Source organism: Dermacentor silvarum, chromosome 6 (genome assembly GCF_013339745.2).
Source record: "Dermacentor silvarum isolate Dsil-2018 chromosome 6, BIME_Dsil_1.4, whole genome shotgun sequence".
NCBI lineage: Eukaryota > Metazoa > Arthropoda > Arachnida > Ixodida > Ixodidae > Dermacentor > Dermacentor silvarum.
In genome coordinates this window covers 72120503-72192591 of record NC_051159.1, presented here as the reverse complement: position 1 = coordinate 72192591, position 72089 = coordinate 72120503, and positions in this window count along the sequence as shown.

Genomic DNA, 72089 nt, shown 5'->3' with positions numbered 1-72089 from the left:
AATCGATTGACTACCTCTCTCAAAAACAAATGTGACAAACCAAGTCCTCCATTTCGAACTCGAAGAAATAAATTGGTTCGACTTGATCTTTCCCAAGACGATGCTCACACGAACAGCAACACACGGTGAATTTTCTGAATGTTTACCCTTGAGCAGTGCAACACTTGCAGGATATACCAAAGTTTGCTCACTAAAAAAAAGGTACAAAAGTTACAAATTGTAGCTCTGGAAAACATAGACCAATTCCAGCCATTCCACTTGTTTACTTTGTCCCGCAGGTTATCGACTTCACTCCTCCAGTACGAGTCACTGTCTTTGTAGCACTGGAGGAGAGCTCCCAATTATTTAACCGGAGTCGTTACGAAACTCATGTTGGCAAAGGTGTCCGGGGCCTCCGGACAGTCTCCGTGCCAGAATCCCAGGCACTTGCCCCAGTTTACTGCGCTGCCACTCACAGCACAGAAACGTGTAACACATTTGACAGCCTGTGTTATACTGTCGGAATCTGTGCAAAACACGGCAATATCGTCCGCATAAGCCAACAGCCGTACTTCAACCTCATGCAATTTAAACCCGCGGACACAGTCATTCTCTCTGACACTCAAACAAAACGACTCTATATATAAACAAAACAACAGTGGCGAGAGAGGGCAACCCTGACGTACCGAACGCTTGACTTGGATGCGCTCCCCCACCGCCTTGTTGACAATTAGCCGCAGTTGAGCAGTCCCGGTATGCCATGGCAACCCCCTCTCTAATTATTTTACCCAAATTCACATGATCGAGAATACACAAAAGAACTTCATGAGGCACCCTTGTCGAACGCTTTCTCAAGATCAATTTGGAGCATTGCCACTCGTGCACCCATTGCGTCGCAACATTCGAGAATACTCCGTGCTACGTGTATATTAGAAAAGATAGTCCGGCCTTTAATGCCACACGTTTGATGAGGTCCCACGAGCTCCGTAATGACTGTCTGCAACCTCTTGGCTAAAATTTTCATCATTATCTTATAATCACCATTAGTGAGGCATATTAGGCGGTAAGAAGTTACTCTGCGCAATGCAACGGGGTCTTCTGATTTCGGTATAAGAACAGTGTGTGAAGATGAAAAGGACGGGGGTAATACTTTGAGCTCGAATGCCTCGTTGTATACATCGGCTAATACGGGCGAGATCGCTCCTTTCAAAAATTTATAGAAGGCTGAGGTCAGACCATCAGGGCCCGGGGACTTCCCTGGATGCATACTTTCAGTACGCCACGAAGCGCACATGGACACACGCACCACGATGACAATAAATACCCAACATTAACGAAAGACTGCGCGTTTCTAACGCGTTTGTGCTAGCGCGTTACGGCCCATGTAAGAAGCTGGTGTAAGACGCTGTGGCCTCTCCGCCTTACACCCGTATTCATAAACGCTCCTCGACTTGAACTTGACTTGCCACCGCCTTGGGCAGCGCGTTCGAAACGCGTTGAAGGCGGTGGCAAGTCAAGTTCAAGTCGAGGAGCGTTTATGAATACGGGGGTTATACTCTCTCAGCAGTCATGTGATGGCGTCGGCAAACGCGGTGCACGTTCCGGCATATGTGTAAACGGCTGCGGAAGACGCTGTGGCCTCTCCCCCTTACTAGAGAGTACTGCACGTTTCTAACGCGTTTGTGCTAGCGTCCCCTTAAGCGGGAGATGGTGCAATTATAATGAAGGGCGCTGTTATAAAATAGGAATGACGTCACATATGGCGCGTGTCATTGGTGGAAGTCAATCGTTCGATTTAGTGTGGCGAGACTGGGCGAATTACACGGAAGATTCACGGTTTACCGATGATTCCCTCCGGAGCTTCGCCCTCTCATCATCATTCACCCCGTGGATAAGCGGTGTTTTTTTTTTTTTTTCAGTGAAGCTGTATATGCCTAGCCGATTCGTCCGGCTGTCGCCTGTACGCGGAAACTATCATCAGCAATGGCTCTAGCGTCGTCGACTTCCACAGCTGGCGCATTGGCGTCCTCGGTTAAGCCGCGCTCGTGCCACAGCTCCCGCGTTCGTCGTCGTCCTCGTCGTCTTCTTCCACAGCTGGCTCCGTTGCCACTCATAATTCCAGCGTAAAATTTCAGTTCTCTTCTGTCGTGATAATGGGGAGGCCGCGTTTACGGGGGCATATATGATCCATTGCTGAAGGGTGTATGAACCATTCATTGTCTTGCGTAATGGACAGAGTTAATTTTGAAGCAATTTAATTTTCAAGAATCGCAAGCAGCAATGCGGCAACGGCGGACTACGCACATACCGTCACTGACGTTGTTTTCTCCGTTGCAGCCGAACGTGTGTGTAACCTCATTAGGAACACTAAGACGTAACCAATAATTGAGAAAGTCTTTATTTTGCCCTCTGAATTAACCCAGTGATAGAAACTGGGGCAGCAAGTTTCAGCTTCGCTGGTTAACTCTCTGTACGGAGTGCTTGGGCGGCGATTTCTCATTTATAACTGAACCTAAATAAAGAACAATTCCTATAATTTCTGGTAAAAGAATCACGTGGATCCCAAGTACTGTGGAAATTGATGTAAGTGAAGCTTTTTCTTTTGCTGTTTGCTTTGAATAATGATAATGAGCGGTGATGTTGACGGTGAATGTTAATTTACTTAGCGTTTAGCGCAATGCGAGAGCGGTGAGTTGATCTAAATGTTATCTTGCGTGCCCACTGTTATTTGTCTGCGTAGTACACCGAAAAACAGTGAGACGTCTTTGGTTGACGTGTAGTTGTGCGCAATTATTCATAACCTCCGAGAAGGGTAGCATTGTCATTGCCTCAGACGGCACATCGCATCGTGGCTGAAGTTATAAACTTCAATTGAATGTGCCACTGTACGTGCCAAAACCACAATTGGATTATGACGCACACGTAGTGGCGGACTCCGAATTACTTTTGAGCGCGTAAGGTTCCTTTGCCTGCGCCTAAATTTAAGTACACAAACGTTTTTGTATTTTGCCCCCGTCGAAATTCGGCTGCCGTGGTCGGGTCATAGCCGCAACGCTACTGCGACGGGCAAAGAGGTGTTGATTTGATGGTCGGCCGCTTGCGTATCGCCCAGACACTACAGTGCTTTCATGCGACTTCGCGTCTGCACACCCTGCATCAGTTGACCACACGCCAAATTTACACGGCGTATATTTGTTAGGAATTGCAGAAACCTGCCCTATCGTACCTCGAACCTAAATTTATCCACTTTGTCCGCAACGATTGTCGTGTCTAGTAGTAGCGTTTTAGTGCCTTCTTACGTTGCCTTAACTCTCTCCAGCCCTGCCCCCCCCCCCCCCCCCCCCTATGTATGGGAACTGCAAACGAAGAGTGGCAAGGCTCGTTTCGTGACTGCGTCGGTTCTACCCATTCTCTGCCTCCATTTCATGCCTCTCTACAATTCTATCTACCTTTCCTCTGGACTGTTGCACGGTAGTACAGTGGTAAGCTCTGCAGTTACTGCAATGCTTTCGGGGGGAGTCACCTATAGTTACAGAAGAGGGTATTGTGGCGACGCCCAGGGGGCTCCAGACGACATTGCTGGGATGTGATGAAAAGGTCCAAACAAGTTTCCTGCATGCCACGCCCCTGCAATGTATATGCACGCTCTGAACCACCTCCCGATGCGGTGTGGAAAGCGACAGCAACAGCAACAACAAGAACAGTGCAAAAGCTGAAGGAAGAGACAAAGAATGCCTCCTTCTAGAGATAACTTTTTCTTGGTGGGAACAGAGCTACTACAAGTTGTCTTGCTGGCCACCATAGCGTTGTAGGCTATGTCAGAAACGGAGTATAGAAGGGTAAGTTTGCTGACTTGCCACCACGCTATAAGATGGCGCGACCTGACACGACGATGACGTCGCGGCTGGCTGGTCTGAGCGACGGTTCTAACTCGGTCTACCTTGCAGCACCACGGCCACGGCGCCAGCTGTGACGGCCTCGGTCACAGAAACCCTAGCTGGGTATAACGTGACGTGAGGAACAAAAATTGCGAATTACTGGTTAAACGTACGCAAATAACTTGTCTATTCGTATAAGCGCATACACATGGCAACATTCATCTTACAATCACTGGTCATTACGTTCGAAAGCAAATCCGGTGCCGTGAAACACGTTTGGGGGCATTTACGTTTGATATCGACCACGCTGTCAATGCCGGCCTTCGGGGTACAAAAATCGTAACGAACTCGCCTTAACAGCTTCGTTAAGGCGAACCGGGAACATAATATTAAATCAAGGCACTATGTTCCCGTTCGCATGCCAAGTGTGCATCTGACGTTGTTGTGGTTGGTTCAGACATGCATTTCGGGGCTAATTCTATGTTCAGCAGCACCTCATAACTGAATAATAAATTGCGAGTTCATCAACAAAGCGTGAGAGCGTTCGATTTTTTTTTTTCTTACAGTTCGAGTTTCAGTTCGCGTGCCTACATAAGATGTGTGCTAGCGCTTTGTGACCATTCATTCAACAACCGTTCATTTCCTAGCTCCAACAGAAGGCCACATGCAGTGTTTGCTTCGCTCTCAGCGTAACGGGTCCCGGCCAGTTCGACATCAATTACAAATTAAGTTGTTTTTTACATGCCAAAACCACGATATGATTATGAGGCACGTCATAGGGGGAGACTGCTGATTAATTTCGCCCACCTGGGGCTCATTAACTTGCACGCAAGGCACCTTACATGCACGGATCCCATTTTCACTGGCTTCTGTTCATTTCGCCTGTTTTCTTTTCTAGGGCTGCCGACGAAGCCTTCGTCCTATAGCTCGGTATTTGGTCGTCGTGAGATTTTTGCTTCCGTGTCGTCCTTATGCCCTGCGGCGTTTATTTCCAGCCAGTGGCGCTCGCATCTTCGACAAATCTTCAAGCTCTAGGTGTTCGTATAATATGATTGACTTGTATCTTGTTTCAGAGGCCTACTTTTGACTGCTTGTTCTTCAACTGTTGACACTAACTTTCTATCGCTTTTCGCTTTGGTTCAACGCCAAGCAGTAGGCAGCTTTCTTGTTCCCAGCCCGCGTGTATTGAACCGCTCTGACTTTGTCACTTGTCTTCTTTTTTTCTTTTTCTTTTTTTTTTTGCAGAGTAGCTCTTAAGGGCTCAGTCTTCGATGGTGACGTCCGGATGTAAAGAAAAAAGAAAAACTCTCGTTGGGCCGTATAGGCTCCGTACAGTCGAGTTTGCGGCTGCTCTGGCGCCATCTCCCGCAGAGACGCGACAGTATTGGGAAGGTGGCTCCGCAGCTCGGCCGCTTCGATGCGTATTCTTTCCCGCGCGCTACACTTCGTCTCGGCCACGGTTGAAGCCGTTTTCGTTTGTTAAGCAGCCTCCCTTATTTTTATTTTTTTAATACGTCTTGCGACGGTGCACTGGCATGCGTTTCATTGGCAAGCGTCGAAATTGACGGAGGTGAAAAAAAAAGGCAAATGTAAGACGATACTGCTGCGTAAAGGACTGTCACAACCACGAATGCCAGCCCGGGATAAAGTTGTACAGGTTTCCTGGAAAGTCTTGCGAAATCAAACGGCGAAAGAAAAGGATCGCAGCTGTGAGAAGAGTAAAGTAAGTCAGCTTCTTTCATATTTGTGAGAAGGTTTGTTTTGTAAATTGTGCTACACATGCGCGTTTCACAGCTCGTTCTGCGATAAATTTTGATGAATTTTAATGGTTCATTATCATTTATAAAGCTGCTAATCACTTAATTTGCAATAATATAACGATTAAATGTCTTCGCAAATTACGCATTTCTTGAGCAGATGTCATTACAAGGAATTACCCTTTTCGCGTGACGGACAGATTGTGCTGGGCTACTCGCCAAAAAATGTTTACGTATTAAAAAGACCGGATAAATAAGGGCTCGTTTCTCTCACGTGCCGCGCAAAGCGACTCGTAGTTGCGCGGATTACGTCGGCAAGTAAGTCCCGGCTCCGTGTTAAGCAGTGATCCACACGTACGACAGACCGCTTACAACTGCTTTAAAACCCCAAAAGTTTTCGTTTGGCGGCGTGCCGACGACGACAAAGTACACAACGTTAGAGCACCGGGGTGTCACACCGTCAATGCCAATCGAGTTCGCGCCCGATCCGCATCACATTTCTCAATTTCGATCAAGCATGGTCACTGCCACATGGTCCAACAATCCGAATCGAGTTAGTTTAGCTCACTTGACATGACTGTGCTGACGAAAACCTATGAGTGAGCGTGTAGCTGTACGCGGTCCAGATCGAGCTGTATGACAATCTAAAGTAACAGTGTGTCATCAAATGATAAGCCGCGGCGTACAAAGCGCCGGAGCGAAATGAGGCATGCATTGCCAACGGTGAGGCATCGATTAAAACTCGGTCAACTACAACGTTTTGAGGGTGCCAGTTTAGTGACTTCAATTTTAGTGTAACAGTAGGCTTTACTCACGTGAAGTATTATTTCGTATTAGTTGCTTTCCCTGCTGCGAGCGGCACTTCGCGTGAGCGCCCACGCCGTCCACTTCTTTCACAGAGGTAACATACGAAGCAGCGTAGAGCTTGTCTCCGCTGGTTAACGCTGCACCATACTCGTCTATTCCTTTAATAGGCCTGAACCCCGCAAATCTATTTGTGACATCACAGAGAGCCAGGCTTCCACTTTCATGTGCACACACGCACAAAAAAAGAAAAAGACGGCGAATCTCGGATACACGTGCGGCTTTAGGAATCTCGCGGTCTTCCCAGTTTCGCGCCGCCCGCCACATGCGGCGCTGAGCATCGCGGCACCGCTGCTGCGCAGCAGCGCCGCCTGTTCACTGCACGGAGCCTATGCTGTATGTGCGAGTGAAAGCGCGCGACGGACGCGCGCTTTCACGGGGAGCGAACGTACGGCGGAGAGCAAACCCCACTTCTTCCGTCGCGCGAAAGGCCGTGCGGGACGGGAGGGAGGGGGGGGAGGTGGACGTGACGTTTAGCTGAGGCACCAAATGCGTATCTGGCGACCGGGCGCAAGGGTCACTGGCGACTTAATCTCCCACGCGAAAGGCGGACAGCTGGAAGGCTGCGCGGGAGGGAGGGGTTGCGGCTTCTGCTCTGAAAGCAACTTGTACTTTGCGCGGCGCCGGGCGGTCGCGCGCACCGCATCTTGAAAGCGATCCGCAACGTGCCCCCCACCAACATGGTCCTACCTTTCGCCGCTCAGTTTCGCCGCTCAAGCGATAGGCCATATGAACCTTCGCTCGCTGTTGCTGGCGCGCTTGCTCACACCAGCGTTTTGACAGTGGTTGTGTGCGGTCACACAAACAACGCGCAGAACTGATGTCGACGGCGGTGGCGTTTTGCCCGCGTCCGCACCGAATGCGCGCGGCGTTGGTGACGTGTTTATGAAGAACGTGCCAACATTTGCCGTACAACCTATGGCGGTGTATCGTAGCGACCATAAGGTCGTGGTCCCTGTGGTGACTAAATAAATGAAAACCACCACGGATCATATATATTTCTCATTTTTTAATAGTTCAAATAACCAATTACACCATCATAATATTCATAATTGGAAATACGTAATTCCCACCATAGTACAGCTTCGCTGGTCTTCCATCTCCACCCCAGTGGAAGGGCTGACAGTTTCTTGTCTTTCGTTACCCGGCTTTGTGTGATGCGCTACGAATTCGCGTTTCAGAGAACGAACAACAATTTCTTTATTACACAAGGCAAGGGTTTGGTTTTGGCAATGATTTGCCAGGTTTATCTGAGCACGGTAAAATGCTTTTTTTTTTGGTTTTGTTTTTACTATGACAAGGAAGCAATGTTTCTTTATCGTTGATTTGCGCATTGCCTCATAAATGTACACCTCTTCACTCTCTGCTTGTACATAAAATAATCTCCTTGTTTTTCTGCTTCACGCGTAGTTCAGCTTTATTCAGTGCTGCGGCCGCCTTGCTAAGTAAACATTATTAACACTTTCAAGTTATTCCTCTACATACCTGCTTAAGTATGATACGATCAGGCACCAAAGCCTGCCTATTAATTCGGTGACCGGCAGTGAGCGGAGAGCCCAGCATAGGCGCTAGTCTATACAGGTGGTAGTACCACGTATTATTCCACGGTATAGCTTGTCATCGGTAAACAGAGCATGCGCTGCTCAGATTTGCTTAGGCGGCCACAGAGGAGACAGAGGGCAGTCTCCCCGCAGGGGCGTCTGCGTAAGCAGGCGTTTGGTGTGTTGCGACACCACGGACCCGAGCACACGAGGATTGGACCCTCCCGCGTCTAACCGTGCGCGGCTTAGCCGTGTCCGGGGAAAAGGGGATCCTGGAGGTTGAGCCGAAGCCGGGTGTTCGGACCTTTATGGCCCCCCGGCGGAGGCAACACACCTCTTTGGCCTTCGCTTCTCGTAGACGGCACCCCCGGACTGACCCACCCGGGGGAAATCGGTGGTCGCCTTTTCCTGTCCCTCTCCTAAATCTTTTGCTTTCCTATCAACTTACCTTTCTGTCCTGTCATCTCCTTTCTTCCCAACTTTTCTGTTTCTCTCAGGCGGCTTGGGTTAACCTGGTGCGGTATATCCAACCTTGAGTATGGCGCATTGGGTTATAGCAGCGATGCACGGCTGGCGTGTGCAAGTCATTACTATGTAAAACTTGTAGCGTCCCCTTGTTGGGCTCCATGGTGGGTGGCTGCCATTGCTGCCGAAGTAACTACATCCAGCATGCATAGAGCATCATTTCCTCTACTATCCGATCGTACCGCTGCAAAGCGCGTACGCGCCGAAGTCTCCCTCAACTTTTTCGCACCACGCAAAGAACCTTTTCCACGATACCACGTTATCCACAGTGATAAACCTGAAAAGCCCGTAAGAGTAATATCACCTTTCCTCGTATCTAAATCCCTGACGGACACCATTGGACCAGGCTATAAAGCTAGCAAGATGGCAAGCGGCGACCTACTCCTTGAGGTTCGTGACAAGCTGCAGCACGAAAAACTCACAAATCTCACAACCTTTGCAGACATCCCTATAACAGTGACCCCACATCGTTCTCTCAACACAGTCCGAGGCGTGATCTCAGATTCCGACCTGTTAGAACTTACTGAAGCAGAACTGTTAGAAGGCTGGCAAGACCAAAATGTCATTGAGGTAAAGAGGATAAAAATCAGGCGAGACAATAACGAAATTCCCACAAAACATCTGATCATTACATTTGCCTCTAGTGTGCTACCTGAAACCCTTGAGACAGGCTATACCAAGATCCGTGTAAGACCTTACATCCCCAATCCTCGACGATGTTTTAAGTGTCAGAAGTACGGCCACGGCTCGCAAAGCTGCCGAGGTCAACTCACCTGTGCAAAATGTGGTGACAAAGACCACACTTCCGAAAACTGTACAGGAACACCCCACTGTGTGAACTGTGAAGGTGACCACCCCGCATATTCCCGATCCTGCGAAACCTGGAAAAAAGAAAAAGAAGTGATTACACTGAAAATCAAGGAAAACATATCGTTCCAAGAAGCACGAAAACGTGTTTCTGTTTTTCATACCGCAAGGTATGCTGGTGCGGTGCGCAAGGGGGCAGCGCCGCAGCAGACTCCGGCATCGGCCCGCTCCACAAACAGTGTGGCTGCGGCTGTGCCACCAGCCCCCTTGGTGAAAGCAGCTGACGCTGCTTCGCCGCCCGCGAAGGAGGGCCCGTCAACCTCTGGGTTGGTGGCCCCAAAGGTTTCGTCCGACGTGTCGAGGCCTTCACGTCCAACACAGCGCTCTCAAGGGCGCGTGTCCAGCGCCTCGCAAGAGGCGATGGACATAACACCTATTCAGACGGCGCAGCCAGCGCCTAAGGAGCGGCGGGATTCTCTCGACCGCTCCAAAAAAGACAAAACTCGCGTCACGGCGCCTGGAAAGGGCCCCGTGAGCTAATATTAGTCTCTTAAACACACAGCACAAACACTTTCTTCATTATGGAGACACAAATACTACAATGGAATGTTAGAGGGCTTATCCACAACCTCGACGATATAAGAGAACTCCTACACAAACATAACCCAAAGTTGCTGTGTGTTCAAGAGACGCATCTGAAACCTACAAGCACAAACTCCCTTCGTCAATACACCATCTTTCGAAAAGACCGCGATGAGGCTAACGTCTCGTCCGGTGGTGTAGCAATAGTTGCCGAGAAGTCGGTAGCTTGTCGACATGTGACCCTTCAGACGGCCCTTGAGGCGGTGGCAGTTCGGGCCATTCTATTTAACAGACTAGTAACTGTCTGTTCCATTTATATACCCCCCAATCATCACCTTGAAAAAACAGACTTTTATAACCTCATTGACCAGCTTCCCGAACCTTACATTCTCGTGGGAGACTTTAACGCTCACAACACGTTGTGGGGAGACTCGCGATGCGACGCCAGAGGTCGACTCATTGAAAGTTTTCTTCTTACCTCTGGTGCCTGCCTTTTTAATAAGAAGGAGCCGACCTACTATAACGCCCAACACGACTCGTACTCATCAATAGATCTAGCAATTGGATCTGCTTCTCTTATGTCTGACCGTGAATGGAATGTCATTAACAATCCTTTTGGAAGTGACCACTTCCCCCAGTGGCGCACCGACGGGGGGGATTTGGGGGTTGTAACCCCCCCCCCCCCCCTGAGGCCGACTTAACCCCCCCCCCCCTTTTGTTTAACCCCTTTTCTTTCCTTACGCATTTCAGTGTTGCAACTAAAATGCATGACGCGCAATCGTCTGCACACTCGCAAGAAGCGCATTTCCTTGACAATTTCCCGTGAAGAAATCGAAATTAGTGCTGTTTAGATGGTATTGGCAAACTGTCAACCCCCCCCTGGCAGAGATCCTGGGTGCGCTACTGACTTCCCCATAACTTTAAACTTAATAACGCAGCATGATAACCCTCCCAATATTCCTCGATGGAAATTAGCATCGGCTGACTGGGAGCATTTTAAAGATTTAACCTATTTACCACGAGATTTTATAAACAATTTTAGTATCGACGATGCTGTTGCATATTTTACCGCTTTTATTATTAATGCTGCTGAAAAGTGTATCCCACAAACGAATGGTAGTTCACTTAAAAGACGTGTTCCCTGGTGGAACGAAGACTGCAGAGAGGCGCGCAAGAAACAGAATAAGGCATGGGGCATATTGCGTAGATCGCCAAATGCAGAAAATCTAATTGAATTTAAACGCATTAAATCACTGGGAAGGCGGACACGACGTCAGGCAAAGAGAGAAAGCTGGGTGAGGTTTCTATCGTGTATAAATTCATACACACAGGAGGCAAAAGTGTGGAACGGCTTAAGAAAGCTAAAGGGGCACCAAATTCATCCGTTGCCTCTGGTGAATGACCAAGGGAACACCTTGCAGGACCAGGCCGACTGTCTTGGGGAGCATTTTGAGCGTGTATCAAGCTCAATCCATTATTCACAACCCTTTCTTAAATATAAACAGAGAGAAGAATGTAAGCCATTCGTACGCACATGCCGACAGAACGAACCGTATAACCTTCCTTTCACTATTGCCGAGTTGAGAGCTGCCTTGATCGCATGTAAGAGCTCTGCACCGGGACCCGACAGAGTCATGTATGACATGATTAAGAACGTAAACCCTGATACACAACTGACACTACTCGCACTTTTCAACACTATTTGGGCTGCCGGATACCTTCCGTCCACATGGAAAGAAGCGATTGTGGTCCCTGTATTGAAGCAAGGTAAAGATCCTTCCTCGGCGGCAAGCTACCGTCCGATAGCTCTCACAAGTTGCCTATGTAAGCTATTTGAAAAAATGGTTAATCGACGGCTCATACATTTCCTTGAACTGAACAAAATGCTTGATCCCTATCAGTGTGGCTTTAGAGAAGGGCGATCCACAACTGATCACCTTGTGCGCATTGAAGGAAATATCCGGGATGCATTTGTGCATAAACAGTTTTTCTTATCAGTATTCCTCGATATGGAGAAGGCGTACGACACAACATGGCGTTACGGAATCCTGAGAGACTTGTCGCGAATGGGCATCCATGGCAATATGCTAAGCCTAATAGAGAGCTATTTGTCTAATCGTACCTTCCGTGTCAGAATCGGCAATGTATTGTCACGTCCATTTATACAGGAAACTGGTGTACCCCAAGGAGGTGTGCTCAGCTGCACACTCTTTATCGTTAAGATGAACACACTCCGTGCCTCATTACCACCGGCTATTTTTTATTCCGTCTACGTAGACGACATACAAATAGGCTTCAAATCATGTAACCTCGCAGTGTGCGAGAGACAGGTACAGCAGGGCTTGAACAAGGTGTCCAAGTGGGCAGACGAAAACGGGTTTAAAGTTAACCCCCACAAAAGTTCTTGTGTTCTTTTCACAAGAAAGAGAGGCCTGATCCCAGATCCCGGTGTAGAACTGTATGGACAGCAGATACCTGTGAACAAAGAACACAAGTTTTTAGGCATCATACTTGACTTCAGGCTAACTTTCATTCCCCACATAAAATATCTCAAAGGAAAATGCCTAAAAACAATGAACCTAATGAAGATTCTATCTCACACAACATGGGGCAGCGATAGGAAATGTTTAATGAATCTTTACAAGAGCCTCATTAGATCGCGACTGGATTATGGTGCTGTAGCATACCACTCTGCTGCCCCAAGCGCGCTAAAGATGCTAGATCCCATTCACCATCTAGGTATCCGCCTGGCCACTGGGGCTTTCAGAACAAGCCCCATTGAAAGTTTATACGTCGAATCAAATGAGTGGTCACTCCATCTGCAGAGAACATACACCAGCCTCACATATTTCCTTAAAGTCCACTCTAATCATCAGCATCCGTGTTTTCATACCGTTAACGATACGACGTGTGCTACACTTTTTCGCAATCGTCCCTCTGTAAGACAGCCTTTCTCACTGCGTGTCAGGGAGCTTAGTGAAGAAATGGATATCCCACTCTTCGAACATTGCTTAATGCCTTCAGCCAAGCTGTTACCACCTTGGGAGTGGCAGGTAGTAGCATGTGATATATCATTTGTAGAGGTTACAAAGCACGCTTCAGAGGTAGAAATCCGAATGCACTTTCTAGAATTACAGTCCAAGTACTCGTGCACAGAATTTTACACAGACGCTTCTAAATCACATGCCGGAGTATCTTATGCAGCCGTCGGTCCGTCCTTCTCGGAATCCGGCGTACTCCACCCAGAAACAAGTATCTTTACGGCTGAGGCCTACGCAATATTGTCAGCCGTAAAACATATAAGGAAATCAAAACTTCAAAAAACTATTATATTTACAGACTCTCAAAGCGTTGTAAAAGCCTTGAAGTCACCCTGTAAACAGAAAAACCCTGTTCTTATTGAGCTCTATTCTGTTCTGTGTAGAGCATACGCAACTAACCAGCATGTCATTATATGCTGGGTGCCTGGGCATAGAGGCATCGAGGGCAATGTTCTTGCCGACCAAATGGCCACATCAGTCACATCACCCGCTATTAACCCTACAGCTGCTGTTCCTGCAACAGATTTAAAACCTTTCTTGCGAAAGAAACTGCGAAGCCACTGGCAACGCTTGTGGGATGCAGAAACAAGTAATAAGCTTCATTTGATTAAGCCACAGTTAGGTTACTGGCCTTCCGTAACAAAAACCCGGCGAACTGATATCCTATTCTGTCGTCTAAGAATAGGACACACGTACGGCACCCACAATTTTCTATTGAGTGGTAATGACCCGCCAACCTGTGGTAGATGTGGTGAGAGGCTCACCGTCCTCCACGTCCTCCTGGAGTGTCGGGAAGCCGAAAGAGAAAGAAAGAAGCACTTTCCTCTAGCATATCGCTATTATGTCCCTCTACATCCCGCTATGTTTCTCGGTAAAGAACCGCTCTTTAACACCAAAGCAGTCCTCGCATTCCTGAATGATGTTGTGCTACATGTTATTAGCCCAACAAGTTCGTAGCGCATCCTCTCTCCAGAGGATGTTGCTGTGATTGTTTTTTATAGCACATACCTCCAGGCCCTTGTGTTTCAAGGGCTCTGTTTAGGCACTTGTGCTTCTGGCCAAGTCTAGCATCTTTATTATTTTGTAAATGGCATCATTCCTTCGCAATGCATTGTTCATGTCCATAGTACACATAATCAGTCATTGCCATAATCTTATTACGTATAGATTTTACGCACTTTACAGCGACTGCTTTTAGGCCCCTTTACAGCCATGCCACATCTAACCTTCATATATTTGACTATTCATATACCACTAACAAGCCATTACCATCTTACCATCGTCCTGGCGCTCTTTGGCCACACCTGGCCCTTGCGCCAATAAACAACAATAATCATCATCATCAGAGGGCAGTCTGCTTACTTTTGAAAGAGTAAAATCGAGCTGTGTGGCTGCGCAATCGTACTATACAACCTCGTACTAGTCCGCCTAATGGCGGGGACAGCGTTCTTCACCATGGATGCTCAACGCAGAAGGGGGAGAATGTTGAGCTGAAGTGCAGGAGGTATACGGAATTGCGTGCGCTCCGTTGTGAGGCGATCGCGTGGGCTCCGTGCCCGCGGAGACGGCGCCAAAGGGGCGCATCCTAATTTCACGGCTCAACGGGCGCGTCCACGAAGCGCTGCAGTGAGAGAGAGGGAGAGAGAGAGAGAGAGTTACTGGGAGGTACAGAAGAGCAGATCGCGGTTCCCTCAGTGGTTAAGCCGTCCTTTGCGAGCTGTGGCCCAACTCTGTGAGCTGCGCGGCAGATAGAGAAGCTTGCTCGACGCATCCGAGCATGCGTGAAATATTTGCTTGAATGTCCAAAGATATACACAGATAGGACAAAGTTTTATTCAGCCTTCGCTTGAAAATTTGCTTTATTCTTCATAGGCTCTATTTCTTTAGGGTTGTATCAAGCCACGGGAGAAAACAGAGGGCGGGGGTAGGCAGTCCGACGTGCTGATTTGTAAAGTGAAGCTGCATTGTCAGCGGCCCGAACTGTATAATGCCATTCGCCCATATAATACCGCCCGCGTCTTGCTAATCGTTGCGGGCCGTGGGCTTGCAACTGACACGGCACGCAACCCCGCTGTGCGTTGCGGCGTTAACGCGTACTGCGCCCGTCGCGTGCTGCTTAAGCCACGTGCATATGTTTGGGGCTGGCAGCCGAGCTGTCAGAAACTTTGCTGTTCAAGGGGTAAGTTGCGTTCTCTTTGCTGGTTATTCAACTTGCAATGTTCGCTGATTGCGTGCGGCCCTGGTTGAAGTGAGTTTAGGAATTTCAGTGCTTGGCAAATGTGAGTCAAAGTCACGGAAGCGTGTTAACCTTCTGTACAGTCGTGAGGAGGGGTGATTCTTATCGAACGCGCTCGCAGGGTGCACGAAACGGGGGTTGCGAGGCAAAGCGCGCGAGTAGTGTGCAACGTGCTCTGAACCATGACCAGGACGCCAGCAGAACAAGGAAGTAGTTTGCGGGGCCATTAAACTAATGGGTTACGCTATTTGATTCCAGGTTCATTTGCCCTCTCGACTTACCCTCATATGCAGAAAGTTAGGCTGTGCTCAGTAATCTTCGTAAACCACTGATACTGCTCCTTTTATGTGTGTTTTCATATCGGCGTGACGAATACGGCCTGGTTTGTGCCTTGTTCGAATGTTCTCTCCGTGCGAATAATGTGCTCTTAAAGCGAAAGCAGCCGTAGTTGGTCTGAAAAGATAATTTGACTGTTACAGTCCTGACTACTGTAATGACGCTAACGGCGTTCAACCAAAGGCTCATTAATGAAAGGGGTATGAGAAACGTGCTTGGCGTTACCTTGCAAAACCAGCCTGGGAGGCCGTTAATATAAAGAACTAGATTTTCAAAGGTGGTTGGCTGAAGCGTCACGGCAAAAAGAACTTAATCATTTCAGCATAATCGGGGCATAACCAGAAATGGGCAGTTGTCTTTGGGAATAATTTTAATTATTCATTTATTTATATACTCCTCATAGATTGCTAATGCATATGTTCTCGCAATCTACATTTCGAAGGGCCTAAGGCTGGAAACTATAGAAGACACGGCGTGCCAAAATTACAACCAGTTAAACGAAACGAGTTCTCTCGCAAGTGTGCGCACATTCGACAAGCTTATCGGTTTAATGCTCGTAGTTGGGCGAGGAAACATGCATATGGATTTTGAGTTTAGATTTTTATATCCATGCCATCTTTTCCTTTCTGGGGTTTTACGTGCCAAAACCAGTTCTGATTATGAGGCACGCCGTAATGGAGGGCTCCGGAATAATTACGACCACCTGGGGTTCTTTAACGTGTACTACAACGCAAACACACGGGCCCTTTTGCAATTCCCCTCCATCTAAATGACGGGATTGAATCCCGCGACCTCGTGAATATGCATGCCAAACAATCAGGCGAACAGTCAGTTGTGGTGAAGTTCCGTGCTTTACGTTAACCAAAATTCAGCGAAAAATATGAACCTTTTTTAGGGCAAGTGTCAGAAAGGCATCCCGGCCATCCATCAGGTCACACTGCGTAAGGAGGTCAGGATCGTGGATCTGGGGCAGACTGATTGCGGCCTGTGCAGAGGGCACTCGAATCACGAGTAATGACTTAACTGATTTGATCGCAAAGGCATGTCACTTTTTTTTCTTCAATGTTAGTACGTGATATCGAGGAATGCATAACAATGAACGGCAAAATATATATTAGCCTTGAGCTGAAATACATACATGACAAAAGAAACTTATATGTTTTAAATTAGCATTTTGAAATTGTACGGGTACACTTTGTAGAAACCTTTTACTGTGGGTCTAAACATTACGTACCTTTATTACACATCAATATAAAAGCAATTTTTTGTTACACTGAGTTGATGTTTTTCTTCAATAAATCTGATGCGATGAGCTCTCGTCAAATTAAGGACAATCAATCAGCTGCATAGTATGCTTACTTTTAACATTGTTCCTGCACCATATTTTTCGCAGGTGTGAAATGCGGAATGGTCGGGTGTAAACTTTTCAAAAGGGTTCATTTCCTTTTTTTCGTTCAGCAATAAAAACTCGGCCATGGTTGTTGTTCAACTGGTTCAACTGCATCAAATGGTTGTTGCTCAACTGCTTAACTAGAGCACGTGGACGGGGCGCAAATTGATAAGCTTGTCGCCATAGCCATTTTAACGACTCGCTTTTGTAAAGTCAGTGTCGAGTGTCATTTACCTGGTGTTCTATCAGGGCGAGCTTCAAAATTATCTAAATTAAGTTTTGCTGTGTTGCGTAACGAAACACCAATTTTTCGAGGCACGACGTATCTAGTGACGCAATCCGGATTAATTTAGACCACCTGGGTTTCTTAAACGTACACCGCAATCTATGTACATGAGCGTTTTTTTTTTGTTTTTTTTGCATTTCGCCCCCATCGAAATGCGGCTGCCGCAGCCCGGACTTATCCTGCGAACTCGTGTTTAGCGGCGCTACACTAGCTTGGGGAAGTAGGTCCAACGCAGGCTCCCACTGAGGCTTTTTATTGCGATAGCAATTATATGGACATTCCAAAGCAGATTTCTGCCGTCGACGTCGCCGTCGTCGTCGCCGTCGTCGTCGCCGTCGCCGTCGCCGTGAGGTTCCGTATGACGTAAATTCAGATGAAATCGTCGCCGCGCGCCGAACGCTGTATGTGCGAGTGAAAGGGCGCGAGGGACGCGCGCTTTCACGGGGAGTGAACGCACGGCGGAGAACAAACGCGTGTTCTGCGCCGTGCTCCCTTAAGGGCTGCAGAAGTAGGCGTCTCTTTCCTCCTTTACAATCACCATATATGTAGAGCAAACGCGCCTTCTCCCGACGCGCGAAAGGCCGTGGGGGGGAGGGGGAGGGAAGGGAGGTGATTTAGCTGCGGCACCAAGTGCCTATTTATATCAGAGGCTCCGGCAACAGTCATCAACGCCGCACGCATTTTGTGCGAACGCAGGCAAAACGCCGACGGCGTCGACAACAGTTCTGCGTCTTGCCGGTGATGCTGCATGTCCAAGTTTATACAGCTGATAAAGCTACTATCATTACTCCGTATAGCTCTCTACAAATTTGCTATCGCAATCGACGCTTCGCCTTTCAGGTGAAACTGCGACAACTTATTTTTATTGAAAATTGGTGGCGCCATTGCCCCTTTCTCCCGAATGAGCCGCCCCGCGCGCCGGCCGAACGCTTGTCGCGTCGGAGACCCTACCGCAGCTGCATGGAGCTTTGACGGGCGCTTCACTCTGCTGCATCTGCTGCAACTCAGTGACGGCAACACTGATATTATTCCCCACCGATCTGTTGTAAATAAAATGAAAAAAGAGTGGCGGGACGAATGCAAACGACGCAGCAACGACGGTACATCGAGCAGACGACAGCTACTCAGCCCGTGAGCTCGCCTCATCCAATGGGCGCTGCCGAAACAGCCGGAGCCAACGTCTATTTGCCGGAGCTTCAGGATAAGGCGACGGCAGCGCCGCCGCAATTTAAACCTTTTACAGCTAAAGCTGTATATGGCTAGGCGAAACGAAAACCGTTCGTCCCATGTTTCTCTAAACGTCTCCATTGGCTGCGCCGTCAGTTACGTCGTTCTCTACGTCGCACCCAAGCGCGCGCGCCATTGGCAGTGCCGTTAGTGACGTCGTTGTCTGCGTCTTACCTGCTCTGCCCGCAACGCCGGCTTACGGTAGCCGGCTCCCCGCTGTCGCATGCGTTCGATATCTTGAGTTAGCTCGGCGTCGTGGTTAGCAGCGTCCGCCCACCTTTGGCGCTTGCGTTCCACTTCGCGATTTCAACGTGGACGTTTCGTCGCAGCCGAAGCCAGGTGCCGCTCGAGAATCTCCCACCGAAAGCGGGCGTTGGCCCCGGCGAACGCGTTCCCGCCATTGCCACGTTGACGCTGCTCTGCCCGCAACGCCGCCTCCTCTGCTCGCCGTTGTCACATGCGTTCGATATCTCGAGTTAGCTCGGCGTAGAGGTTCGCAGCATCCGCCCGCCATTGGCGTATGCGTTTCACTAGAAACACAAACATGTACCCAATAATTGAGAAACGCTTCAATACAGCGTCGGGATTAACCCACTGCTAAGCACCGGGGCCGCACGTTTCAGCTTCGCTGGTTAACCATTTGTACGGAGTGCTTGGACGGTTTTTCTTTTTTTGCTTCCCCCTAGGCACTTGCCAAGGCGTTCGCTGGACCCATTCCCCCATTCTAGTACACTCTACTATACCCAATAAAGTACCTCGGCATGCCTCAGGGTGGGGCTCACAGGTGTAGTTATGAGGAAGTCAAGAAAAAGAAATTTAGTTCTATGCGAGCATACACGGTCCCTCGAATGCAAGGAGCCTGGTCAAACGGGAATTGAAAATGGCAATGGTACCACAACATGCCGGAAAGAAATTACATTCAAGCCGAATGCATACGAAAGTGCTCTGCTTACGGCTTCGTTATCGCTTTTATTGCGATAGCAATTATATGGACACTCAAAAGCAGATTTCTGCCCTCGGCGTCGCCGTCGCCGTCGGCGTCGCCGTCGCCGTCGCCGTGAGGTTCCGTATGACGTCAATGGAGATGAAATCGTCGCCGCGCGCCGCCGAACGCTGTATGTGCGAGTGAAAGGGCGCGAGGGACGCGCGCTTTCACGGGGAGTGAACGCACGGCGGAGAAGAAACGCGCGTTCTTCGCTGTGGTCCCTTAAGGGCTGCAGAAGTAGGCGTCTCTTTTCTCCTCTACAATCACCATATATGTAGAGTAAACGTACCTCCTTCCGACCTTGGCGCTGAGCCGTGCTCCCTCAAGGGCTGCAGAAGATAGCGTCAACCTTTCCCTTTCCCTCAAGAACCACTTATCATCCTTCCGACGCACGAAAGGGTGTTGGGGAGGGGGGGGGGGAGGGGCAGGGAAGGGAAGGGAGGCGACGTTTAGCTGCGGCACCAAGTGCCTATTTATATCAGAGGCTCCGGCAACAGTCACCAACGCCGCACGCATTTTGAGCGAACGCGGGCAAAACGACGGCGGCGTCGACAACAGTTCTGCGTGTTGCCGGTGCTGCTGCATGTCCAAGTTTATACTGCTGATAAAGCTGCTATCATTACTCCGTATAGCTCTCTTCAAATTTGCTATCGCAATTGATGCTTCGCCTTTCAGGTGAAACTGCGACAACTTTTTTCAACAGCGAATCTTTCCTCCTTGTCCTCCCCCTCCTCAAAAAAGCGACACTCGATGACCTTCCCACCAGACACACGAAACCCACAAATGCGCAATTCGACAAAGAAATTTGTGATAGAACGTCTGAAATCTCTGTATACAATATCTGGGATTCTTACTTTAGCGCGAAAAAAAAAAGCGGCAATGACAGTGCTATTCGTCGTAATCTCTAGCGTTTTCTTCCCCCCTTTTTTGCTAAGAGGCGCACCAGTTAAACGACGCTTATTATAGCCATAGCGTCCCCTTCAATAAATGGACCCTGAACTACCCCTCGGGTTTGGTTAAATAGCATAGTCCGCGGGTAGCATATGCTGCTGTGAATATCTCAGCGATGTTTTGCTGCCGTACATGGTGGGTGGAGCTCGCAAGCGGAGTGCCAAGTTACCTTTCTCTCAAAAGCTCTCTTTTCAATAGAACCCATGTTCCTCACACTTTTCTGGACGCTTTATTTCGTAATGAAGCCAATTCCCACAGGCGGCTGCTTTTGGTAGCTGCGGTCGGCTACGTAGCGTAGATACCGCGGCCACCGCGGGGTGCCGTCACGAGTCCGCTGGCTAAGCGCACTGGGGCTCGCCGAGGATAACCTCATTTGGCTTATGTTTAGAGCGTCGTAGGCACCACAATCAGAAGTCGTGCCGTCTACGTAAACATCAAAAATAAAATTTGAACTGCGCGCCACGGTCACATTTAGAATGTGGAGCGTTGTGGCCACGCCCCACTCTTCCGTAGCCTTCGCAGTGCAAGGCATTGAAGAAGGAACGGAAGCACAGCGAAGGCCGTGTCTAATTGCCAATAACTCCGCTTCTGCTTAACGGATTGAAGTACTCTTTTATGGCAAAGTATTTCTGAAATAGCCTATTTTTATTTTAAATGCCTTTCTCCACTTCGATAAAGAGTGGTGCAGGGCCCCTTTTAACGTGAGAGGTGTCTGGGTTGTCGGCACTGATGCAGAGATTAACAGAAAATCCATTAACTGTAAATTTTCGCAGATAGAGCGGTTTTAATGCTAAGAAGTCTTGGGCGAGTACCGCAGCCAAATCTGTCCGTTATACGAAGTGTAATGCATTGTTTCTGCACAAAAATGCGTAATTTGCCAAGTTAAGACATTCAACAGTTGTAAGAGTGTAAATGTAGATGATTAGTAGCTTTATAAGTGATAAAAAATAATTGAAACAAACAAATAATAAAATTTATCAGAAAGAATACCGATATGATCAGATTTATGCATACCCATAGGGAGACACCGCCAGAATTTGGGGGTTGGTCAACTTGAAGTTTGCATGTGGGCCAACTGAAATTTGGAGGTATGCTCATAACGACTTAGACAACTCCAGTACAATTTCTGCACAAATTTTATTGCCGCTAGAAAAACAATCCATCTTTGCGCTGTGATAGACATCCCACACTACACCTACATCTGATGCCATATGCTAACCGTGGATAGTCGGTGAACTAATCAGTAATTGAATGCCTACCATATAAAGGTGTGCACCTTGCCATCTCCGATTTCTTTCCAAGTATTTGTTGATAAACGCCGCAGATAGTTGGTATATATATATATGTGTTGTGAAACGCTGGCAGAAAAATGTATTGCTCTTTCTACTATTGATTTTATATGCCCACAAGCAGCGTAAACGTAACTTTTCAGGATTGTCTGGAAACGCTACGCTTGCATTCAGACTAGAGGCAGTGCCAGCGCAGCTTTCCGACGTTACTCTCTGGAGCCTAAAGCCAAAGAGATTCTTGACAACTATCTCATCCAAGTGTAGCTGCATTTCCAAAATTTAAATATACATAATCGAAAATTTTCCTACTTCTCGCCGCTTAGTAGATTACGTTGGCTCTGGTTGAGCCCAAGCAAAGCAAACATTCGGACTCCTGATAAATCGCAGAAATTGATTCAGATGTAGAACATGCAATTACTAATGCATAAGCGGGCTTGTAGCACTCCACTACGTTTGCAATCTTTGAAAGAATTAAGAGGAAGAGGAAAGGCAGCTAGGTTAACCAAAAATGGCCACACTATTTTACGCAGCAACAGAGGAGGAGAAAAGTGCATCTAGTGTGGAGAGAAATTCTTTTTTCTATAGGCTACAGAGAAGCAAAAGGCACAACGTAATGGAAAGAGCATAAATACCCACTTAGGCTTGTTGAATAGGGGCTGTCAGATATTTTGATTCTGATATTTGGAGTCTGACGTGCTAATCGAAAGACGCCACAAAGATTCCAAGAAATCTTAAACGAATGAAACACACCGTCCCGCAGACTGGGTGAAATTGTGGCAACCAGCGTCTGTTCATGAAGTCACTATGCGTTTCATTCATTCTGCATAGATTGCAGGAAAGCAGCAAAAAGAAAACTGCGCAGCAAGCTGTCATACTGACGCCGCGGCGACGCTCTGGCTGCTCAGTCGGTCTTTCCGTGAAGCAAATGTGTGAGCAAGAAAGCGGCGTTACTTTCAGCGCAGTCAGCAGAGCTGTCTGTCGGCGCCTTGGTCGGCGCCGTCTTGTCCTGAAAGGCAACCAGCGCCACATTTTATGTGACTCTAACAAAGCGGTGCTCACGGCAGCTGAGGTTTATATCTAGGGAGCTGCCACCCGCACAAGGATTTCCGTTGACTGAAACGCGGGGTTTCGAGAAGCCTGATCAGTTCCGCTGACGCCAGCGTATAGGTTGTGTTTCAATATTCTTTATGCGCGTTTTTTTATCTATGACCTTTAGAATGTTTCATCACAATTTAGGGGCACAAATGGCCTAATTTCTGTGGTTTTAAGTTAATTAGCCGTAAACATATGGGGGCGGCATGAAATTGGCCTTCCTTTATTTGCACACGGGTTTATTATGTTATATGACACTACCGTCTGTAGCAGGGTGCCGCTCCAAGACGAACACAACGACACGAGCGCCAGCTTAGTTGTCAAAAGCCTGAAGCGAGAGCTCCTCCACTCTTAGAGCGCAGGTTGAGCGAGCTGTCCGTCAGCCGCTCCTATTTCGCGTGGAGTCGTGGACCCTTCACCTTGTCTGCCCAGTGATTCCATTTGTAATAGAAAAGGCTTTATTACCTACAATAGACCATATAATATAATACAATAAAAATACACCAAATAACTTTTGCAACACAAAGCAAATATATTCAGATAAAACAGTGATAACGCTGATGACATTTCACATACTACTCAAGCCCATTTCTTTGATGCTGCAAAAACTTCATGGCAGCAATGAGTAAAATGTTCCCCTTACGTTGCCAGCTAGCTGGCTCGGAGGGCTGTGAAGAAAGAGGGCACTGCAGGGTGCCGGTTGCGCACCAGAAGGCTCGAGTGTCTTCAAGAATATCTTTGTAAATGGAAATAGAAGTAAATATTCTCCGTATTCAGGCATCAACTGCGCTGAGACTGCATCACGGATTACAACACGACGTCCTATGTGAAAGAAGCAAAGGCGCTGAGGAGCCGCTTGTGGTCAGTGGCCTTTAGTGATTGCCCTCTGCGCTCTAAACACGACGGTGTTTTTTTTTTTCTGTTTTCTTACCAGACGATCATGAAACCTCTCCTACCAGCCAAGCGTATTTCGCGCCACCCAGCCTCCTGTTTATCCTTGGACGTGAAAGGAACAGGAACTTTGGGGACGGCAGCAAGGGAGCGTGCTTCATGGAGAGCAGCCCTCATCGTGTAGCTCTAATCCGATTAGTTGCCGCTGGCTCTTTGCGAGTAAAGGGGGAAAAATGTGCCGTGCCCTCGCGCGAGAAATTAAGGCTTTTATTTATTCTTTCATGATGGGACCTTATATAAAAGAAAATAGTTTCAGCCCTCTTTCATTTTCACTGCCGTTTACCGCAGACATGCACGCGCGCAATGGCGCTGGTGGTGACGTCCTCTGATGCAGAGTTCATGAGAACGCACAAAATTATTGTGCAGTGAACGATTATATCGTATACTTGACTGCTGGCTTAAGGGCTTCGACAGTGATATAATTGCGATGAATGTATATCGGACACATATATTTTCCTTCTGCGGAATGGCTTGTGGAACACAAAACACTTTCTAATATTGGTTGCGGTTCAACAAGAGCAGAGCATCGCCACCTTTGTCGATATGGTTTGAATGCTGTTGTGAGAAAGTATGAAGAAGAAACGGTCCGACCGTTCCACATTTGAGTGCCAAATAAACCGACCGTTCCAAATTTTCTGGAATGTAAGAAATAAAATATGCACCTGCAGCTACATATTGCCTACTGATCAGATCCTGCTTTTTGTTGCTTTGGAAAAGTTATTGTCTGGCGTCTTAGGGATTGACATTACTGTGCATATGGTACTACACCACTGTTTTGCTGTTCCAGTAGGAAGCGAAAATGAACGGCGTGTTCACAGTATGGTCTGGCTTCTTATTATGTAGCTTTGTTTTTTGTTTTTTTAAAGAGGCCAAGTCAGAAATGGCATGCATTATTTTGAAAAGTTATATTACGAACTATCCCAAGCTGTGGTCATACCCCGTTGTTTAAGTTCGAGGAACAACTAATCATAATAGACCGCATAAACAGTTTCTATCTACAGCGAGGGTTGGCGGTAACGACGCATGGCGCAGTAAATGGCTAGGTAAAATGAGAAAGGGCGGGGGGGGGGGGGGGGAAGGGGCAAGAGTGGGGAAGAGAGCAACCTTGTGCATTAGAGTGAATGTAAATCCACACTGTTGGGCTTTACTGTGAGCTGACCATGATTAATTTTACATCGAAGCTTTCGCATCCTTTTCCCCGAGATTTAGCTTTCTTTGATGTAGTTTTTTAGCGCGAAAATTATTTCACACGGACATGGGAAGGGACACACACAAGCGCTACCTTTCAACTGAATGTTTCTGTTGACAGTTAGCGCTTGTGTGTGTTCCTTCCTGTGTCCGTGTGAAAAAGTTTCCGGCGCTAAAGCAGTAGATCGAAGATGTCGCACCAACAAGGCCAGAAGGTAATGCTTGTTAAATTGAACGTTCATCATCGCTTCATCGCTGGATATGTTTATATGTATATATGTAGATAGCTTGGTTCAAAGGTCTGTGGTTGCTGGTGTCTTGCCGAGTAGACAACTTAGATCACTTGACATTCGTCTATTCTTAACCATTGTCCAAGAATGGACGTTGCACTGTGACCCAAGTCATATGCAGCCTAAGATGTGTTACATATGTGTCGTACTTCTCCGCGTGTACAGAATCTACATTATTGCCTCTGCAAGCACCGTACGTCACCATACATAGACATTTGTTATTCTGAGGCATAAATTAATAAAAATAAAAGCCTCTGCAGGTGACGAGATGAAGACACGTGAGAAGACTGCAGTCGAGTCATTTGCCCTACTGCAGCTACCTCACTAACTCCAACAAGGTTCGCATCATTGAAATTTGAATATTGCGTTGGATCTGGGAGGTTTTTATTAGCTGCGTGTTTTTCTTTTTTTATATATGTTCTGTTGTATCGATAGCCGTTCAGTGGCCTAAAATTTATTTCTTGACAAACCAAACGGCCTGCGAAAAGAAATTTAATTAATTTAATTAGTTAAATGAGTTATTTAATTACGCAGGGATGATTCAGTTTACTGTGTGCAGTCGCCCGACAATGTGAACGCGCAATACAGAACTTGCCATGTGAGCCCGTCTGGTAACCGATGCCCTGCGCTAATAAGGAAGAGCAAGAGAGTGGTTCAGCAAATCGTCGAGTGACTTACTTATTACTTAATAAAAAACCAGAGAACAAGGGGGAAAGGCATCGTAAACAGTCACAATCCAGCCAGCTAGCAGAGCTGTCATGTCTTACGGCTGCGTCGCTCCTGCAGCTAATCCACAGGCCACAGGCTAATCGGCCCATTTGACCCCGTGACCTGTGCCTCGTGCGCTAGGACGAACACAGTAGACTTGACAACCAACACTTAACAGAGGAAACAATTGCGTGCAATAATCTACGAACACATTTTCTTTCTTGTTTGCATCATAACTGTTCCAACGTCTATTCGGTTCACTTTCAACAATTGCAAGCTCTGCTTTACCTCTAGCCACAATGACAACGGCTCAGCAGTTTCACCACTCGATCATCACATGAAGTGGGGTACAACGAACACACGGCGCTGTGGCTCGCTAGGTTTCTTTGACATTTCGTGCAATTCGCCTTGAAAGTTTGCTCCGTTAGGGCCGACCTTAACGAAAGAAAAGATCGGACGCACTGAGCAAACCCGATTTCGAGCTATTAAATTCTGTATCGCTGCTAAACCAAAGCTGGATTTTGAGGTACCTGCAATTGTGGCCGTTTGTGAACGAACGCAAACCAATTCTCATTTCTGTTAAGAAAAACTACTTTCACATTGTTTTCTTTTTTTATGTGTATGCCGACGCCGTGACTTCGGGACGGCCTTTGCGAAACAGAATTCGCCACTTTCTCTCAACGGAAATTGAAACTGGAAGTAAAGGTACCGTCATTTTTAGCTCCCTGCAAATTTCACGGTCGACTTTCAGGCAAATGCACAGCAGTAGGGAGAAAATCTCTCTGTACGTTCATTGCAGTTCATCGCTTGGAATTTCATTCTCTGCGGGACACCGATAAGTGCTGCAATGTCTTAGTCTGCTGTTTTTTACTCAAAAAGATTAAAACAAACATATATTCTTTTTAAGTTCTTTTACTATTCAACATATTGCCGCTACCGCTCTTGGGACAGAGACAGAAGAGTGGAACAGAGTGGATTCCACGAAGTGCAATTTCGTTGCGACTAAATTGCTTTATGTTTGAAACTGCTCGGCATAAAAGCCATCATGTCCACAGGAGGACGCGTACGAATGAAACACGCTCTTCAGTAGCAATGCAGTCTGATAGAGTTTACGCAAGTTCTCATTTTTGCTTGTAGCTTAACGAATATTCGCAGATCCAGAGCGAACGCGCCACTATGTGAATCTCTGTGTAAAAATTTTTGCGGGTGAAATAATGATGTCTACAAGTATCAGTGTTCGGTTGTCATTTCAAACGCAGCATAACACAGCTTGCCGAAGAGACTGTTTTGAACACACGTCATATTTACTTACGTGAATGCATAAGACAAGACGAATACAAACACTGAAAGTATTTTTTTTCAAAGACGTGAGAAATTTACGCGGTGCGACCAAACGAATGACTCAAATAAAAAAGATATAGTGACGCCATTCTTGTCCAATCAGAGGTGTTGGATGGTGTTGAAAAGGTTTATTTTTTAATTACGTAAGCGTCGAGTCATTTAGATGTTTGTTTTTCAATGCTTATGTGGATCAGTGTATTATGCTTCCTGTTAAATTTCCTGAGCTTGTCGAATAGACGTAGATGTAGTGCGTTCCTAGCTGTCGCGTATGTTTCCGTGTGCTCACATATGTGGTGTAGGCGTGGTGTCCGAGATGGCAACAGGGCTTCTTCGGTACGATCCCAGAGGATATATATTCTTGACAACATCCAGCTAACGTACCATTGTGCGTTACTACCTTATAATACACAAAAATGTCGCAAGCCTGTGTTATTTTACAATGCTTCATTGGTAATTAAGGACCTGTGAGACACAATTTTAATCAGCAGCGGGCATTTGTATGCGCAGAACTTTCACGAGACATTTATCATCTGGATGGCATTAAATGGTTTTGCACAAAACCGACTCTTACGGCGTTGTTCCTTCTCCTAGGTCACGAGCCAACACAATGCAAGAAACACAACCGTGATCTGATCTTCTCACATAATGAACTACCCAAACATTCAGCCCGTAATGGATACCCACACACTCAGCAGGTATCTGCGGTGCCTACATTGCAAAGACTGGGGCACACATAGCTCTTACTATTTGACTTACAACAGGGTAGCAGTCTTGTGTGAGACATGTCTGCACCTGATGGAGCCAGTTTTGTGACAACAGGAAACCATACTTGTCGATTGCACTACCGTTGCCTGCACAAAGCATTTGATACGCTCAATCTCAGTTTTGTTGTTCATTTGTGTTGCTTGCCTCCTGAAGAGCACAGCTTCTTGTTTGAAAGGGAGGATGTACAGAAATTACAACGTATTCCTGCTACAGCTTGATATGTGGTGTTAAAAGCAGGTGAATACTAAGCACGAAATGTTCAGAACCTTGAGCACTTCAAACAAACAGCGACAATTACATCATGATGTCTTTTTGTCCTTTTACTTATAGAGAAAGAGAACCAAAAATAGAATGAACTGGTGATGCACGAAAAGTATGAAATGACACGAACGAATTGACACAAGCATCCACAAGTCATTAAAGCTGCGACAGAGGCTAGTTGGTGTGAATTCATGGCTGAGTACGCTGCGAAGATTTGACAAAAGACTGACAGAAGAAAATACAAGACAAGCCTTCTGGCCTCTGCCGGCTCTTCCAGCACTGCCATGAAAAAACAGTACAAACACCTATCGCCGGTTGCAATGAACAGGATAATTTCCCCCAGTGATACGAGCAGCCATTGGCTGAACTTTTTTAAAGGTACTGCAGTATAGATGTGGAAGCTGGGCCGAGTTTCATCGCTATTACCCACCATGCTTGAGAGACGAAAAAAAAATAATTGCAGCGACTCTTTCGTCTGCCAATGAAATTACTGAGAACCAGAGTTAAGATGCATGCCTCTGACCCGTTGATACGCTTAGAGACTCCCACTCAATCTTGAGTAAAACCGCATGTACCAAGTTCTGCTGGATATCTGCTAGCAAACAGTAGTGCAACCTTATGATGTCCTGGAAACTCTCGCCAACGCTGTCTAATTACGGATTACGTTTAATGCTCTAGGCTTTACTGCGCTTTGTACGTTACTGCGCGCACTCAGCGCAGTTGCTGCATCGCGTTTGCCGAAACAAAACGCCTCTTGCACGTGCGTCAAAGGGAGCCGCCACTGCGGACACCGGTTCCGGCTTCACCTGCCCTATATTTTTGAGCACGTGGTGTGGACCATAGCGCTTGCATCCCTGGATGCAGCGGTGGTGCCCATTATCCTCCACATTGTGATTCATTTCCTAGCAGCAAACCGAATGCACGCGCGGTTGTCCAGCCTTCTGCGAAGAGGCGCCGGTATGGGCTTCGCATGGTAAATAGTGATCATTCCTCGACGCTGTGGTATTTCGCTCATTCTGGACCATTTAAAAAGTGGGAGGCCATCCGCCATGTTGCTTAGCGGCCTGTGGTGTTGAGCTACTAAGGACGAGGTCACGGGTTCGATTCCCGGTGAGAGGCGGCCGTATTTCGATGGCGGCAAGATTCACAAACGCTCGTGTGCCCTGCATTGAATGCTCGGTAAAGCACCCCAGGTGGGCAAAATTAATCCTGAGTTCCTGAATACAACGTGCCTTACTTTCTTATCAAGCTTTTGGCGCGTAACACCCCTAAATTTATTTAATTACTGTTAGGGTACGATATGTCAGGTGAATCTTATCTATTCACTTGACCAAGACCGCCGTGGTGTAGTGATTAAAACTATCTGCTCGACTTATTGCACGAAGCTCGAAACCTTCTTGGTGGAGTTCACGGATAAAGCCACTATATGTATTGTCGTGTCGAAACCAAAGTGTGTTAAGCTAACTGAGGGAAACGATAAGTGCATTTCCTGTGGCTCGGAAATTTTGGTTCGCTGTAGAAAGCACAGTGCTCGTGTGAGGCTAAGAAAGAAGGCCTCGGCAGCTTCAAGTTCCTTAAACATTATATTACTCTCTTCTCGTTTAGGAAGCTATTCATTTGTTTCAGTGCTACGGAGTCCCTTTGTTCAGATACTTCTGCTATTCAATGAAATTCTTTCTGAATGGCCACATATTGTGTGGTTTATCATTGCGAAATCCTTCGAAAAACATTATGCCAACTGTCATACACACAAAATGCAGCATTCACAGTAATTCAGAACTTCATGTAAATGCCAGCTGGTCGTTCACTTTCAGCGACCAGCTGGCATATACGGTTTAGTGATAGCACGTACGCGTAAGTTCTCCCTTGATCCAGGTAACACAGAGCCCCCACAAGTCCTGAATAGCGAGATATAACGCAGCCGCCGTTTGTTATTTATTCGACGGCCGTCCACCGCATCTGCAGAATGATAGTATGGGAATGGAGGTGGCGGAGAGTGTTGAGTATCGGCGTGACCACCCGCCACGCAACTCGCGGGATAGGCGAGTAAATCGCCATGGCACGCGACAAACGGCCTACAAGTCGAGGTCGCGATAAATCGTGCAGGGGTCACGGCGTCTGCCCGTCAGTCTGCTACGCTCCATCGCGCTGCCCCTGCCTCTCTGGGGGGCGGCCGGTTTTGTTACTTCCACCTCGTCGCCAGCGCCGCTGGAGCCTTCTACGCCTTCTACACATACGAGACTTCTGTGTACATAAGTATGATTCTTGCATTTTCGCTTCGTTTATTTGCCTACGATGTCATTGTTAAATGTTCTCTGACCAGTTCTTTCCCTGTCGAGTTCGTTGCTCATCAGGCCATCGGTCTCAGAAATCAAGAGGATGATTGCTCCTCATGAACAGAATCGCCACCAAGGTTCCGGCTGTCCCGGCCTAGAGAGGCACCATCATATCTTCCGGACTGGATATGGCGTGGGCGCATCGGGGCTCTGTTCTTTTTCTGTGCTATACGGCCGCCGGGCCACCAGGGAAAAGAACGTCGTTGTCAATTGCTTCTGAGCTTTTCTTTTTCTCGCAGCTGTTTTGTGCCTTTCCAGGCGACTTAGTATCGATGGGCAGGGGAAGTCACGAGCAATGGGTACACGTTCTTTTACGTCATGGCGAGAAAAGAGTGCGACGCTTTCTTCCACGTTGGTTTGCTCTGTCTGCGAAGTCGCCACAACAGCGCTTAGAATACTGTGCAGCTCGTTGTAGCTACTTCACATAACGCAGGCACTGCAAAGGCGAGCGTATTAAGGCTGCACAATCTCTGCTAAATTATTTCGAACATGGAAGTAGGTTTCTTGTCCAAGGTGGATTGGCGAGGTCAGGTGTCGTCGTTTAGTGAGAGGAGACGACGGGAGGCGTGCTGGCGGTGATATCTAGCGGCTGTATGGCGTCGTGGTGGCGTCTAAGTTGTAAGGCTCAAAAGCGGTGGTAGCTGGTGCCGGTGCGGCCTAGAAGTGGCGTACTGGGTTCTTAACGGCAATGACCAGCATTTGTTACATCAGCCGGCTACGTGACCGATACGGTGGCAGTTGAAACAAGTGCGCAGATAGTCTGCACTCAGCCGGTTTATGTGGACGTGTATGGAATCCCGAGTCCTGAAGCGGCAACGTGGGGCGAAAGTCGATTGTCCACAAATTATAGACGGTGCAGACAGCGAAATTGAATATTCATGAGTTTCTGCAGAACGATGAACTGAACCACGGAAAAAAACTGTAGACATGGGCATGTCGTTCAGGCCGTTCTTGAGAAGCAGACGTTGTACTACCGCTGCAACTGCGTGCTGCGGCCCCCATATCTTGAAAACGATATGCGTTGAGGGCAGAGTCTAGGCGCTTCGACGGATCATACCTTTGTGCGTGCTGCATTCTCGCCGCTCAGTTCGCGTGGAAGCGATACGCAGCACAAAGGTCACTTCGCTCGCTGCTGCAGCCGCGCTTCCTTCCGCCAGCGTTTTTGTACGTGCTCATCGTGTGGGATGTGTTCATTTTTGCCCGTGCGCGCTGACACCGTGCTTGGCAATTTATTTAGTAAGCGAATGTTTGCAACTTTACACGGCTGATAAAACTACTATTCTTACTTTGTATAGCTGTGTATTAATTTGCTATCGCAATCGATGCTTCGTTTTTCTGGTGAAACTGCGACTTTATTTATTGAAATGTCCAAATGCGCCTAGTACAATGCTTGGGGCGTCGAAGACACTACAGAACACTTGTAGTGCACTTTCAAAAAAAAAAAAAAAACATGACCTCTGCACAGCTGAAGTCAAGCTAGGCGGAAAATCTCGAACTTGAACAAGGTCTTGTGACTATTGTATCGCATATAGCAGTTGCAAAGGGGCACAAAAGCAGTGCTGCTGTTTCTGCAGGCTATGGGACTGAGTGACAGTCTATCATAGAGCAGAAAAGTGCTACTTGGTTGGCGATATCAACATTGGACTTCCTCTACTTCTTTTAATCTTTCCCTTCCCTAAGTGCTGGGTAACCAAGCTGTCTGAGTCCTGGTTAGCCTCCCTTCCATTTCATTCACCCTTTTCCTCTCTCTCTTGGAAGACAGCAGCGTTTTCGGGTGTTCGTCTACTTCGCAGAAGAATATTCTTTCACTCTTCGCAAAGCGGTCATGGAATAGTTCACTTTTGGCAAACCTGATCTCTCTCCCTCTCTTTTAAGTTCTTGGATTATGTGGGTACGAAGTTCACTATCCACACTTACAACAGGGACGAGCAAAGATAACACATTCAACAAAGAAAACAACGGTTAACCTTGCACTCGGCCGCGCAACGCTTGAAACAGCGAAGCTGGGGGATCGTAGCCCAGCATTTTCCGGAAGTGCGCGCTCATGATGATGATAATTTCTGTTCGCGCGTCTCAGACTTACGGCCGTCACTGCGCGTTGCTTAGCGCCACTTGCAACCCCGACCCAGCGCTCCAATGCCCACAACGCGTTCCAGCAGACCCGCTCCATGAATGCGTCTCTCTGTCTCTATCGCTCTCAGAGCGCGCAAAACCTCTTCACCTCGCAGAGCACGAGCGTGCAAACGCGCCAGCTGTGGACGAAGACGATGATGCTCTAACGCAATCATATGGTTCGCATAAATGCATTTTCTGCAAGCGTGGCTGTATCTTCATATGGACTGCTCGTTGACGTTTGATCACTTATGTCCACCTGGTGCTCATATTATTGTAAATAGTTCCTGTACATACAACATTTCATTCATTGTAATAAATACCATGTTCAGAAAGAAAAGTGGCTGTATAGCCTAGTGGTTACGACGCTCGCCTTGGGACCGGGGGTACGCGGGTTCGTATCGCGCCTCGGCAAGAAAGTTTATTTTCTTTTATTCATTCATAGTTTCTTGATACGAACCACTAATTACGGCTGGCTTAAACAGCTTCGCTGTTAAAAGTAGTACGTGTTCTGTGTTTTCTTTTGTTCGTTCCTGTTATAGGTGGGGGTGTGTCAGTATAGATCATTACCAACTATTACCACTGACGTAGACTGCCGGCTCTTTGGCTTCCTTAGACGTTAGACAGACAGATTTAATCATGAGTTCTAACTCACCGCTTCAGTGGTGCACGCTGGTAGTGATAGAAAGGTATTACTACGGCTAGGCGTTGTCGCACGGAGAGCGTACGAAATGCGGAATGCACCGAGCCTTTTTGAGCGCTTTGAACGTCTTTTCATCGGAGAATTATGAAGGAACAGCGAAGGAATAAACTGTTGCCGGGCTTGTGCTGCAACAAAATACCAAGGGAAAAAATACATGTAAGTTTTTCACTTGCAAAAAGACGACAGCTGCCCTCAGAGATTATGCAAGGCTAAGGACCCTTAAATGAGCCGCGCAGAAAGACAGGTGAGAGATAATTGTTTTGTCGGTTTATTTGATTTATTGAAAGAATGGTGATTTTTTTGGAGAATGGTGGTGTTACATTTAGCGGAATGTAACAACGCTTGAAACGTGGCACTGAGACATTTTTGCCAGTGCGGAGGGGATTATGCTGCGAAAGACGCGAAAATATGTGAAGCAAAAAACAGGACCAGCAAGAGTGGTTTCAGTGGTATGCTTGCTGCTCTGTATGAGTGTCTGGATGAGTCTCTACAATTGTCTTGTGCATCTCGCTCTGTTCTGTCTAAATTTGTGTCATAATTTTATATTCCATAATTCTGAATGAGCAGCGTGCCGTGAAGTACTAGCAATATCATTAAGTGAGAGAGGCGATGGCAAAATGCAGCAGTGGCTGATAAATTCCTGCATTCAATATACGACATTGTTCAATCTTAAGTCTTGCTCACATGGCCGGTCTTGGCCGTTGTATTCAAAATCGAAAAGGTGTTGCTCGGTCCGGCTTCCTGCAGTCATTTGCTGCTCGATAGCGCTAGCCACATCTGCTACCGTAAAAAAATACCAAATGGCCTTAATGACTAGGTAAGGTTGTTTTCTTGAACTCCTGTAGTTGTTAATAGGCAGTGCTTTGACCAACGGTGCATATTAGCGAGCACGTCTAGCAGCACAAGCAAATCGCAACCGCTATGAGGCAACGAATAATTTACAATTTTAATCCGTGCTCGTATGTTAGCGAAAAAAAGCTATTGGTTCGATTGTACATTTCTACGTTTTCGGCCCCGAAAGAAAGACACAGAATAAAGCATAAACAATAATCCCATGGTCGTCACGCGCATATATTTCTGGCATTTCTAGAAATCGCACATTCGACTGGTCATTTCCGAGAATATTCAGCTCGGGGGGTCCTATCAAAAGAGGATGAAAATACTGAAATCATTTTTTCTCGGCAATAACTGCAACAATTTTTATGAAAATTGTTGCATTTAAAGGAGAAGCTTAAAATCTAATTACTCTAGGAAGCTAATTTTCAATTTGTCAGAATTTTTTGTAAAACAAGCTTTGAACATTACAATAAAGGAATATCAGACTATCTTGTTTATCATTCCGTAACCCAACAATAAGAAAAATGATGTCGAAATTTAATAAACTGCACTTGACACATATACAGCGAACAAAATTGATGTTATATAGACAACTTTTGAATATACCACTAATGTGTGAATAACACTTTTGCAAAATCCTTGAAACCATTCTAAAAACTTCATGCAAGCTGTAGATTCATATATCAGATTTGTTCCCATGAGATGTCATAACAGATTCCGTTGAAATTAATGCGATATCTGTTTTTGGTGCAGAGTTGTGAGTTGGTAAACTTTGTGCTTCTATGTTTTATAAACGTCTATATTTGGCAACTTCTGTTAAAAGTTTGCTACCGCACAAGAGATTTTGCTTTCCTAGAATTAAGATTTCTAGTGCAACAGCTTTTATTTAAATTGGTCTCGCGGATGTCTCACATCCGTATTTTTGCGTCGTACATGCATTTCAATAGGGAAACCAGAGTTGGCCCTGAGCTAAACATTCCTCCAACAGATTGACTAAACCTCATCGCGACAACAAGCACGTTGAAACAAAAATAGTGTAATACAGCTTTGTAGTTTCACACAACTGCGAGAACGCTCGGAAACAAGCAGTCGAATTAATATGTCATAAAGCGTACCCCCTTCAAGAGCCGCGTAGCGTCTGTGACAAATACCATTGTAAAATCATGTTCCTTCATGTAAATAATCGTCCTTAACATTTCAACGACCGCAGACACATCGTATTGGAATGCGAATACAGATTATTATTGCGATAGCAATTATATGGACACTTCAAGCGGATTTCTGCCGTCGTCATCGTCGTTGCCGTGAGGTTCCGTATAAAGTCCAAGGGTGATAAAATCGTCGCCGCGTGCCGTATGCTGTATGTGCGAGTGGAAGCGTGCGAGGGACGCGCGCTTTCACGGAGAGCGAACGCACGGCGGAGAGCAAACGCGACCGTCGCTTGAAAGGCGGGGGGGGGGGGGAGGAAGGGAGGGGGGCGACGTTGTGCGGCGGCACCAACGGCGCAAGGGGAACTAGGTGACTCAGTTTCGCACACGAAAGGAGGAAAGCGGGAAGGCAGCGCGGGAGGGAGGGGGAGCTTCTACTCTGCTCGCTGCGGCGGTCGCCCCCACCGTATCTTGATAGTGCTTTGCAGACGGCTCATAGCTTTGTGTGCGCTGTGCTTTCGCCGCTCAGTTTCCGTTGAAGCGATAGACCCCACGAACCTTCGCTCGCTGCTGCAGCTGCGCTTGCTCACGCCAGCGTTTTGACAGCGGTTGTCTGTGGTCGTCGAGTGGGATGCTCGAGTGTTTGCTTGTGCGCGCTGACACCATGCTTGTTAATTCAGTTAGTAAGCGAATGTGTCCAAGTTTATACAGCCGCTAAAACTACTATCATTACTCTGTATAGCTCTCTACTAATTTGCTATCGCAATTTATGCTTCGCCTTGCGGGCGAAACTGTGACTTTCTTCCTCGGTCAAAGCGCTGCCGAAGTGAAAATGTATCAGCATTCAGCTCTTCCTTTTCTACAGGCAAGGTGGCTCAATTTGGTAATGTCAAGCTCGAATAATGCGCAGTGCCTTTGGAAAGAATGCATATGCGCCCTAGCATGTTGTCAACCGCGAACAAAAAAATGCGTAACAACATTTCAGATAGCTTCTGTGTGTTTAAAAGTGCAAGCTGTCAAGGACTCGCCGTTCGCATCGAGAAAAGAAACCTTTTCACGCCTCCAGTCCCTTTTCTTTGGTGAAGGTTTAGCCACTGAGTACGCAGTCTTGCGGTATTTTCGCCGCTGCTTCCAGAAAACTCTAGTTCCTGAAGAAGCGAAGTGGATAACCATCGCGCAAGGCTTTTACGTCGTGTTCGAATATCTCCCGAGAACGCGCATGTGCAGTAGGCGCAGTGAGATCGGTCTATTCGCGTTCCTAACGAAGTTCAATGTTGGTTGTCCTAATCTACCAGATATCAGTTGCTCTAGTCAACCATCGCAGCTTTCTAGCGTTTCGTTTTCTCTTGGAAAGGTAGCACTGTGATTCCTCAAATTTTGCCTTCATTACTGCGTTCATCGCTACGATATAAATTGAGCGCGGTCATTAGCCTTATCCTATCTCTAACGAGATGCTACTCTTGAAAATAAAGTTTGCGATCACTTCGTCCTGAGTCGTCATGTTTAATCACTTGAGCACGGAGTTCACCGGAGCGCAGATAATCACTGCGACGTCCAAGAAGAAATTAGCTCAACGCCTGAAACGCGAGATTAGCAGTTAGCTGGTCTTGAAGGCCGCGGTTCGCCTGTAGCGGTGCTCCAGCGTCGCCTCACGAGCTGGGAATAAGCGGAGGCTTAGGATCGGATCTGATTATCTAGGCACCGGCTAATGTATGCAAGCTAATGTACAGGGAACTCATTTCGCTGGTGCATTTCGGTAATTGGAAGCGCCTGCGGGTTAGTTCGGGAAGGTGCAGGGGAAGATGCGCCCGGGTATCCTGAATTTGTCACCTCGAAGTGTTAATATTAAGCTGTGCGAGCTATACGTGTGAAAAAGAGTGTAATCTTTCACAGAAGAAAATTACGATCCAAACTTTGAGAATTTCGTCGCGTTGCTAAGCTATACTTTTTTTTTTCTCCTTGAATCAGTTGCTGACCCCACTGACGACTCAGGTCGAGCCATGTTGTCTAAAGAGGAGAAGAAGCACCGAAACGCAAAAGCACGGAGATTACTTAATTTCGTCAAGATACACCTTACGTCTCAAAGTTAATTTTTGTCGGCACAATAACTATAGCATCAAAGATGGCGTGCAGTGCAGAGGTAAAAAAAAATGGCGGGTTTGTTTTAAGAAGGAGCTAATTATGAGCTTGTTAAGCGAACATATTCAAATACTAGTGGCGAATACAGGCAAGTAATGAATTAGGTCAGGATTTGGTTCTCCATACTGTGTCTTTTTCAGTGTTAATTTTTTCTGCTGTTATTCACCGGCTTCATCTTGTTTGCCCTTCTTCAATAGTACTCCCACGACAGCATGTACATCAATCATATCCCGACTGGCTTTGCAGAGATGTGCTTTGCAGAGATCGGCGATAAAGAGTAATTCACGTCCGAACAATCGCGGTTTATTTTCAGTGGGTCTTCTTCTTGCCTATAGATGCTGCCGTATACGATGAATTGGTCGAGGGAGAGGGTGGAGGGAGCCCTTGATCCGAAACGCGTCAATTACCATCCGCGTAAAACGCCGCTCCTAATTCATCTTCGCGGAGAATCGGCGACATACGATGGGAGCGAGAGAGAAAGAGAGAGAGAGGCAGATTGGAATGAAGGAAAAAGCAGGGATACCGGCAATAAGGAAGGGAAGACTGTCTGCTCATGCACGCAGAAAGGCGGACGTCTCGTGTCGTTGTAGCTATTAATGTATTTGCTGCTTTGATGAGGGAAAAAAAAGACACCGATAATAAAGCACACACCTCGGTGCCCCTCCAATTTATTCCCCGTGAAGAATAGTCGATGCATCAGGCATGCTCGCACCGTTATTCATGGTTTCGTCAGTTTCGCGATGTCCTTTAAATTCTTCTTTGCCAAACCTTTCCCGCATAATCCCTCCTGTTCCCGTTTGTCGTTTGTCTGTGCAGCGTGCGTGCTCCGTCCGCAATTAAACCGATGTCATTTTGTTTCCGACTCGTAGTAATTAGCGTGAAAGCTGATTTAAATGGAGTGATGGTGGGTGCGTGGTGGACGCAAAGGGGGACGGAGGGTTGCTGTGGAAACGTGAATCCGAGGCCCATCTCCCTTTTCGTTTTCCTTGATTGGACGCGCGAAATAAAGCACGCAACGCGACCACATTTTGTCAAGAACGACGAGGCCTCTGTGCGTGTCGGAAGCTTAGTTCTTGGTGGCTGGTGAAAAATAATAAAGAAGAATAGCCACTAACAAAGTTGCACGTACGCGATGAAGTTCACAGCAAACGCCTATGCACAGTATTTTAGTTGATGCTTGCAATCATGGCGACCAAATTAGCGAAGATAAGTTCTAGGGAGTCTTTATTAGGAGATGCTAGATGGTAAAAAATAACAGAGCACTTGTTTACGGTTCCACGCATGTATACCTGCAAGCAAATGTAACAGAACCAAAGCTTCACTGAAAAAAAAAAACTGAATTTATTTTTAATCAGAAGCGCAAATTGAAATCGACGCGTACACTGGAAAATTCGCAATGACAAGTTTGGATTGCCGTCCTCAATTTAAAGTAACGTTCATAGGTGAATAATGCCTGATTTCTATCCCACGAGAAATTCTGTAGGGATGGATTACTTGCATGTTCTATGCATTATTGCTCCGATGCGGGGAGGTGAGAGCTACGCATATGACGTACTTTCTTCACGCGTGCAAGCTTCTGGTTACATGGATCGCTTCCTTTCCTTCAATAGCAAACATGATATACCAAACACACGGAGATAGCGCCCTTTCCACGTTGCGGTCTTTACACAGAACTTTATTGATTTCCGGCAGATTGCTGGGCTGGGCTCCCACCTAGGAGCCCGCGGAGAAACCGTGTCTCCCGGCAGCTTCCTCGGCCTGCTGGATCGCCCAGAGTTGCTGGTCAAGCTCGTTTTTACTTTTGATGGCCTTTGTTGGTAACGTTGGCGTAAAAAAACCCGGTGGGCCAATCCTTGAGGCTGAGTAATCAGAGGCGTTGCTGGTCTGATCATAATTGCAGTGCACGTTATGTATCCGTGCAAGGACATTATTGCGCTTTCTAACACGATCGTAAGGGAATCAAGTATGTAAAGGGGTGGTGCAAGCAGTAGCAAGGTATTATAACATCGCAACATTTAATGAATGACTCTCTGAGGTAGTGGATGTCTATTAACAATTGCTGAATAAGAGAACACAATCACGATGCTGTGTTTATCATTAATGTAAATATATTGATTAAAAAAATAACAATACAGTCGCTCGGGTGCGGCGTGGTCACTTGGAAGTTTTTTTTAGTTTATGCTAACATATTTAAAGCTTTTTTGTACCATAGCAGCTGCTCAGCAGAGAGAGAAATATAGCTTCTATTAGCTAAGTCTAAAGTTCTCCAGAGAAAATGGTAAAATCACGCATATACATTCATACAAATCACGCTTCGTTGTCTACGATATCAATTTATTTCACTTTCGTACTCTTCTGTAGACAGCAGTAAATACGGAAATGCTGCTGAAACCTACTGCCCTTGCTCAGTGGCTTAGATGTATTGCGTTCAGTCGTTGGTCACGTGGTAAATGGTCCGGAGAACGCGTTGTTATGACTCTGGGATGCCATAAACGCTCATGCATCAACATGCTTAGAGTGGACGTTAGTGAATCGCAGGGTACTAAAAGGTAATAATTATCCTCCAACTATGGCGTGTCTCACAGCTAATGTGTTTCTTTGGGGCGTTAAACAATGATCACCCACAATCAGAATGCCTCTGGTAAAAATTATAAATTCACATTAGCTCTCATTTCGCTCATCGCGATCGTGTATTCTGTTACTATTTATCCAGGAGTATTTTATCGTTTTTCTTATTCAAAGAAAAAAAAATAACGTTAGTTTAGAAACTGCTCCCTGACCGAGCCGTCGTTTTTCTTTATCAGACACGTGGAGGTACAATTCGACAGGAGACCCCCAGCATCGATCATTCAACTGCAAATCATACGTCCCGCATCATTTTCTGCCCAAGAGACGCCGAAACCGTGTACGATCTGGGAGGTCGGTGGATATTGAGCAAAGTCGTGTTCATCGGCCAACTTCATTGCAGCAAGTCCGTTTCGGCCACTGATCTCGGAGCGTGGGACATAAAGTATAACTTAGTCGACACCTCGGGACTGTGCCACCACCACCACCCCCAGCAGCAGCAGCAGCAGCAGCAGCAGCAGCAGCAAGAGAGAGCTGAGCTGAAATTTCATGTTCCTCGCTCACCGATCGGCGGAGACGGCGAGTCAACCGAGTAAAAACGACGTCGAAAATGACTTGCGCCGTTCGCGACGCGGGTGGCCATCGATTTGGACTGAACTTCGCTTTTCTGCTGGAGCGAGCATTTGACCCGAAACGGCGGCAACATTTGCGGACATATAGAAAATGTTTCGAGAGAATAACGCCGGACGCGTCGTGCACAGCGCTGACTGAACCGGCGAGTCACTCGACCGGATACGTTTGTAAGGAAATACATTTTAAAAAAAGCACAGAAAAATAGCAAAATATGTAAGAAGTTGCTTTTACACTCAGCCAGCTTGGTTCACCGAGATCGAACGCAAAATTCACGGTCGAAGGCATCGAGTGGCTGAGCTCGCGATCGCGATTTTCCATTATCGGCGTAGCAGCATTGATCCTTCTTTCCATCATTTCTATTGCTCTTTTAGAACACTTTTTTTCTTCCTACTGTCGTTCTTTCTTTTTCTGCAAATTTTCTGTCTTCCCTACAGCTCTCATGATATAGTCATGTGAAGTCTCGGTGTTCTTTTGTTTTATTTTTTCATACTTCTTTTGTGGCCTCTCCGTTTCCACCAACTCCTACAGGGTCACATTGTTTCTTTCGCTGCGCCCTTAGCGATCTATTATGAGAAAAAGAAATGCACAAACGAAAATTATAAGTAAAAATTCTGATGCCCCACCTGCTGTGGTCCACGGAACACAACAGGAGGCCACAGCAACCAGAAACACCATCAACGGGGAACAAAAAAAGAAGCAAGAAGAAAAGGAAGGCTGTGGTTAATCCACTAAATGTTTGGATGTTGGGCAGAGCTACGAAGGAGTTATCGAAAAGACAGAGTCGCTGGCCAATAAACCGGCTGATGTGTTTTCTGTAAGTTGATCGTATTCGTATTTTATACATATATAGCGTAAGTGAGAAGTTTCGATTGTTTGCGCGTGCCAAGTCTGCGTTTACTTCGGACGTGTTTCCCTCTGCTATCGCCTTCCTCTGTACCCTCCTGTGCGCGACACCACTCCAAAGAAAAAAGTCACGGATAGTTTGGCCACGTAAACTGGCGACACTGGGCGAAGTGATTCTGTGGACGAGAATTTTGCCGTGTCCTCGCTCCCGACTTCATGACGCAATCGACAGCTTTAGGCACGCTTCACAGATTATGTGAGTCATATTTGAGCGAAGTGTAAGAACACTTGCACAGGCTGCGCTATAGGAGCAAACTTTCAAGTAGCGCTTGCAAAGCTTAGGAGGGAGGTTAGGCTAAACGTTGGCAGCGCGGATTTGTGTAGATGCAAGCACATCAAGAAGTATGTACCATAATAGGTTGCACATGCACTACCACAACCCCAACAGGTAATGGAGTCTTGCAAAATATGGCTTTTACTGGACATTATTGTAGAATCTGTGAAGTCTTCTCTCGACATGGCACTGCGGTCAATGTTATCTCTGTCGATCGGATTATTGTGTGGAGTTCCTTCTTCGCTGTCTTTCTTTCAAGCAAAAAGTTTGTATTGCAGGTAAAACGAGCAGCTTGTATTACTTGAGAATTTTAAATTGCGAACGAGAGGAATAAAGCGGGACCCTTTGTTTATCTCGGGAATCCTTGGCTTGCATTCGTGTTTCTTGTTTCGCGTTCTGTACGTCTGCTTAGTTGAGCCGCCTCGGGAAATTTAGAATAACGAGAACCGAAGGTTTCGTATTGCCTAAAGTAATGTAGCTCTTCCGACTCGCACGGTTTTGTGGCAACCATCTCTTCCACAAAAATATTATTCTTTCGTTGTTATGTTGCCCCATCCTAAGTTTATTAGGAGAATGTTTTTTTTATCTGTTTCTTACTTTTCTTTTCTTTTATTTAGGACTATCATGTAGGGCTGTGAATCTTTCTGGTAGATACCGCGTCACACTCTGACTTTGATATTTAGTTTTACGAGTGCACCTGTTTAAAGTTTCCTGACTCCTGTGATACGCGAAATGGTTTACATAGAGTATGCGTGTGTAATATGCGGACAATATTGAAACAAAATGCAAATTATTGAAACGTACTGGAAACCATCATCTTTTCTTTTCATCCATATCTAACACTGTAACTGAAAAGCACATTTACCCAGCCCAGTGTATTTCTTTTCTTGTTTTTATGCTTGAAGTCCAGAAAGGCACATTGTCCGTTTGGAATCTTCTTTATTTGTTCAATGCTTAGCTGTGAGAGCACGTTTTTTGGCGCTAGGAAATGCAGCGCTTGGAAAATATTTCACAACGGACCCATTTTCACGGTCGTATGGTACCTCAAGAGGCCATAAAAAAGTGCTAGAGCGACAACCCCTTCTATGCATAGTGATATTTATGGTCAATAATTTGTACGTGCGTCTCAGCGCACAACCTTTTTTTTCTTATTTTTCATAATGCTCTTTTACCTACCGACGCCATTTCCCCGTCACGCTTCGCGAGGGGCAACGGAGTGCTCTCTCAATCTCGATGTTTAGAAATATTATTCAGCTGCATTCACGCCGCAAGTAGACGCACCCACCTCGTGTGCGGGAAGGCGCCAACACGCATGAGGCGGGGTAGATGTCGATGTCCATTTACATTATAAATGCCAAATATAGCTTCAATGTCAGCATACGCACGGAAGCTTCAGGGATTCCTGCTAACGCTGTACATCCTGGACGCTCTTTCAAGGATAGAACCCGTTGCCGAACGAAACAATGACGAACCGGGCTATACTTGGGTGATCATTCGCTGAACTTGATACATAATTTGATATTTAGTGGCACATGCGGGCTTTTCTAAGAAACACTGCAGGGGAAGTATTTGTGTGTGAGAACGAATGCGCTTTACCCTTTATCGATCATCGCAAGAACGGCGTGTGCACGCGAGGCTCGAACCACTCGCGACGTGCGGGAAAGCCGATAAATTGTTTCCGAGAGGAGTCTCGCTTAAGGGTCATCTCAGCTATCCATCACAGTGAAGAAAAGAGTAATAATATTTACTGGTACAGTAGAAATATGTTTGTATTTTTTTAGAGTTCTATAGGTTTCCCTGACAAGACAAATGGGGAGAATTTGTCATCAGGGTGCGTGGGGAAGATTGACATTGCACGGAGATGAAAATATTCGAGCATCAGCAAGGGAACGCATTTAGTTGGAAAATAGTGGAAAGATTCCCTAGTTCATGCAGATTTTAAATTTCTTGTCGCTTATAGTTTTTTTTATATTCTGACGTCTCACATTTATTCTATCATTCATGTACATGATAATATATAATTGATGTCTTTATAAGCTAATTTCATCTTTATAAATACCTCATAAGTTCGTTAAGTGAGCGCATATAGCGCACGAAATTCGTCCAGCCCATAAACTCCAGGACGGAGCAAGATCTTTGAAATGAGAGACGTAGCAGTTGACCACGGAAAATCATAATTGTAATTTTTTAACCGTGAAAGCGTTCGTGAGCTTCACTCAGGGAAGAGAAATGGCATTGACACGGTAATACAGATTGTGTACATTTTTCACTATCTCTGAAAACGATTCCATTTTTTTTCTCCTATTGGCGAAGAGTCATTTTGGGAGTGTACTATCCACTCCCAAAACGCTGACGTCCTGACGTCACGGCGGAGATGATAACGAGCAAGACTTTCCAAGACTTGCTGGAATCAGTTGGCGCGAGCATTGTTTTTCGTCTTCCTCGTTCGAATGACTTGACAGAAAACTTGTTTTTCTTTCTTTCTTTTTATTTTATTTTTCGCATTCCTCACTTCAGCGTCAGAGAGTCAAGCCTAAAGAAGGAACTTCTGTCAAACTAAGTCGATCCATCGTTCGACTTAATTAGCCGCAGAGTGAAATAAAATAAAGAAGACCGTGATGGAGAGTCAGCCTTAGGTGGCCTTGCTGAACATATTATTTGATATTTGCAGACGTCCTCGCTGGCTTTGTATTTCTGCTTTATGTGCAGGAGCCCCTCCGTCAACATTACGGAGGGGCTCCTGCACGTCTTTAAACCTGAGTGAGGTTCAACCTGAGTGAGGTTCTTTAAAACTAAGTGAGGTTCAATGAAAGTGGAGGCTTTTGGCAAATAATCCTCTGTGATCTAAAAAAAAGGGAAATGCACAAATCCGGAATAAAAGGAAAGAATCCACCAAGAGTGAGCTCGCACTTTGACAGTAGCCGGTATCTGTAAAGGTTCTCCCTCTTCGCAACGGTTCTTCCTTCCATTCCATCGTCCTTGAAATTTAAGTGTGACAGTTCTTCTAGCGGTGACACCCTCATCCGGTTTCCTAGAGTGTCATTTCTTGCCTCCTTTATTTAGAAGAGCCTCACACCCCGTTGTAAATAGGTTTGTGTTTGTACGTGACTCCTAGAAAACAATAACAGCAGCCCAAACAACCACAACCAGGAAGTTGCATTGTGGCAGTACCGAAGGTGCATGCTTGACGCAATGAACGCGGTGGAGATGGCAGACGCCGCGGTAGTGGTTTGCAAAGTTATGCCTTAGAAGCGGGAATTTTTGTCCGCGAAAGTGTTTGCATTGGTTGGATAAGGGCCGAGAAGTATGTCGAATATGCGCGTTGGCAGACACTGATTATCTGCGTATGTCTGCGTGTGCGTGCATGTTTCTCTCTGCGTCATGAGAAGGAGGGCAAGAGAAAGGAGGGAATCTTTGTGCGTGCCAGCCACCGCCGCCATGATCCTTGAAAAATGTTTGTTGCGGCAGGGCGTCCCCTTCCTTTACTAATGTCTTTATTTTCTTAACTTCTTCGCTTGGGAAATGTGTACTGCGATTCCCATGGCTGCGTCATTTGATGGCTTTATTTTTATTTCATTTGCTTTCCACTGTTGTCCGCTCTCTACAGCTCTTTCCGTTCCTGCTAGAAACGCAATAGTCGAGGTCGCACGAAAGTGCAAGCTTTCACTTGAGCGTGGCGCCCGCATGTGACACTAGGTGGCACATTGTCTGACATTTGTTTTCAGTTTTGTGTTAAAGTGTGTAGAGCCGTTACCAGTGAAAAAGAAAGAATAAGTATAGCCATTGTATATTCGTACAGTTTTATTGCTTTTCCTGTGCTGATGTACTGTAGGAATGTTCGTAGTAAAACACCGCTACAAACCCCCGCCCATATTTCCAGAGTCAGACCAAGAGGCCAGTTGGCCGAGGTCGCAGTGGGCTCTCATGTGCCTGTTCGCAGAACCTTCGATGCTTGATTGTGGCACTGCCATTCAAAGTGCCGAAGCAGGTGGTGCCTTGTGTCCTTAACGAGGGCAACTTTTTCTCTGTGTGGGGAAGCACTCTGTTTTTCCCCAATTTCCCTGCAGCCTCGTAAGAGAGCCAGCGGCAACGTAACCGTTCACCGCGTATCTAGCGGCTAACGTGCAGACTGGCTGGCACCATGTGTGGTGCGTGTTGTGCTCACATTGCTACAGCGGATTCCCGCAATAGCCCGGCTGTGGGCCTTTTGTTGGCGGACCGCTGCTGCGAATCGCAGCCAGTATTCACCCGGTCATTCTATTTCGGCCTTGTGCAACCTTTGGCTCGCCATTACCGTCTCGTGCTTCACTTGCGAATTCGCCTGCTTTTTTTTTTTTTTTTTTTTTTTGGGGGGGGGGGGGGGGTGCTCACAAAGACAGCTTTGCCGTATCGTTCTCGGTCTATGTCGTTGACTCAAGCTTCCTCTAAGTAGCCGGTTGGTTTGATGATACTCACTCCGGTCGGATTACCTACCTTTCCTCTTTTTTGTTTCTTTCTCTCTCTCTCTGTGTCTCTCTTCGATCGCATAACGAGAGGCCATGGCAGCAAGTTGTCGCCTGCCTAACGCGTTGGGGATCTTGCACAAGTGCCGAGTGTCGCGAAGGATGTTTCTGTGTAAATTATTGCTTCCGTTTACTTTTCATGCTTTGTTTATTATATTTTTTTCGAACATTACTGTTAAGAAAAGAAAATATTTACTTATTTGTTTATTGATTTATTTGTTCGTTTATTGATCTGCAGTAATGTAAGTTGCAATGATGAGTGTTCATATTTTTACTAACAGAGTAGCTGCTTGGACTGCTTGGTGAAAGATTGTTTACTTAACGCAGAATTGCTTCCTTCCGCATGAATGGTGCGCTATGTAAGGCTTTTCCTCGGCGAAATGATATTTTTAGTACCATGACAGTTCTGATCTCGGTTTTTCTAAAGGAGCTGCGAATTTCACAGCCAGTACAAGTTTTAATGCGGTTATGTTGTGTTGTCGGGGAACGGCCTAAATTCTCCCAGGTGTCACTTCGCGTGGAGCGGGATTCAAAGTGAAGAAAACGGGAGTCTTGCCAAAGGCTTTGCTTTCTCGTCCAACGCGCCTACGGCGTGGGCCAAGAAGGGTGCACACTGCCGCATTCTTTTGTTAGTTTTCGCCTATAGCCCGCCTTTTTACCATCTATGTGTCTGTCTCCAGATCATGCATTGCATACGAGTATCCAACGCCTTCAGTGTTTCTTTGAAATTAGGTTCGGCACGGAGCGAATCTCAAGCATCGCTAGCATTGCGAGCTTCTTCTGAACATTTTCTCGGTCACTCACTTTTCATTATCTCTTCTTTCAGCAGACTCCCTCATCGAATGTTTGCGTAGCTATCACAGTTTGCTGGGGTTTTTCCAGGCTTCATCACCCTGCTTGTATGACCATTCTGCTAATTTCTTGGCTATGCAGGAGCAGCTATCTGCCACATCTTGGTATGCTCATGGTAATACAAGTTATCAGGAAGCGATGTGCAGGCCTTAAGCTTTTACCGAGCGAACTTAAACTTCACAACCCTCTGACGAAGTCCTTCAAGTGCAAGGATTCAGCACGGCCTTTCAGATGGGGGACGCTCTCTCGTGACGACGCGATTTGGAAGGTCAGGAATTTGTGGTGCTGAGTTCGCCCCCGCTTGAAATAAAATAAAAAAAGCGGAATAAATTTTCCGGAGCGTAAAGGCTTCATCCAGGAGACTTTTTCCTGCTGCCTAAAATTTTGGGCATAAAATTTTGCAGACCTTCGCGGGCTGCAAACAAACAACCCGAGAAGGAAAACAGCGAAAAGCAAATTGACGTAAAACACAGGTTAGCTGCTGTATGACACAGTTCGTTTATTTCTAAGGATCAAAACTTTTTTATTCAATACTGAGCCTATATAAACAACAGTTTCGCACAACTGCGGTCAAAATAATATCGAACTATTTATAGGTGCAAACCCAGCCACTGCAAAAAGTCTCTCTAGCCTCAACTGCGTTGCACCCGATGTCTGAAACGGAGAATAGCTGACTTTTGTGAGGATGGTAGCTGCTTTGCGTCCTTGCAGTATGATTTCCCGAAACATGCTTGTTTGACTTTCATATTTTTATTTTTCACTAATAGCTCGCATCAACGCACGCATAAAGTAAAAGCTTCTTCACTGCCGTGCAAGTTCTGTTACCTATATTACCCGACTGTAGCAGATTTTACATACGCGTGCTTAAGAAGTCAAAAACGTAAATCTCAAAGCAGTTTGTTCGTCTGGTACTCGCCGGTCGCCTTCACTCATGCGTCCAGCATGCTAAATGGCGTGCACGTGTTCGTGCGCATAATTACGAATAGTTAGAGCATATGAATTGTTGTAAATACGCACTTTTGTGTGCACTGTACTATCGAAATGACTTGCCCTATATCATGTGATGTCTTTTATTTGCATGTAACTTTGCTTTATACGCAGAAACATGACTCAGTGTATTGTCACTGCATTCTTTCAGAATGATTAGGAAGTGTCACAAAGAGACATCGCACGCACAAAGCCTGCCCGAACAACTAACTTAAGTCTACGCCTCTTTGCTGTCCCCCCTATATACTTACATCAGTCGCCCCTTTAAGGTAAACCATATTCCGGAGTAATAACGGCTGAATACAATAGACGCAGACACAGTTCGGCTCACTGGATTTGAAAGTAATTCATCACATTGTATTTGAATTAGGAGTTTCAAATTCAATAAAGTAGATAACTAAGCAAGGAAATGAATAATCATGATGTATGATCGTGATATATATATCATGATCAGCCTATAATTGTCTCCAATGCAGGAAGAAGGCCTTTCCCTGTGATCTCCAATTACCCATGTCTTGCACTAGCTGATTCCAACTTGCGCCTGCAAATTTCGTAACTTCATCACCCCACCTAGTTTTCTGCCGTCCTCGACTGCGCTTCCCTGCTTTTGGTATTCATTCGGTAACTCTAATGGTCCACCAGTTATCCACCCTACGCATTACATGGCCTGCCAGCTATAGTTTATATATAGTAGGACTGACTGTGGGCTGCTGCGGCCCATGCACTGGCAGTTGCACTTCGCTCCTCCAAGAGGCACAACACTTTGAAATGTGGTGAAAGTGGTTTCAATCATGGATCCAGGTCCCTAGTACTTACCGCTAAATAACCACTGCATATTTTTTACGTCCTTTAAGTATAAGCTTCTGAGTTATCTTTGTCTGCCCATTCCACGTCCTCCTCCGATAAATTCGTTTCCCGGGCGCTCAGAACTTTAGCGCGCCGTCGCTGGCGGCTTCCTCCTCTGTTTGAGATGTCAGCAGACGCGTATTAATTAGAGCCTAGAACACTCTACTTACCGCTATCATCCTTCAGCACATTCCATTTTATTCTTCTTTGTTCTCTGCCCTCTGCTCTGAAGCATTTGCGCGCTCTTTCACCGGCATCTGAGCTCACGGAGGTAGAATTAGAAAAAAAGAATTGGGAGCAGCCTTGAAGGGGAGCCATATATATATATATATATATATATATATATATATATATATGAGAGATTGACCCATCCTCTACTACGAAACCTACGAGGAAGAAAATGATCGCAGGAGAAGTCGGGCAACGCAAAAGAACAGCGGCTTCTTCTTTAATTAAAAGTGTTCCCCGCTCTTTTTCATAAAGCGCCTGGTCACTATTTTTTGCGTTCTTTCTTTTAGCCCGTAGAGTTGAAGAACGCATTCTAACGTAAAACAGTTCTTCGGGTACCTTTATCATGTGGACGTCTTTTTCAGCGGTGATCGTGGAGTCGCGTTTTTTTTTTTTTTTTCAAACATTACTGAAGTCGATGCAAAACGCAATTGGGCTAAGCCTGCATGTATGGTCGTTTAGTCAAAATGCAGCGTTTTTGGAGTTTTTTTTTTATTGGGGGGGGGGGGGGGGCGCATGAAAACCACACTGCAATAATGTTGAGTAAAAGACGAAAAGAAGAAATGTGGTGGACAGAAAATTATGACGCTTATGCTATTTCTCGCTCACAACTTTCTTCTCACCATGATTGAAAAGTGAAATTGTATTTTTTTTTCTGCAAGCAACGTTTTCGAACTTGCTATTGTCTCTCGTTTGGTTAAACATATATAGCAATAGTAACTAAATCAACATAGTTCGAAGAAGTCGCTCCTGTTATTTAGTCACTTTCACAGAAAGTCGTGCAAAGAGTACACGTAGATGCACCATATTCTGTTAAATTCGTATCAGTATTATAGTCTGACTTTCCAGGACACAGTTTCATTCTCTATCTATTTTGCAGCTTTAGTTCCGTGTTGTTGTTAGGTCAAGTACCGAAGCATAACTAATGTGTTCGTGCAATGACTCGTTTAATGTAAACAAGGGACACGTGCTGATCTAGAGAGATCAGTCTGTTCCTTTTTATGAGGCTTCAACATCACCGCAGGACGCTTCGTTGAACAGTTTAATAAAAAAATTGTAAACATGCAGCAACGTACCTGCCGCATGAAATGCCAGACTGGCACTGCAGGAGAAGCTTGGAAACATAATCTCGGACGGCGTTTCATCAATCGTAAACACTCGGGCGCGAACAGCAGCGTAAGTTCATATTTCTAGGTCATCAAAGGAGTGAGGTTCGGGTAATAAAGAAGCGTTCCGAATCTTGCACCTCCCCCCCCCCCCCCCTTTACCCCCTCTCTTGTTGGCGTGGGGGTTGCTTTCCACCGTTTTCTTCGTTTTTCCATGTGCACTGCTACATTACAATCTCTTTTCGTCTGTACTTTGTGCGGGACTCAGTAGATGTGAGCAAATGCATTGGAGAGAGTGCGTTGTGGGCGTTTGTCATAATGCGAGTGTTTTAAGTAGAAATAAAATATTATATCAAACTATGAGGATGAAGATAAATGTGAGGGACTTTGTTTTCGCGGCACGGATGTTGTTGAGAACAAAAAAAATGAAGCTTTGTTATGGTGCCCTGTTTCTCTCATCTTCTCGACTGGCAATATACTGGGAAAAGTATTAAAAACAGAGATAGCAGTCAGCGCACAACATGAGCTTGTGTGCGCTTTCAGGCCAGCTTACTTTGGTGCACTAGCCCGCAGTGTTACCACCTCTTCGAAGATGGAGTGGCAGCCGTCGGCGGCCGCTGTCGGCAGAACCTGGATTTGCGAGCATGGATCTTGGGCGATGTGATTTATGTGCCACGGAGGATTCGACTGTTCGGCTACACCCGCTCGCGAATGCGACGTGGCTCGCAAAATCTCGGAGAAAAGCTAGGCGGAGCGCTCAGAAAAAGTGAGAAGCTGTGAAACCCGAGAAGAGAGATTTTTTTGCACCCCTCCTTTCCTTTTTTCCACCCGCTCTTCAGTCCCACCCCTAGGCCCGTACATGCTAGAATGCGCAAAATCAATCCAACTTCTAAAAATTCAAAAGTTCCCAATTTTTCACCATGTTCTTTCAACATACTTTTTACGTGAGGTGATGTGTTCTGCTTTTTGATGGGGTCACTTCGTGCCCGGAGTTTCAATAAAGGACAAACAACGCAGCAAAAAGAGCCGTGAGGGCTGCATCTGTAAGAATTTGGAGATCTAAAGCCCCGCATGGTTTGACTTGGTAGTTTAATAAATAGCTGGCACTCCCAACTTTCCGTTGGAACAACGTCCTTAATTCAGCCGTATGTCTTAGAACAGAGCTAAGTTTTGAAGACCACGGTTTGTCAATGTAGAAAGTCTATACGACGCATCGGGCGTTTAGCTCGGCGTGTGTTAGCCATGACTGAGACGAAGCTACGAGTTGGTTGGGAGCTATACTTTTTGAAACATTTCATGACTGGATGTTAATGCTTCGCATTCCGGTAGCTGAAACTTGGCTTTAAAATTTGAGCGTGTTTCATAATTGTACCTATTTTTTAGAAGCGCGCTTCCAAGCAATAAATTTGCAAAACTACTTTTTAAGCAAACCATGCGCACAAACATGAATTCTGAAGGTCTCCCCATATTACGCTGTTGCAACAGCACAGGTAGGCTTGGATATCTTGTGTTGCAGTACAAATGTTCCTAAGATGAAGTATTGAATTAAATATCGTAGGACTGTCAGATAATGAATTTGCTAACGAGAAAACCTGAGGCGTTTCTGATCTCCATTATTGTTTTGACAATGGACAAAAACTTCTAAGATGAAATAATAAATTAAATATCGAAGGACTGTCAGATAATGAATTTGCTAACGAGAAAACCTGAGGCGTTTCTGATCTCCATTGTTGTTTTGAGAATGGACAAAAACTTGTGCTGAAATAAATTAATACAGATGGTGCCGGTACATTTAATGCTCTAACTGGATAAATTGATGAAGTCGATGGTCTTTCGCGGAAACCAAGAAAAACAGGACGCCATTTGTCTTTGTAATCTCGCTGCTGTGCAATTTTCCCGGCTATGCTGATATATTTCTCTAAGCAGCAGACACCTCAAGTAAATTTTCTCATCCCGTCGGAATGGCAAAAAAAAAAAAAAAAAAATATCCGACAATGGTAGCGACCAACTTTTCATGAGCTTTAGGCCAGAGAAGCTTATTTCATGTTTGTTTTACAGAGAATATGTGAGATCCACCGGTCGAGTGGAGGGCATTCTTCTATTTGTAACTATTTCGCCTGTGCCGTGTCTCACTTTTGCACGCTTTCTTGGGAATATGTCCCGTTTTTAGTGCGTTGCATAATATTGCTGATAATCTATATTATGAAGTATGTGGAAGGCGTTCGTACTTTTATTTCACCAGAATCATGCTTAAATGTGGTTGCCTGACGCTGTGTGCCGCAGCGTATTTAGCTGACACACCCAGAAAAATTCAGGACGTGTCTGAAGGGCGAGCAAAACACGTAGACTACATTATTCATCGACAAATCTTCAGCCAGGAAGGCGCGCGTCGGTTTATACTAGCAGCATCTTTCTGACGGCCAGAAGGTTGCGGATTACGTAAATATCTTTCGGGAGTACCACACTTCTAGCTCCAAGTTGACAAGCTCGGATATTTAAATACAGTGAATATTGTCTTTTATATTAAACAGTGTGGATACTTAATAATGATAAGCAAATGCTATTTATTACCAGTTATTAAGTGTTTCTGTCATGATCTATGGCAGCGATTCAAGCAATAATTATTCTCTACGCAGCTATTTTCACAAAGATCCGGCCCAAGGGCTGAATTCGTAAAGCGTTTGTTTTGTTAAAAGCGTTGCTCATTGCATGCTTGCAATGATGACTGACCAGTGTAGCACTACTAGGGCTTATGAACTGATTTGAAACAAAGGTGGAAATGAAAATTTGTCTTAGGGCAAATGTGTTTCATGGTATAAGATGCTGAACAAGCTCCAAAAATGTCACCTCATAGTCCCTCACAGGTAACGCAAAGGCGATATCACGAAATGTTTCACTTCAATTTCATTTCCGTGCGGCGTATTGCGCTGCTGAAATGCTTAAAGAAATGTTAACGCAACCTTTACGCGACTGCAGTTAAAGAAAAATGTGGGAACTTGCACTATTGGTGCAAGGCTGGAGTAAAAAGCTGATCTGGTGATCGACCTAGCTTCTTCGAGGTTTTATTAGGCTTGGCCAGCGCCTCCGTTATTTTTTCAATGCCAGCCAGATGCGGCCGATCCAACGGTTCACCACCCTCTCCGATTGCCCTTTCCTGCTCTCCCCCGTCGGCTAGCGTTCGCCCCTGCTTTACTGTCGTGGGGGAGAGTACCCTCTGGGTGGCGCCTCACGTCGGAAGCCGGAGGAAGTAATCCTGACAGCTTCCATGGAAGCCCACATGTCAAGGAAATGGCGGCTCGCTGCAACAGTCGCCATCTACGTATCCGGGGGACAATTAACAGCAAGCAAAAAAAAATCACCGCATATACACGAAGTGAATGATGATGAGTGGGCGAAGCACCGGGGGTCATTCGGTTACTGTGAATCCCCCGACGCCAGCATGCGGACCCAGAGGCGGCGAGAGCGCGGGAAGCGGCGGTAAAACGACGGAAGCGTTCTCTACCTGAGGTTGGTGACGCCGATGCTCGGTTCAAGCGTAAGTTTTGCGAGCCCTCAGTTCCGGGTCCACCTGCCAGCGTTTCCCTACTGCTGCAGCTTTGCGAGCCCTCAGCTCCGGGTCCGCATGCCGGCGTTGCCGTGCTGCTGCAGCTTCGCGAGCCCTCAGCTCCGGGTCCGCTTGTTGTCTGCGTCGCCGTGCTGCAGCAGCTTTGCGAGCCCTCGACTCCGCTTGCAGTTGAACCGCCACTCTCGCCTTTTCATCCATAGCGGGCGCGCCGTTATCAGAAGCGACCGCTATCATCCATGGTTAAAGAGAGAAAGAGAGCGCGCGTTTGGAACGAACGCCCTTGTGCACCGCATCGCCCCTAGCGGACTCCATGCAAACCAGAGCTACGGACGAGAGAGAAAGAGAGCGCGCGTCGGGAACGAACGCCTTTGTGCACCGCAGCGCCCCTAGCGGTCTCCATGCAAACCAGAGCTACGGACGACGGATGACGACGAGGGACAAGGCTCGGCCCTAAGGTGCTTCGCCCCTAAAATAAAAAGTGACTTCACAACCGCAAGTGGCACTGACGTCAAGATCTTATGTTGCTTGGCGCGAATGTTTGAATTTCTTCAGCATCTGGCATTTCGACCACTACGCCAGCTGCTATTTTTCTTCTGAGACTGAGGCGAGCTTCCGACTCGCCTCATTTGAAGCGCCAGCTTGCTATTAAACTGTAGGAGTGGCGTATGTCGTAATGTGATCATAATTAGGCTGTTATCGACGGCAATTGCTCCAGTAGGTTCCTTAGGAAGGTGAGCGAATGGAATGGAAATAATAGACAATACAATAGAGGTTTCAAGAGCAACTTCACTTTTATTCGTCTAGCATAATCCAACCAATATAATGGACCAAACAAAACTTGTTTCAATGAATGAAAAGGGCTAAGGCCAGCACGCAGACGTAATTTACAGCAACATGTGCGAAACCTTTTCACAGAATCATTCGCAATTCCGGGCGATACCATGTATACTTATTCAACAGTTATTAGACAAAACTAAGATTGTCCCACACTATCATTTAGAAAACATTTGACTTACTAATTTTGCTTCCCGTCGGACACTCAGAGCCTGCGTTACCGAGAGTGAACGAACATAGCGCGACGTTTCTTCGCGGAGCGTTCCGCATTTATCGTCACGACGAGACACAGCGCATCGGATGCCGCAGCGATGAACATGCACGATAACACAAAACCTGCACTCACACCTTTCGCCAATGAATGCCGTGCGCTAGGCCACGTAAAATTTGAAGTGAAGCGCACCCCACACTTTGGACAAACACGCAAGAAAATAAAAAAAATGGCTGTGCCTTAACTCACTTATGCCTGGGTGTCCGTAGTGAGAGGTACGGTTAAGTTATTGCTTAGCTTGGTTCTCTCTACGCTTACATCTTCATCGTTTAGCTTCGTACGTCTGAGTGCTTAGGTGTGGTTGTTACCTCTCGTTCAGTTATACTTACATTAAAGCCTAGACATTTTTAAAGTGTAATTCATTTGTTTTGAAAGTCTTCATCTTGTTGTTTCTCAATTGGCCACAAAGACGGCTCGATGGTCGATGAGGCGGGAGGATAAGGGGTTGTCGTCCAATAACTTGAACACGTTTCGTCCCTCTTGTTCGATACTAGAGGGACGAAACAACATGGCCATTTATACAGCCACCGCTTCCCCTTCGGTTTTTTACAGTCAGACCTTTGTCTGTTCAAAAAAAGGCTCAATAAATCGATGTGAAATGAAGTAGTGACAGGTCTTTGTTCGCGTGATCTTTTCGCGTCCTCACTTTGTTTGCATTGAGCTAGCAACCCACCATTGTCGTGTTTGCCTCCTCAACTTCGGCTTCGCTCTCGCCAATGGGAGAAATAAAAGTAGAACTTTGCTGCGCTCTACCATCATTGGGACTCTAACTCGTCACTCTGGGCAACGTTCAGTGTAGAGCTGGAAGCACATTACTTGTATGCTATGACAGGCTTTTTGCGCTTAGTAATATGTGCGCAGTTTCGTGACGCATACGTGAGAATAGCGGCGCATGTGATTGTACTCTGGAGACAGCCAGTGCTGTATCCCATGGTGACGACGTTTTGTGCTTGGCAAAGAAGTCATCTCGCCCTTAATAGATTAGGTTAATATTGCCAAATTTCGCTTAGTGTCCACAACAGGCAGTAGTGTAGCGGACAAGGAGAGCGTTGTGTTTGTCGCAATGAACTTGAGATGAATGTTCTTGAGAAGATGACAGTGTCCGCTTTGAGAGCCTGCAGCAACCGTAGTGTGTTCAAATCCCGAAGAATGACTGAAGCAGGATGAGTAGCTGGGCCATTTGGTATATCCAGCTTTGTTACAAGGGGAAAAAAAGTTGCACATAGACAAGAACAAAAAGCTTCTTTGAACGCTTTTGTCTCCGCCTACGCCTATTCCAGCTACAAAAAATAAATGACTCCATTCTCATGAAAATAAAATTGAAATTGAATTGAAATTGACTGAAACGACTTGATATTTTTCAGTCTTTCCGAAGCCGCATGAAAACGTGTCGCACTAGTGCCTTCAAAGATTGGAGGTCCCTTTCTGTGCTACCAAGAAATAAATCCTACTGCATTTCGTGTGGAGCTGTGTCCGCCCATAGCTCAAATAAAAAAAATAAAGTATATTTGTAATACAGCGAAAGCTAATCTCGCTCTTTTCAGGGAGCTAGAACGTTCCTTAATGAAAGATTGCAGGCTTCGGGTCGTGTTTCGTCATGCAAAACAATAAAATTTTTTGGAGATAGAACACATGTTTGGGCTTCTATTCTCAGAAAGAGGGCATGTAGTTGTCGTTTACTCAGAATTTCTTTCTCGATTTTTATCTTCCTACAGCGAACACAAGCAGACATCTCGACAGGACGAGATTAACTTGCTCAAGAACATGTTTCAAAGGTAGTGAGGGAAAACAAGTTTTCTACGCGCTGACGGGGGACTCTACCCAGACCGTGTATGCCTCGTAGTGCCTGATGTTTTAGAACTTGTTGGATTGTAAGAGTTTTTCCGAAAGACGTTCCCTCGACTGGGTCGAAGGAAGAAAAGTGGAAAAATTACATATTGCCTGGCGTGTTTCTTTGGTATCTTGTTTGTCGTCCTTGGCGGAAAGCATGCGATTTAGTTGTCAGGTCTTTCTTTCTTTACTTGCGTAAGGCCACGGTACGGGTTTTTACTTGATGTGAATTTATTTTGACATAGCGATTCCCCCTCTCGTCTTTCTTTTAGGTCATTCGGCGTTGTCCCAGTTCCAGCGTGACAGCTTTCTGTTGCGGCACAAAGTGTATGACCAAACAGATTGTGACCAAACAGATGCATGTCACATCCGTAACAATAAATTTTTTGCGTGCTTTATGGCGTAGCTCATAACTTCCTTCAGTGCTTTTCCCACCTCTGAGTTACTGCTTCTGACCTCTCGGCTAACTCTTCCACATTCTTAAGGGACACCGAGCTTTCTAGCTAGTAAAAAAATATGTGCCTAAACTTCACAGAGCATTGCTTAACTCATTCATTTCATAAGGTCGGCTTCCAGAGTTCTCCGATTCTGCGATCATCGGTGATTTATTAGCTAATCGAATATGTATGGAATGTGTGAGGAATGAAAAGTACTCCTGAACGACTATTAGCAACATTCCAAAATGGCTCCGTCCTCGTTATATGAGTTTGAGATGGCGCAGTGACCCTGAGCATGTGGGGCAGACGGAAGGGAGGGGCACTAGAGTTGGAAGATCCAGGATAATATTTTGCACTCTGTGGTTCGATAACGTCCCAAATCCTATTTTCTTTATAATTCATCACCATCATCATCAGCCTATATTTATGTCCACTGCGGGATGAAGGCTTCTCTCTGTGATCTCCAATTACCCCTGTCTTGCACTAGCTGATTCCAAATTGTGCCTGCAAATTTCCTGCTTTCTTCACCCCACGTAGTTTTTTGCCGTCCTCGACTGCACTTCCTTCTCTTGGTATCAATTCTGTAACTCTAATGGTCCACCGGTTATCCCTCCTACGCATTACATGGCCTGCCCAGCTCCATTTTTTCCGCTTATTGTCAACTAGAATATCGGCTATCTTTGTTTGTTCTCTGATCCACACCGCTCTCTTCCTGTCCCTTAACGTTAGGCCTAACGTTTTTCGTTCCATCGCTCTTTGTGCGGTCCTTAACTTGTTCTCGAGCTTGTTGGTTAACCTCCAAGTTTCAGCCCCATATGTTCGCACCGGTAGAATGCAATGATTGTACACTTTTCTTTTCAACGACAGTGGTAAGCTCCCAGTCAGGATTTGGCAATGCCTGCCGTATGCATTTCAACCCAATTTTATTCTGTAAATTTCTTTCTCATCATCAGGGTCCCCTGTGAGGAATTGACCTAGATAAAAGTACTCCTTTACAGACTCTAGAGCGCTGACTTTAGATCCTGAATTCTTGTTCTCTTGCCAGGCATTTCACATCTTTGTCTTCTGTATACTAATCTTCAACCCGACTCTTACACTTTCTCGGTTAAGGTCCTCAATCATTTGCTGTAATGCGTCCCCATTGTTACTGAATAGGATAATGTCATCTGCAAAGAGAAGGTTGCTGAGATATTCGCCCTTGATATTCACTCCTAAGCCTTCCCAGTCTAAGAGCTTGAATACTTCTTCTAAGCATGCAGTGAATGGCATTGGAGAGATTTTGTCTCCTTGCCTGACCCCTTTCTTGATAGGTATCTTTCTACTTTTCTTGTGGAGAACCAAGGTTACTGTGCAATCCTTGTAGCTATTTGCCAATATATTCACGTATGCCTCCTGTACTCCTTGATTACGCAATGCCTCTATGACTGCTGGTATCTCTACTGAATCAAATGCTTTTTCATAATCTATGAAAGCCATTTAAAGAGGTTGATTGTACTCCGCAGATTTCTCTATTACCTGATTGATGACATGGATATGATCCATCGTAGAATATTCCCTTCCTGAAGCCAGCTTGTTCTCTTGGTTGGTTGAAGTCAAGTGTTGCCCTGCTTCTATCGGAAATTATCTTGGTGAATATTGTATACAATACTGAAAGTAAGCTAATGGGTCTATAATTCTTCAATTCTGTAACCTTCTTATGGATGAGTATAACGTTGGCTTTATTCCAGCTTTCTGGTACACTTGAAGTCGTGAGGCATTGCGTATGAAGGGGCGCCAGCTTTTCAAGCATGATTTCTCCTCCATCTTTGAATAAATCGGCTGTTATTCCATCTTCTCCAGCAGCTTTTCCCTGGTCATGTCTTTCAAGGCCCTTCGAACTTCATCGCTAGTTATAGAAGGAGCCTCTGTATCCGGTTCATCACTTCTTCGAATAATAGTAGCTTGGCTGCTCAGCGAATTGTACAGGTCAGTATAGAATTCTTCCGCTTCTTTTACTATGTCATCAAAATTGCGGATGATATTACTTATCTTTCAGTGCATACATTTTGAAATATACTTATATGGCTCCATTTCAAGTAGTTGACGGGTACATAGAACAGGCTAAGCTTCTAAAAATAATTCATAAACTTTCGAAACTTCAGTGAATCACGAATTAAAGTTTTTTACATTCATGGCGGTGCATCTTCCTCCTCCTTTTGAGTTTGGGAAAAATACGTGTTGAGATGAAGCGCTCATTCATTTTCCATGAAACCCTTCTGAGGCGCGCAAGCCGTCTCTTTGTTCCATAATTTTAATCAACTCAATGGTGGAGCGCCAGGAATGAAGGGTACACAGCGGGGTGGGTTAGTGGCTACTGCGTGGCGCTGCTCAGCTCGAGGCCGCGGGGACGTTGAGGACCGCGGCAAGCGCCATTTACATGGCGACAAAACGTTAAAACACTCATGTATTGATATTTAGGTGCTCATTAAACAACCCCAACTGGTAGTAATTAATCAGGATTACTCCCTCATTGCGGGCCTTGTTATCATATCGTGGTTCTCGATTGTAAAACCCTATAAAGTAGTTGTTGTTTTTAGGAGGGGGGAGTAAATGACGGGCTGGCTGCTCACTGGCTTCATCTCCAAGATAGTTTATTTACCACCCACTAATTCTTGCACTTTTTACGCACTAGTTCCTTCCACATTTGGCATCTGTATGGCGTGAATACAGTATTTGCTTACCGGAGTGACCACGAACTCCGGTGAGCAAATCCCGGATTTTTTTATCTATTATTTCATCTGTTATTAATTGACGCGTACAACGCTCTTCTCTCCAAGCGATTCTATGCTGCAGGCCGCGGGCTTATACCCCCGAGGTGATACTCTGACTCCTACTTATGCGGCGGTCACGACGAACCGGGGGAGACCGATCGTATCAGCTAACGTACGCACGACTTCAGGCGCCACGGCGCAATCCGCGGCCATAGCACTGGCCATCCGAGACGCTGAGGCCAAGAGCCAGCCGGCTTATATACTCACAGACTCCCAAGACGCCTGCCGACTCTTCTTTCGGGGAGTTCTACCGGCCGTGGTCCCCCGTATACTGGGACCGAGCCTCCAAATGGACCACGGGATAACCTAGTGTCCGGTGCACACCGGAGTGGAAGGCAACGATCGCGCGGATCACCTGACTCGAGGTATGACAGGCCGAGCCGTGATACATACTGCTCGAACGGACGCCTCTCCGACAGCCTGAAGCACAATGAGAGACAAACTTGAGGCACAACGACTTGGAAGACGAGCCAAAGCTCCGTCTCACCCCAAGCTCATCTCACCCCAACAGGCGACAGGCGAGGTACTGGCGCCGAATAAAGACAAACACCTGCCCACACTTACATAGACTCCACAAAATGCTTCCCGACAAACACAGTGACAGATGCCCGTGGTGCGGCTCCACGCCGACACTAGAACACATCACTTACCAATGTACGCAGCGTCCGGAAGACGCCGTCTCACCGCTGCTTAACGACACACTCAGCAGTGTGCGAGACATAGCACTCAGCAATTGGGCGTGGGAGGCGCGACTCTCCGAAATGGACTTTGGAAGCCAATTGGCAATAGCCAGTGGGGTCCTGGAAGAGGGGATCCACCAGCACAAACCAAGCACAATATTTATTTAAATAAAGTTGTTTCTCTCTCTCCCTCTCTGCTGCAGAATGTTTCGGTGATATCAGAGAAAAAAAAAGGAGTAATCGCACAAACAACAATAACCATAGTTTAAACATTCACAACTGCCATATTCTTTCTATTTTGTACTGTGCTATCTTGTCTTATCATTCTGGCCCAGTGTTGTACGGAACCGTGTTTCAAGGAACGGCGTGCCTGGAATTAGTTCCTTTTGGGAGGAACGGAGGAACACCACCTTTCTGTTAAGGGTCGGTGGAACTGTAACGGTAACTCGTTAGATTTACGAAGGAACGGCAGAGGGAACGGCGTTAATTCTGTAAACGTTCCACGGCATTCAACAGACACACGCACGTACACAGCACATCATGCAGGACGGATGGGCGACCGCGTGAGGTGCGAGGAACTACCGCTTGCCCGTTAAATGACTATGGTGCATTTTTATTGCAATATTGAATCAGCATTAATTCACTAAAGGCCTATGTATTCCTTTCGATGCGGTTTCTTGTGCAAGAAATTTAATTATATTGGTGCATGTGAGTAACTTTCTATTTACACGTCTGAAGCGCAGTATCATGACTGCGCACTTGCAGACCGAAGTGGAAAGTGCCCTATGTGTTGCACTTGTAAAAGACGAGCACCAAATTTGCAGTTAGACATGTCTGGGGTATGTCTGGTGCTGCCAGAAAAATTTCGCCTAGGAGCGTTTCTTTGGATATTTTAAAGCAAAGCTTAATAGGCTCACAAGTATCGGTGGTGGTGGTGGTGGTGTCACGCTAAAATGTGGGCCGTTCCTGGTGATAGTGCAGAAATGGTCCAAGCTCAATGGCACATACCCCTGTGGTTTCTGGGACCTGTAATGAGTCCTTGAACTACCCTTGTCACACGTTGGACCGAAAGAGACAAAATTTCTCGGGTTAATTTTCTCGGGTTAAGCGAAGCTTGGTCCTCCGATTCTAGCGTGAGAGGGCTTCCGAAGCCCAGGCGAAACATCGAAACATCAGTGAGAGCCGCGGACCCCGAGTTACGGGAGCGCGATTATGAGGCCAAACGTCAGTGAAGAGCCGCCGACCCTGAGTTTAGGGAAAGCGAAGCCTATGAAAACGAAGGCTGCGACAGCATCGTCTTGCCACAAGCTTGGCTTACCCCCATTTTCTCGACAGGGGAAGGGCTCCGAATTTTTATTCTCAGATAATCGGCTGCCGGCGGTGTTCAAATTCGTATAATATACGTAGGTCGATGTGAGTTTTAAGTAGGTGACTTTATTTCGCCTCGGGATTGCTCGGCACTATATGTTAATTTTAAAAATCAAGTGTAACGTTCATGTAACCACACGTTTCAATGTTTGAAGGGTAACTGGAACGCGTTCCTTTCGCATTAAAGGAACTTGTAACGGGAACTCGTTTCAAGAGTGGGAACGAACGAGGAACGAACTTTCGTTCCTCTTTTAGAGGAACGTGTACAACACTGGTCTGGCACTAGACTGCATCCATAGTTTCTTGACTCGGTGTTCTATACACATATATTGTATGTACAAAATCGGTTGTGCATCCACCCGGCGTGCTGACTTAGTGGCTATGGTGTTGTGCGGCTAAGCACGAGCTCGCGGGATTGAATCCCGGCCTTAGGGCCGCATTTTGATGGGAGCGAAATGCTCTGGGTGCACGTTAAAGATCCCAAGATGGTGACAATTATTACAAGCAGATTGTGGTTTTGGCACGTAATGCCATAGGATTTAGTTTTAATATTTTCGATTTATTTTATTTCTCAAGCGCATTCGCACTGCTTCACTTTTATTCTGCCTAGCAGTCACTAGTTTTGCCTTCGCGAAAGAAGTCATGACGCGTCATGGAAAGTATTATACTGTCGAATGGAAAAATATTGTAGTAGCCTCATAGGCTTTCCGCACAATCGTTTTTCGTGCTCAAACTTCTTTAAGATATACTTGTGACAAACTGAACACATACACAGCGAGAAAAATTACATGAGACGAAAGAAAAGGGAAGAGAAATGAAACAATTACGCCGCTGCTAAATAGAAGAAACAGCTTATTATGCTCTTGAGTCTTTCTCGCGTTTTTTTTTTTTTTTTTTTTTTTTTTTTTTTTTTTTTTTTTTTTTTTTTTAGCCTGTGCCGCCGATTCGTGGCGCTGCTTTGCGACCACTCTCCAAGCTCTAACTTCACATTGAGCCGAACAAACAAAAAACGAAAGAACAACAGAAGAGTAAAATGACAACCAACGCTGTAGAGGGCTCGCAGGGAGTCTGTTCCCGTCTCGGCTGTTTTATCCATCGCCTACTCGCGTCTATTTTCTACAGTCGCTGTCGATCTACTGACTCTTGAATCTGCCTTTCTCTCCACATCTGCCCTTGCGGTGCCTTTCTTTGCACTTTATCTCCAAGGCAGACTTTCAGGGGGGGCGAAGTTCTTTGTACTCTACTTCGGGTCGGGTTATTAAAAGGCGAACAAGCGCTATAGGCAACGGTTCTCCTCAATCACGCGTTTATTTTCTTCCCTCTTACAGCACTCTGTTTCGACTTTAATCTTTCTAGTATGCAACGTTTTTCTCTTGGGGTTGATCCTTCACGCGTTCTCGTTCCCAGAAGAAGCACTTGAGCTGCGCTTCTCACCATTCCGCCTATATTTTCTTTCATTGCATATAGTTTTCATAGCCCTTCATCACTCGCTTCCAGCTTCTCTTTCCTTCGTTTCTTTGCTCCATCTCATTGTTCTACAAGAACGCGTCGCTGATCACAACGGAAGCGACGCTTCTCGGGGAGGATGGTGGAGTAAGACAAGCAGCCGGCGCAAGGAGCCAGCGCGAGTGCAGTTGTCCCGACCGGAGAAAAGATGGGGAGTCACATTGAGGCGCCACAGTGTCGTGCCTGTACCCTGCGAATGTCACTGGCCTTTCCAGCCTCTTTTTACCTTCTTTTTGTTACCCTTCGTCATCTCGCTTAGCCATTTACAGATTGAAGCTACCGAGCTCGGCGACACGGCGAAGAACGGAGGGGTGCATCATTTGTCACTCGCGCAAGCGTTGTTGAAGACATTTAGGGCGTATCGTTCGACGGTTGCGACATTCATGACTCGCTGACTTTCGCATCTCTCGTCGGTCGTTCGCGAGGCGTCGATGAGGCCATCGGCACTCGCGCGCGGGTCGTAAATAATTATACAATGACGGGCGATTGTAGCATAATTTACGTATTTGAAAATTCCATATATCATCATCAGACACATACAGCGTGCGTATGTTTAAGATAAATTTAACTAAGAAACGTTTTTTCGCCAGGGCGCTCGTGCCAGTGGAGCCCTGGACTAGGGGCCCCAACCACGGGACTTCAAATTTCTTTTTATTTATTAAAGTCTATCTCTCTCCCTCAGGAAGTTTCTAAATTTCCAGCGCCTCGAAGAACCGCTGGCGTGAAGTTGTATCCGTGAAGAAGATTTCATGTAAAAGGTGCCGGCTAATGAGCACTTTTTACGATCGTTACAAGGAACTATCTCAGCTCGCGCTCAATGTTAGAGCTACAAGTTGTGTGACGTGGGGACATTATCCCTTTCCCCGAGAGGTTCAAATGCACGCGTGGTTGTTAAAAGGTGTCCTGCTTTTTCTAGTCTCACTTCACCTCACAATGAGTACAAGTTTGAGCTAAGAAACTTTTAGGAACAATATTATAAAATAATTAAATACCGCAATCTGTACCGACTTTCCCGCAATGAACATGAATATTGACCCTTTTCGCAGTGATCCCGTGGGCGCTGCCATGTTTGATCACGTGGTGACGCGTCCATTGCTTGCCTCAACTGCCTCTGTTGATGTGCATGACGCCGGTGCGGCTTAGCAAACCTCTGTTTCGGGAGATATCGTAGGCAGTGACTGGGTGGACGACACGAAGCTTTGGCTGCAGTTTCAGAGAAGATGCGAAAGCGCTTTCGGAGCTGATTAAGCTATGTCCAAACGGCGCAAGCAGCGTATATGGTGCTTGCTCTAAAAGCAGGGATACATATGTACTCGAAGCTATCCAAACTTTCCGCTCATGAATTGAATCAGGATTATGGTGCCTTGGTCTTCGTTCTTGACCTGGCAAATATTTTGAAGCAGCGGCTTGTCACGTTTCTGATTCAGTAAGGTTCCTCGGTGCGGTCGATCACTATCTGATCCTTTTCTACCTAATCACTCGTAGGTGTGCTCAGTTCCGTTAGATTTGTTCCTGTTGCGCACAAGGCTTGAAACGTAGCTGTTCTGCACATTCCCTACTGAAAAAACCGCGTATTCCCGATAACTACTATATCCAATAACATCATATGACATATAGGAAAAACGGGTTTTTGTATGGGATCCTATATGTTTCATATCGGATTATTGGATATGAGAGATGTGGGCCATGTGGATTTATCAATAGGGTTGTAATACCTTGTAGCAAATGCGTATTATCGCTGGTAGCTCGCTTACTCTTATGAACCGTCACGAAACATTCAGCTTCGACCATTCGTGCGCTATCGGTGTAGTACCTTCACATACTGTGCGTATATAGTGCACATGCATTGAAGTGTGCGCTAATTCACGTATTCTTGACACGTTGGCGAAAGAGTGGGCGTAAGTTTCCGCACTGGCTGGCGTAGATGTGTGTAGATACTGCGCGCGAAACCTACTATGACAGGAAGCGGCGCTACTCCCGTTATCATTGTTTAACGAGCGGTACTCACTCTTGCCGACGTACCGGCGCTCAAGCCCTTTCTTTGCAGGTTAGCGATACAACGCTGGCGGATGAGCAAATCTGTATCCTCGAGGAAAGCCGTACATCTCGAAGTGCCGAAAACATACACGGACAGTTGCAGCAGCGGTCCGCCAACTTGGCCCCACATATTCATTACATTCCTTCATATGCCAGTCATTATTTTTTGCAGCCAACTACTGCACACGTCTTCAATCCACATGATTCAATCCAGCGTGATTGGAGCACAGTGGGTTAGCGAAAACTCATTTGCATTTCCGACAGCTGATTGCACAGAAGCAAGGTAGAAGCGGTAATGGTTTCGTATTCGTGAGCGGTTGCTGAGGAGACGCATGGCGCACCGCCGTAAGTGCCATCTCGTTTCTCTAGAACAAACTGCTCCGCGAAAAGGGTCAATACGTGCCCAAAAGACTGAATATACATGTATATTGAACCAGTGATCACAATTCCCGAATTTCAACTTTACGTGATGTTATTTTTCGCACAATTATTTTTCTCGCAATGATCATATTGTCAATATAACAACATACCTCGCTGTCCACATATCGCTAATGGTTCGCTTCAAAGAACCAAGGTTAGCACCACGCAAAACCATGCCTAACCGAGACCACCGGAGTTTGTTAGAATATGCCAATAAGAATGTAACTAGGTTTCAGTGCCGTTGATGACGGCTTTTAGCGGTGCCGCTGAAGTGGGAAATTTCCTCTGAATACGATTATAAACCTTGCAATGAAGCATTCGAAATGATATTTTTCAGTGCCTGCTCAAAACCCAATTTAACGAGATAGTACGCAATGCACTCATTCCGAATATGTTACGAAAAGAGTCGATTTAGAAGTATAATGTGTAAAAACTGGCAAGAACATCTAGGAAGGACAGTTAGCAAGCTCATGAAGCCATTTAAATTGCATTCCGTAAGCCTTCCATTTCGGTGTTGAGGCGGATATGGAGACCATTGTATAGTTCCAGTGATTACATTTCGAACTTGGACTTCAGCGCTATACTTGGCGGTGGCAGCGGGGACTGCCACTATAGTTTCGGCCGTATTAGTAGTTGAATTAGAGCGTTATAAATTGGCTGTCCTTACTTAACAAAACGCCTGGTGAACCTGCTAATGCAGGGAAACTATGCTGGAAACGCAAATCAGTGTCCTATCACACGAAATAAAGTGACAATTTTAGGCGATTTAGAACGAAACGATTCATTTGTAACGTGTTAACGCGACAGCGTTAAGGGCCCCGTGTCGCAGAATATCCGGCGTCGGCGTCGGTGTCGGCGCTGGCGTCCGTGGCCGAGAAAATCATCCCCAACCACGCAGGACCTCCGAATATATTTAGGCGTATGTATAGCGCACGCCTTCTTATATGAAGTGGGATATATGTGGGTTGTATTGCCATACCGTTCTATCACTAATGTTGCTCATCCCTTGTCTCACATTCTTGACAAAGGTATTCCTCGGAATGTTGAGAATGACAATCAACAAACAAATGTAATGAAACAAAACACCCACAGCGCATGCCTTTTATGTTAAATATTCTCAGACTGAAATATTAAAAGTGCGAAACACACACGGAAACTTGAAAATGATGTAATCTCTTTGGCACGGTTGTGCACTAAATCCGGGATCGGCCCAAGCAAGAGGCCACGTTTCTACCAGAAAGCTCGCCTACGTGCATAGTGTTCGCCGCCAGTGTTTGCCAGCAACCATTATGTTGCATAAGCTGCATTCGTCGGGAACCGTGAGAAGCAGTCAGGGATCTTTGAATGCTATCGCGTTCCACTCTTAAAAGCGAAGCTTAAGCGTCCTCCAATTTTATTGCGATAGCAATTATATAGACACTTCAAGCGGATTCCTGCTGTCGGCGTCTGCGTCGCCGTCGTCGTCGCCATGAGGTTCCGTATAAAGTCCAAGGGCGATAAAATCGTCGCCGCGCGCCGTATGTGCGAGTGAAAGCGCGCATGTAGAGTGATAGACTGAGCTCTGTTTAAGTGTCGGTGCGGGAGTGGGTACTTTCCGCTGCTCCAACTGGTAATGTTTGCAGATTTCATTAAAGGTTAACAACGGATCTCTGAAGTACCAAGTAACGTCCTCAGCCTCCGAGTGGCTCTCCCCGACGTGAAATGTGAGACCTTGCGCCCGGGAATGAGCCAACTCGTTGGCATTGAGGATGGTTCCGTGTACGTGTCGGCCAACGTGTGCCGGGAACCAGATGATGTGCTTTTTGTCTGACCAATTAGCAGCAGAGGGAACGCCCACGGCGTCCCGACAAGCCGAGCCCGTCATGAAAGCCCGTGCGGTTGCGCGCGAATCTGTTTAAATGGCGGTGCGGTCGGTGGCCGCGAGAGCTAGTGACACCGCGACCGGCTCGGCGCGATCAGCGTTTGAATTTAATAAAGTCATAGACGACAAGTGTTCGCCTTTGATTGTTGTTACTACCGAGACAAAGTGGTCCGTATATCCGTACTGCGCTGCGTCTACGAAGGACACGTTGTCCTCCATGGCGGTTTCGGTACTGAGTAGGGCTCGCGCCCGTGGCTGACGTCTCCCCACGCTATATGTGGGATACACGTTACGGGGTATCGGGAATACTGTAAATTTTGCGCGCAGCTCTTTGAGAAGTTGTCGCGGGCTTTCTTGGGTTACGGGAGGTGTGCCATTAGTCGGGAACCGTGAGAAGCAGTCAGGGATCTTTGAATGCTATCGCGTTCCACTCTTAAAAGCGAAGCTTAAGCGTCCTCCAATTTTATTGCGATAGCAATTATATAGACACTTCAAGCGGATTCCTGCTGTCGGCGTCTGCGTCGCCGTCGTCGTCGCCATGAGGTTCCGTATAAAGTCCAAGGGCGATAAAATCGTCGCCGCGCGCCGTATGTGCGAGTGAAAGCGCGCGGGGGACGCGCGCCTTCACGGAGAGCCAAACGCACAGCGGAGAGAAAACGCGACTTCCGTCGCGCGAAAGGCCGTGGGGGTATGGGATGGAGGGCGACGCTGTGCTACGGCACCAAATGCGTATCTTGCAACCGGGCGCAAGGGTAAATGGCGACCACGGTGTGCTGGCGACGCAATCTGTCACGTAAAAGGAGCAAAGCGGGAAGGCAGCGCGGGAGGGAGGGAGGAGGGGGGGGGGGCGGCTTCTACTCGGCCAACAAATGCGTTCTTGTACTTTGCGCCTGTGTCGGCTGTCGGCGTTGTCGCGCGCACCGTATGCTGAAAGCGATCTCCACACGGCTCTGAGCTTTGTATGCGCTGTGCGTACGCCACTCAGCTTCCGTTGAAGCGATAGACAGCACTGAACCTTCGCTCGCTGCGGCGGCCGCGCTTCCTCACGCCCGGCGTTTTGACTACGAGTCAAAACTACAAGTCAAGTGTCTGCGGTCATCGAGTCTATTCATGTTTGCTTCTGCGCGCTGACATCACACTTGTTAATGCAGTTAGTAAGCGAATGTGTCAAGTTTATGCAGCCGACAGAACTACTATCTGTACTCCTTATAGCACTCTACCAATTTGCTATCGTAATTGACGCTTGGCCTTTCGGGCGAAACTGCGACATCTTTTCAAATATTTTCAACCTTATTAAAATAAATTGAAAGTGTAGCGGCAGTTTTGTTGTCGCCAATATCATTGTATCGTACTGTACAGTCTCCACTGTATGAGGATGTTAAAAAAATGAAATACTTTCATACCGCCAACAGAGTGGTCGCGAGAAGGCTCATAAATGCAGGGCGCACAGCAGCCCAACCGCCAATAGGAGGTCACACACGTTTCTTGACGTAGTTGGCGTGGCATTGGAAGTACGTACAGCGCTAGAAGACAAAGACAGAGCAAAGAACGAGAGTGAACGGAGCATTCCATCCAGTCTCGTTGCTTGCGCTGTCGGCGTCTACTCACGTCGTAGTTACCTGCAACGAAGTTACACCTAGTAAATTAAGCACTGATCTTCACATTACCATTCAACCTCGTTGTAATAATATGGTGAATAAATAATACATATAAGAAATAAAACTTCATTACCCCTTAAATAACGTATTAAGCCCCCCTGCATCGTACTGACGACGCAGAGCTCCAAAGGGGAACGAAACGTACCATTCCTCGTGAAACAAAAGTTAACTGCCGTTTCTGAGTCTTTATTCACCCTAAAGCTGCGCTGAACGCAATTATTCGTGACAGTTCATATAAAACTGGCATTAACTGACAAATCCTGAATCATTTTTTATTATCCATATATAAACATCAGGATATCCGCTAGACTATACTTTAACATAATTAATCGCTCGACTATACGACTAATTTAGACAGGAAACACGGTTTATGCTAGAAATAACTTCTTCGCAGGCAGCATTTGGCGACTGATGACTGCACCTAATAAGCTAGAGTTTGTCCTTGCCGCCTTCCAGGGTTGGAGTTGTTCTCGAGTTGCTCGGTGCAGAAGGACATGAGTAAAACTTCGTATTTTGTTAACTTCTTCAGGTCATTCAGTACGTAGGTGAGGGCTTGGACTACGGACTCCGCCTGTAAAATATTGCTGTGGCTTTGCTTTGGGTAACCCTGGTTGATAGCGAAAGCTTCACTGCCCTGGCTAGGCCCATTGTCGAGCTGTGGCCGAGGTGTGGTTTCGCAATGATATACAGACAGGTTTGCAATGAATATAGTGTTTATTCATCATTTTTACGTCTATGAAGACACTGCTGAGATCAGTAAAGTAGTGAGACTTGGATGCAGCTCGCAGCCGGGCCCAACTCTACTCGGGCAACGGCGGCAATGTCTCCTTTCAGGGCTCCGTAAAGGCCTAAATATAGTCCGACGTAGCGTGAACGCGCGCACACGTTATATCACGTTGGCGAGAACAACGGCTATAGTTCGACCGATGGTTCGACGTATTGTCGCCGCCAACGTAACCAGACGCACGGCCAATGCACTCCGACGCACCCGGCATCTGATGACGCTCGCCCGCGTGCCGATAACGTCGGACTATAAACGCGCCTTAATGCTCTCTTGTGGTTTGCCCTAGGGAGCCTACATGGAAACGCTGTTCTTGCATGTAGGCTCCCTAGTTTGACTTCTAGCTCTCAAGGTGAAAAGTGTTGAGTCGCCGACGGCTGCCCGAGGTAGCGTAATAAAGCTTTCGCTTCAAAATTAAATTGTTTGCGGGTGACCTGCTTGCTCTTTGCCGAAATTACCTGCTTTCAAGACATCACAATAACTTCCAGCCTTCAAAACATTCAGTATTGGTGCGCTTGTTGGAATATAGAACTTTACATAAGCAAACCAGACTTCATGAAAATTACGACAAAAATTAACTATCGTTTGCCTGGTTGCATCTCACTGCTTGAATCAATCGTGCTGCGTCTCGTGACGCATTTTATGACGCTTGTTTGTGTTTTTCATCAGCTAGCAAGACAAAATTGTGCCACGCAAGAGACGCGCTGCAGATTTCAGTGACGAACGCCTCACTGAATCTTCATGGGGGACCTTGCAGAGAAAGCAGAAGCTTTCTTCAGCATCAAAATATGTTGAATCACAAGGCACGACGTACGCAACTTTGTAGAAACGCGCCGTAGCACCAAAGTACGTTGAGAGAGACGCACCAAATATCGGCGATGAACGCGTCCTGTAACTTCTATCGTCATCGCCAGCTAGAAGATGGGCGCGCTGCCTTTTTAAAATCGTTATCACGTGTCGTGCCAAACGCATCAAGAGTTTCAATGTGCTGGCCTGCACGTGTGAAATTCTTCTTCAGCATCATCATCAGCCTATTTTTATGCCTACTGCAGGACGAAGACCTCTCCCTGTGATCTCCAATTATCCCTGTCTTGCGCTAGCTGATTCGAACTTGCGCCTGCAAGTTTCTTAATTTGATCATTCCACCTAGTTTGCTGACGTCCTCGACTGCGCTTCCCTTCTTGACACCCATTCCGTAACTCTAATGGTCCACCGGTTACATACCCTACGCATTACATAGCTTGCCCCGCTCCAGATCTTTCTCTTAATGTCAACTAGAATAACGGCTATCCCTCTTTGCTCTATGATCCACACCGCTCTCTTCCTGTTTCTGAACTTTAAGCCTACCATTTTTCGTTCCATCGCTCTTTGGACGGTCCTTAAATTATTCTAGAAGTTCCAAGGGGGGTTCTATTCCATCTTTTGAAGGCGTGCATCTTGGGCCTAATGGATATAGTATATTGAGCTTGTGTGCTTGGAGTACCAGGTTTGAAACCGACCACCGGACAATTTCGCTTATATTTATTTATATATCTATGTATATGCACGTGTGAAAGTCCCCCTAAAGGTCTCATAAACTGCCGGAAAGTA